Source organism: Coloeus monedula (genome assembly GCF_965178545.1).
Source record: "Coloeus monedula genome assembly, chromosome: 15".
NCBI classification, from domain to species: Eukaryota; Metazoa; Chordata; class Aves; order Passeriformes; family Corvidae; genus Coloeus; species Coloeus monedula.
Window position 1 is genome coordinate 2,794,532 of NC_138795.1, and position 71,228 is coordinate 2,865,759.

General features: G+C 48.3%; 1 protein-coding gene across 1 annotated transcript; it reads left to right on the forward strand.

Annotated features, from left to right (window-relative positions):
• Positions 1-559: 559 nt before the first annotated feature.
• On the forward strand, positions 560-29,749 carry NSG2 (neuronal vesicle trafficking associated 2; the record flags this gene model as incomplete). Its single annotated transcript, XM_082291310.1, has 4 exons — positions 560-688; positions 12,405-12,524; positions 27,886-27,996; positions 29,558-29,749. The coding sequence occupies 4 exons, from the start codon at positions 560-562 to the stop codon at positions 29,747-29,749; spliced, it is 552 nt and encodes a 183-aa protein (XP_082147436.1).
• Between the last annotated feature and the right edge of the window lie 41,479 nt (positions 29,750-71,228).

Sequence of the window (71,228 nt, forward strand, 5' to 3'; positions counted from 1 at the left end):
ACGTCCGTGTGCTCCGGGATGTGCAGGGGAGGGGGTGTGAACCCTCAAGGGGGGGGGGGGTGTGCAAAAGTGAGAGAGGGGTATCAAAACCCCTCCTGGGGTGAGTGGGAGACGCGCCGTGTCCCAGTGTCCCCGTGTCCCAATGCGTGTCCGCGGTGGTGGCGGTGCTGGTGGCACTCCCGGTGCTGCTGGTGACATTCCCGGTGGTGCCGCTGTCTCTCCCGGTGGTACTGGTGACATTCCCCGTGTTGCTGGTGGCATTCCCAGGCGTATCGGTGGCATTCCCACCAGTGTTGGTGGCTCTCCCGGCACTTTGGGATCCGTCGTGTTAGGGCTGACAGCGAGGGGTTTAAAGGCTGTTTGTGGGGTTTGAAGGCTGTTTGTGGGGTGTCTGCATGAGGCAAATGCTTTGGTGGAGCCAAGTGACATTCCCTAAAATCTAGGGGACCGACACCTGGACCCAAACCGAGCATGGCAAGGTAGGAATCGTTCCTTTCCCACTGCCCCCGTGACATTGCTCATCTCCCCCGGTTTTAGGTGTGGAAAGCCGGGTGCAAGGATGGTGAAGCTGGGGAGTAATTTGAACGACAAGAACAACAAACAACCATCCAATGAAGATGGTTTTCAGACAGTTCCTTTGATCACACCTTTGGAAGTAAATCACCTGCAGTTCCCGGCTCCGGAAAAGGTAAAACAAAATCAGAATGTGCTCCTGCATGGTTGCGCACACGTACGTGCCCCTTGGTTGTCACTGGGCTCTGGTGATGGGAATTGTGGCACATTTATTCAATAAATAAAAAGGGGTTATCTTTCAAAGCGCGTTTACCTGTTTTAACATGGCAAATAAGCCCGCAGCAGTCCCCCAGTGCCTTCCCTCCTCAAAAAAAGAGCTCCAAATATTCACAAATACAACTGGAAAAAAAGCTTGGTGTGTTTCTCTTGCAAGCGCCGGGGAAACCAAGGAGCAGTGTGCAATGTGTTATTATCAGTAAGATTAATGGCCTGCTTTGAGAGGAGGTAATGTGATAACTGCCGAAATAAGCAGCTGTTTTAATTATCTCTGTTAAGCTCCGTTTTCTTCTCCGTGGCTTTGCAAAGCTGATTTGGGCACCGAGGATGCTGATTTCTCTGGGGAGAGTGGCTGAGTTCCTTGGGGGACAGCCCAGGGTCGCGTTTGGCCCCGGGCAGGGGACATTGTTCTCCCCTGCCCTCTCAACTCTCTCACACCTGAATGCAGCACTAAAACGCCCAGGAATGTGCGATTGGCTGCGGGGTGTGTTGGGATTTTTTGGCTGCAGTGTGAACTAGGAAATCTTTTGTCTACATCCCTGTGGGGATGATGCATATCAGTATAACCTGGTGAGGACATGATGAGACTGTAAAAATCCGTATTCCCCAACAGCCCTCACCAAAACAAAGCCTGTCTGCAATGTAGTTCCCAGATACCACAGAGGTGGAGCCAGCCCACCCCAAAGTACAGACAGAATGATTAGATCTCGGAAGATAATGGAATAACAGCAAAAATTAACACTGATGATTATTGAACATATATCCTGCTTTCACCGTGGTACAAAATGAATTTTCCCTAAATACATTAGGAGAACATGGTGATGGATGTGATAAACCTGTCTAGGTAGACAAACTGTGTTTATTTTAGGATAGAGCTGAGTCAACTGCCTTGACATCCTGGGAACCAGAGCTGTGCCAGACAAAGGAGCTGGTTCTGTTTTCCATGTGCCTCATGGCAATCAGGAGCAACTTTGCTGCATTCAGGAGAGTTGAGACTTCTGTGAATTGTTGTGGATCAGAGGCTAAGCCAGCCCTTATCTGTGACTCTGATATAAATAAGATTAAGCAAAATAATTTCGGCAATGCAATATGATTTGTCATAAATGTCTGAAAACCTCGGGAAACTGTAGGTGTGTAAAAGTCGCTCTGATGCAGTACAAGGGGCTCCTTGAGATCACCCAGTGTCACATGACAGTGTGGAATTTAAATGACTTGTGGATCAGGTGAGACATGGATTACCCAACAAAGATCTTTTCAAGCTAATCGAGGGCTAATGAGAGTTCTCAGGACCACCACAGTTCCAACTGCCTGTTGGTGAACAAACACTGGCGTGGATCGGTGTGGTGTGATTCGTTGCTGATTTTTCTGTTTAAACATGCCCACATCAATAATTCACGTGTTGTTAGGTTGCATTACTTTCATTAGCATATATTACTGCCAGTGCATCTCCTGACATCCATATTTTTCTTTGCTGGAAGTGTGGGATGTATCTCCGGGCGTGCTGAGTGTGATTCAGAACTCATTAGTCAGAGCAATTGATTTCTGCAGGCTGTGGTTCATCTCCTCCATGCAGCAGGCCCAGATTTAACGGGCTGGAAATCCCTTCACCAGGAGGAGAGGTTATTTATGATAAAAGCAAAATAATTCATGACCCGTTTCCTTTGCTTTCTGTAGAAGGGGTTCTGTTGGGGTGAGTTCACCCCGGGGTAGAGGGGCTGTTTAAAGAGCTGCTAATAAGGAGCTGAGCCTCGGGTGAAAAGCTTGGGCAGAGGTTAAGTGAGAGGGGCAAATTACAGCTTTGTACTTGAGAAAGCAAAGCCGCTGCTGAATTCAGGCAGGCTGTGCCCCTGAGGACGAGTGGACATGGATTTCAAGTGTTTCAGGGTGTATTCTTGTTTGGACTTGCCTTGCTCTCAGGAGATTTGGTTACGAAAACTCCTAAAACTGACTTTTCCCCCCTGTTTATTCCTAAAACGTGCGAGCAGTTGATTTTTAGCCGGGGAGAATGAGATCACAAGGCGGGGTGCTTCCTGTGCCTGCAGCATGGGATGCTGCAGGAGCGAGCAGAGCCCGGCGAGCCGCGGTGTCGGGTCTGGGGGTCAGCCCCGCGGGGCTCTCCAGCCTCGGGGCTTTCCTGCCCTGCCCCCCGATCCCGCTGCCAGCAGCCACTGGGAGGCAATGCTGCGGGCCAGCTCCTGCATCGCACCCGCGGCACTCCACGGACAGCCGCGCGTTGTCCTGGCAGCCTCCTGTAAGTGAAACCTAAAAAAACCCCAACCCTGCTAAGTATTCCCCTTTCTGGGCTTTTCTTCGCTGTCAGAGAGGATCTGCATTTAGGAAACTGTGAACTTTTGACCTGGATCTAACCTTGGGGTCAAGGCAATCCAGGCTGCATCAAAACCAGGGCAGGTAGGTTTGGGTGCAGCTCAGGGCTCTGTCCTTGCTCTGTCTGGTAAAGAAGGAGTAGTAACAGTTTTGGGTAGTGATCCAAGAGTGTACAAGGTTTGTGTAGGGCAGCCCACCTGCTGCCACTACAATAATGCCGTCACCTGGTGTGTATTTGCAAGTTCTGTTCATTTATAGGGTTTTTTTTTTTCAGTTGAGTCTTAAGATACCTGCATGCAAGTTGAAGAGCATCAAACCTGTTGTTTGTTGGATCCTTAAAAGCAGCCCACAAAGCCTGTGGAATCTACAGACTGAAAATTGTGGTTTAAGGACCTTAAATACCTGGTTTTTTTCTTCATTTTAAGGACATTTCTGTAGCTGAATCACTTGAGAATCATTCAAAGTGAGTCTCAGCATTAACCTATGTAGGTGTTTCACCAGAGCTTCTGTCCTCTCTTCCCAAGTGTTTTCTGTGTCTGGCTCCTCTTTTGGAGAAAGGATACAGAAACAATATAGAAATGAGGCTTTTGCTGATGTGAAGTAATCTCTGAAGTCCAGCTCTTTTCAGATAGTTCCTTGAAGAAATCATATGGGGAATGGGGGGTGAGAAAGGAAAACACTTAAAGATGTGCTCAAATTTACTGTCTGTCCTTTTGGGGGTGCTTTCCTAACAGCCTTGTTTTCCAAAGCACCGAGAGCTTAGCAGCTCCCTCTGACTTCCACCTTGCTGCTGCTGGGAAAATGCAGGCAGGATTTCAGGAGGCTTCCATTTGGCAACTTTCTTTTCTAAAATTGCAGACCACTGGAATGTCTTTTTCCTTCTCCCACCAAAGGAGGATGTCCCCTCCTCATGCTGCTCCTCCTGCAGCATCAGCATTCTTGTCCTTCTGTCAGCACTTGTGTGTCTGCAGGGGGACAAATGTACCCGAGGCAGGAATTGTCCCCCTAAGGTGCTAAGCCTGCTGTGCATTTATATTTATTGACAACCTTCAAGTATTTCCCTTGTCCCCTATTCCCTTGCTGGAGCAGAAGGCAGAGACAGGTGCTCTTAAATCATTTTTACATGGCCTTTTTGGTGAAATCCATCCATGTAACAGCAATAATAGCCCCATCAACAATGACAAGCCCTTGACCTGGCTTTTTATGTGTCTGAATTTCATTTCTTCTGATTCAAAAAGAAAAAAAAACACCCAGCAGAAGTCTTTTATCTTTTAGAACCAAAGGGGGAGAGAGGAGCTCTGTTGCCTTGTTTTCCAAGGCATAGACAAACAGCTTCAGCTGTGATTGTGTCTCTGCAATGATAATGCTGAAAGATGTGCAGCTTTTCATGGACCATTCTGTTCACTGAAATTTTAAATGAGACCAACAACTGGGGACCCCTTGGTCTCTTGGCTCGCTTCAGTATAATCCAGCAGGAAATACCTCTGTTCTGGCAGTAAAATCCTAATTTTACATAACACAAAAGTGCATGAAAGCTCTTGTCAGGCTGAAAAAAACATCCGGCATCTCTTTTGTGGTGAAGGCTGCAGAAGGTTTATCATGTGGTCCATTGTTCTTTATTTTGAATGCATCAGGAGGCTCGAGAATTAATTTCTCTAGTGGCAAATTCCTGCCACCAACCCAGCAAAAAAATTAGATCTAACAGCTCTTTCCAAATGCTTTTCCCACCCTGTGCTCCTGGCCACATCGCTCTCTGAGTGGCTGAGGCCATGCATTTATACAGAGTTCCTGGAAATCAGGGGGGTCCCTGGTGTGCACAGCCTGTCCCTGTTGGTTTAACAGAAAATAACGTTTGGTCCTGGCCAGTTGAGCAGGAATAATTAAGAGTAGCTGGATGAGTGCTCCTGTACCTCGGGGACTGCTTGGAGCTCCGTCCTGGATACCAGTGTCAGCCTGCCCTCTGTACAGCCTGAAGGTACGAGCTGTCAGGGCAGCGTGGAGCTGCTTTTGGGGAGCTGCTGCACGTGCTGGGGCCAGAGGCAGCTTGGCATTCCCAGCCTGGGAAGCTGTGGGAGCTCCAGATGCAGCTGGGGACAGGCAGCTCCTGCTCATCTGCTGGTGAGGCTGGTGGGATGGAGCAAATGGCAAAAGGAGGGACGGGGCAGGGGTAGTGATGAGGCAGGAGGAGGAAGGAGGAGGAAGAGGGAGGAGAAGGATGGAAGGGGAAATAAAAGATGGATAAAATGAAGCTAATAACAAATAAAAAGGAACAGGCAGGCTATCTTGCCTTTCCCCATCCTTCCCTTTCTCCACTTGGGATACTCTCCCTTGTCCCCACCAACACCAGTGTGGGCCTTCTTCTCATCCCCCTCCTACACTGGGCAATGGCTTTGTCCTCTGGATCCGTATTAGACCTGAACACCACCCCTGCTCGTTAGGCTGTAATCAGTCCTTGCAGCACCACACTCGGGCAGAGCAGCCTTTGGGGAAACCTCCTTGATGCTGTTTGCATGTTTTGGACAGCCCTGCTTGTGTCCTTGGCAGTTCCTGCTCCTGTTGGGATGTCACTCTGTGCTGGCCTTCCTCTCGGAACACCAGCCCCTCCACTAGGGCTGTTCCCAGGGTGCCCACAGGGACCTGGAGCAGCTTCCAGCAGCCTCCCATCATCCAGAGAATGTAGTGCTGCTGCAGAGCTTCACTCTCAACATCCCAGGATTTGTGTAGCCTGGGCAGAAATCGCCCTCCTTAACTGCTCTGCCATCAGTGCCTGAATTAGGGGCTTTAAAGCTGCCTGGTTTTGTGAGCTCCATTACCTCTCTTAAGCCCAGTTATGTCTGCACTGCAATTCCTCGGAGCTGCATCCTGCAGAAGCAGCAGGAATGGACACAGGGAAGTGTGTTAGGGTATGGAGGCTTGGCTGAGCCTGTTCTTTTTTCTACAGTGGAAGCCCAGTGCTGAGGGGGGAAGTGATTTCAGCAGGAGGGTCAAGTGAACCCCTCATACCAGTTCCTTACTGGTCTAGAAAGGAGAACCAGGCAGGAATCTTGGCTGAAGGGAAATCAGTGGAGCTCTGCTAATTCACCCTGGCCAATTTGCCCTCCCTACAGCTGAGTGATTGATTTTTTTGTCTGCTTTGCTAAGCCCTCTCCTGGATGAACCTACTGAAATCAGTTTTTCTCACCCCACCTCCTGTGGGTTATGGGCACCTAAGGATTTGTAGGCAGACTTGGCTTAATAAATTCCAGGCTACTTTTGTTCTTGGGGCTGTGCCTTGCCCTTCTCAGCTGCTTTCAGCTCCCAGTGCAGCCTTTGCATTCTGTGCTGCTTTTCACGGGTGATGCCAGGGCTGATTACATTTGCTGTCTTTGTCCTTTTGCGTTGTTCCTTATGCCTGGAATATCTTCCTGGCACTGATTCAGGAGACCACTTTTTCCTACCACCCTCTGTGAAACTCATTTCCAGCACAACACCCGTTAGATGAGCAGATACGGGGTAAAAAAATAGCAGAGTACTGACCCTGGCTTTGTCCAGGGACTATGGATTTGATCCCAGGGCATCTTTTTGTTAAAATTTTCATTTTTTAAATTTTATTTTTGCTGCTTGATATTTCAGGCATTTTATGTATTCAAATAATGACTAGAATGCCCTTACCTACATCACAAATGCCAATTTTAGTACTAACCTTTGGGAAGTCTGCTTGCTGAGATGGGTCCATCCTGTAGATTTGGAAGCACAGCTGCCATGCCTGTAGGGTGGGACATAGCCATAATCATTTGGGGAAGCTTTAAAGACCTAATTCTCTCAAAATCCAGGAATTTGCAGCATGGTCATTGCCAGGTAGTCTGAGATATGTCCACCTTATCCAGTTTCTGGCAGTAGCCAGGGCAGCAATCAGGGGGAGGTACAGGAGATGCTGCATGGAGCTGCTCGTGCCTATCAATGTTTCATCCTAAGCCTGCAAGGCGAGAGACTGTTTTAAGCCCTGAAACATGATTTTCCTATCTCTTCTTATATTCTTTTAGTGCTAAGTATTTTAACTTCAGCTGGTGTTGGCAATGTGCACATCTCATTTGCTCTTTGGAGCTGGCTCTGTGTGAGGATTAGGCTGGAGAATTGTGTATGCAGGCAGGTGGTGGATTCTGGCCATTGTTTGGCTTGGAGCACACGAGAGGAGAACCTGCCCCAGTCTCAGCAGGTTTAGTCCCAGCTTTAGGTGCTGTCACCTGGTCCCTGCTGCACCCTGAGGTCCTGCTCAGCTGCCGATGCTTTGCTGGGTAACAAAGGCAAAGGAAACCATGACACTGGTGCCAGTGAGAAGTTGATATTTTCCCTTCTGTCTCTGCAAGGAATGGAGAAAGATGTGGAAAGGAAGGAAGCTGAGTCTCATTTTCATTTAAAAGTGAGCATGACTAATCCTCCTGGAAACTGGTGGGGGTGTTACAACCATTCTGTGGGACTACAAAGTCCAGCTTTGAACTTGGAAGGAACCTTTCTCCTTGGTAGCAGCAACACATTTTGTTTATCTCTTCTGTCAATCTGACAGCCACTCCGACTGAGAGACTCTTCATTATTAATAATCCCAGGAAGTAGTATTTTAAATTTTTATGGTTTGCGCTTTGCAGCACCTGAACCACAATATATTACATGCACCGTGGCAGTGGAGTGGGAATTACAGCAGGGCTGCATGTCCTTTTCCAAATGAATAATTTAAAGTTTTCACAATGCCAGTTATGTTAAATATTATTACTCATTTCTTCAGGGAAAACCATAGAGCTCGAACGCAAATATAAAGTGGCAATAAATGATGTTACATTTAGCCAGTTGGAGACAAGGCTCAGAATTCATATCAGTTCATTTTCTGAAACACTTACTTCATCCCTTTGCTGGAAAATCCTTTTCAAGGTTCCATGCTTAATGGGATATTTTTCAATTTGTCACATTTCACATCTACTCTGCTCCTTCCTCCTCACAGCAAATGCTTTTAATATAGCCCACTTGGTTAGAAGCATGCTTTCTTTTCCCTTTCAGCAGCCCAAATCCCTGGATTTCCCAGCACTCTCCTACTGTTTACCTTCTCAAGGTTGTCGATGATGGATTTCCTGCTGGTGTAGGCAGACTCTCATCTGTTGTTTCTCACCTCAGCACACCTACAATTTTCCAAAGCATCACTACAGAGAGGGTGCATGGTCCTGCATTCATTAAAGCTGAGGAAAGATTTCTTATTGATCCCAGTCGTGGCACTAGCATTAAGCCTGGAATAATAAGAGCATTTAGGTTTAGGACTCAATAAATGTATTCACAAACAGCATCGTTAGAAACATCTTGTGTGGAGCAGGATGATGGATGTGGCTTGTGGTCCTGTTGTGGTGGGGTTTCACAATTTCCACAGGCCGTTCCCTGCAGCCTTCTCTGAGCTCTTCAGAAGCGTTTGAAGGACTGGAATGAGGAACCAGAAGCTCCAAGGAAGAGAACAGAATGTCAAAACCTTTCCAGACATGAAAAGTTACTACGTCTACTGACCTGGGATGGCTGAGGGGCACAATTCTGCAGATAGCTGACATTTTCCATAGGTTGTCTGACTGCCTTCCCACCCCAGTCATCCTTTGCTAGTCCCTAACCCCAAATACTTTTACGGAGAATCTGCTGGAGCTCCAATTCTCTCTCCGTAATGAAAGTCTGAGAAAACGCCGTGCATTGTAAGAAGGGAGCCAACCGGGATCTGAACTCCTGACTCAGCCACCAAGGGGGACTCAGCACATTACTGAGATTCTTTTTTTGTCTTTTTCCCCTACTCCTCCATGAGTAATATGGGATCCTGGGGTCATGCTGTGTGCAGAGTGCCCTGAACACTTGCTGGAGAATTCCCCAGGATCCCCAAGCACCGGAGGTGGAGCTGGCTGTGGGAAGGAGCCTGAAGCCAGCTCCGATGGGCCAAAGCACTTAAATGCACACTTAACTTGAAATATCCGGCTCATCCTGCTGATGTTAATAGGACTACTTGCATGTTTAAGTGCTTTGCTGAATTGGTGGTTAATTGGCTCAAATTCTAAACAAACCTGGTTAAGGAGGAAGCGGCAAGGACTGCGGTGTGGGTTCCCATAGTTAGATGTGTCTTTTTGCTGGTCCACAGAAGCCCTTTTCTCTCCTCTGATATTCTCACAATCACTCTGCAAACCGCATCTCGGAAGCAACTTTCAAAGACCAGCTTTATTTTGGAAGTAAAATGAAGAAAGTCCCAGGTAATTTATTGGTGTTCCCTTTACTGCATATGCAATGAACAGCTCAGTTCCTGCAACTTTAAGGTGTCGTATCTCTGGGAAATGGTGTGAAAACTTTAAGAACGGATCACAGGAGCAAGATAATCTACAGGGAGATTCCCTGAGCTAAATCCATCTGGAAGTTCCCCCTTAGAGCAGCTCTTTTCCAACGTGCCAGCATCCCAGAGGAGGGAACAAGGAGATGGCATTTCCTTCATTTCAGTTTGCTTTGAATTGCAGCTTCCCCAGGACCCCAGTTTTCCCCTCCCTGTCCCTGATTTCATTCAAGAACGACAATTCCCAAGCCAGCACCGCTGCAGAGCAGACAAGGAGAGGGGATGGGGGGATCATTCTGTTGCTGTGGGTTGTAATAAACGGCAGCAGCTGTCCCAGGAAAGCTGTCGTGGTGTGAGATGGATGTTCCTTGTTTGCATGGAAACAGTGGGATCTGTGCTCGGATGGAGCTGCTCGAGGGCAGGCGCTGATAAATGAGCGCTGATCATTGCCCCGACTTCGAAGTCAGGAGGCTTTTATTACTTGACGTTCAACAGCAATTTGGGTAGAATTTCTGGAAGACTTCACTGCCAGGATTTTTTTTTCTCACTGACAAAATGGAAAAAGAAGGTGAAAAAGGAGTGATGGCAGGGAGTGGGGGAAGGCAAATCTTTCCCACCCAACTCAAATCAGAAAGCTGGAAAATGAAAACAGAAAAAGAAAAAAGAAGACAAAAGCTAAAACTGCAGTAAGGTTTCTTTAGAAGATTGATTATTTTCCTAAATTTGCACTTTTAACTCTGCAAGAGTGGGATCCATGCTCAGACTGATTTATTTAGCCTGTGGGGGACTGAGCAAGAGGGAGCTCTGTTCTTCTCAACTACACCCCATGCCCTCAGCAAAATTGCATTTTGATCGTTGCTGCCATGGTGCTCCCCCACCACAGGTTTTCAGTTTTCTGTTTGACCTTTGTCATTTGATTTCTGTGCTCTCCTTTCAAAAGGAGACTTCATTGCCTGCCCTGTCTTTCTTCTGCTGAGTAATTCCACCGGGTGTCTGACAAAGACACTTCTGGAGAGCAGGGTTTTAACTTTTGCCATACTAAAAGGCCTTTAGCAAAGGTACTTCTTCCCTCTTCTACCAAAGCTTTTTGATACCTCTGCAAATTTCTCTGCAAAACACTGCCCAGGGTGACTCTGGCTCTGTGCACACTCACTACACTGCTGGCACAATCAGCAGATTGTGTTTCAAGTGCCTTCTGATCTGACTGGGGCCTGAGCCTGCTTATTTATTCCAAGATGTGATAGAATTGCTACTGGACCTGAACCTGATGCCTGGTGAAGGAAGGGTTCATTTTCAGGCTCACTCTGTATCCCTGTGGGCAGCATGATTCAAACTTTCCTGCTTATTGGTGAAATGTAACAGTTAAAAAATGACCGTAACAAAATTGGTGTTGATGATGAAGAAAATTAAATTATAGCTAGAAACAAGGAAGGGTTTTAATTTGATTTTTTTCTTATATTCTGGCTTCATGGTCTTTCATTAAGACCAAGCGTTGGAGTTTGTGGAAAAGCCCTCATGTAAATTAAAAAAAATTGTCTGCAGCTAAGATGTATATCAAGCAGGAAGCATGAATTTGGGAGAATTGGATATTGTCTGAAAACAGAAAGAGAGCAATTTCTAAACACTGGCTGGCAGGTGCTGCTGGCTGATCCTCTATAATTTACTGTACTGGGTTTACAAAAGGCCAGGGAGAAGACTGAAGGCTGGCCAGCTGCACGAGGCTGGGTGCACTTGCCTCCTTTTGAGGGAGATAATTAGGTTTTTGCTTGTTTGAAACTCACAGCTGACCTGGGCCACTTTGTCTTGGCTGCAGAGGGAGCTTTGCTTTATTTTGCCCACAGTGTGCTGGACGGAGTGGGCAAAATGGGGTTTGGTTCAACAGTGGGTTCAGAGCAGGGTCAGGATTCACCCCAAACCTGCCCAGTCAAGCTTGTCCCCGTGGGTCATTTCCCATCCTCTGTGTTGTGTCATCAGAAATCCTGAGCTCCCAAATGCTCACAGAAATGTACTCGAGTGGCTTTTTGTCCCTTCTTCTCCCCAAGTATTAATATTGCAAATACTCCTGTAATAAACACTATTGAGAGGGATTCACTGAAGGATGTAAATATTCATCAGTATTTAATGATTTGCATTTGAATCCAGAAAATTGGCTTATGACTCCTCACTGCTTTTCTCTCCCTCTGATCATCACATGCATTAAATGCAAGAGGATTAAATACCTGGGGTTCTCTTTGGTCCAAAGCAGACTTTGCTGTCTTCATTTGGAAATAAGTCCGTGATTAGCTGGGAACTCAACCTTGTGCATCACTTAATCTGTTCCAATCCTTCACCACGGTTTTGTTTCTAACTAAGAGCTTTAGGATCACTCTTGTCACTCTCATCTGCAGCAGCCTCCACTCCTGGAGTTTTTCATTTCCACCAGGCTGCAGCTCAGAATGTGGACCCAAAAAGTGGAAGGGTCTTCTGCACTGGTGTAAACCACCTCATTTTATAAGATTAGTAGGATTAGTCAGACACAGATCTTAGAGGGAAAGCCAAGGTGATAATACAAGATAAATATTGATAATTTGGAGCCTGAATGAATGAGACACCAAATGGCCTCAATTTAAATTGGCTTCAGCAGAACTTGTTTGGACAGAGCTTTTAATTAGTGACATTCTTCTTTAGGATGGGCTGTTCTTCTGCCTGTTGAGCATGATACAAAAATTAAATGCCTAATCCTAAACAAAAGTGGGTGTCAGACACTTTGCTGTCAGCTGTTCTAAGGCTCGCTGTCCTAGTTCTGTGTATCTGCCTATTTATCTGCCTCTCTTATTCCTGAGGGCATGGGATGATGGCTTTGTGTTCATTTTTATGAACACTTTTATGTTTATGGTGCTTGTGTATGTCCAGGGGATGGTTTATATAAAAAAGCTTTGGTAACAACCCCAAAATTTGTGCTGTGGGCAGAACTCTTAAAAGTGTTGTTATTTTCCAGGTAATTGTGAAAACAAGAACAGAGTATCAGCCTGACCAGAAGAACAAAGGAAAACTCAGAGTGCCCAAAATTGCTGAATTCACAGTCAGTTTCACTGATGGGGTAACAGAAAGACTAAAGGTAAGAAATGGTTATTTTGCTGCCTTCTGATGCAAATACCATTCATTTTAAAATAACTGAATCAAAGTGACAGGAAAGACATAACAAATTTACCACTCCACTCCTCACCAGGGTCAAAGAGAGGTTTATCTGCATGAGTGTAAAGATTTTTTTTAGGACAGGCATGAAAATACCTTCTTTGGCTTACATCTAAAGTAGGAAATGCTTTTCTTTCCCAGGAAAATGATGAAAATATGTTCCAACCCAAATCGAAAATAAACAAAGTTTGAATCCTTTTTCTTCTCAAACATTGGTGTTTAAAAAGAATTTAAAAAATCCCAAGGAAGATGGATCGGAACATTTTGTTTAGCCATTTAAAACTCCTTTTGTCTCATAGCTAGACAACCCTTTTAATATTAAAAATACATTATTCTATTACTACAGAATAAAATCCACTTCAAAATGCATAGAAAAAGAGGTTTTAGAGAAGTATCCAAGCATATCCTGTCCTGTAAGCAGTTTTGCTTCACAGGAATTGGAATTTTGTGATGGAAAATGTTTTCTTGGGAAATTTTCAACAGGCTCTACTCAAACATGGAAAGAAACTCATGATTTATTGAGTGCCCTCGGTTCCTGTTGACTGCAGCACATTAGAATGGCTCAGTTCCTCCTAAAATTAGATTCCCAAGTGTGTAGCTGCCAGTTTGCCCTCCCTTTTCACTGGGAAGACCTGGTGCTTTTTCTACACCACAGAGCATGGCAGTGACAGAAATGTGAGATCTGACTGCTCATTTTCAAAGTCAGAGGAAATACCAATGATTTGAGTAGAAAACAGAAAAAGTGGGCAGTGCTTGGTTACAGTCCTGCTCCTTCCAAAGCATACTTTATTCTTAAAGAGTTGTATAAATAAATGTGTATGGTTCTTGGGGTTTTTTTTTCAGTGGACATCAGTTTGATCTAAAATTACTTGCCTGCCATTGATGTTTACTGAATTTTTCACTGAGCTTATTGTGTGTAGTATCTATTTACCACCAGTGGTAACTCTCCATTGTCCCACTACTAAAGGGAACAGTGAATTAACCACAGTTAAATCCCAGTCTTGGAAGCCACAGCAGACATGTTCCAGTGAGAGCAACACACAAATCAGAACCAGACATGATGTGCCTGAGAACCAGCAATAAATTCAGTCTCCTGGACTCATGTGTTGGCTTTAACCCGCAGGAAATGGCCTTGCTGATGCTGTAAATGGTGGTGCCTCCCTGGGTATTTAACACTGGATCCTGCAGCCCCAAAGGATGTGAAAGGCAGTGTAAAACCACTGAAAGATCTGGCTTTGTTATTTTAAAAAAGCAGTCAAGAACATCTCATCTTTACACACTGAGTTAATGTATAGCTCATGGATAAATCCTATTTCATTTACTCCTTCTACAGAGTATCTTGTTTTTCCCATTTTTCAAGCACCCAAGTTGCTGTTGCATTCAAACCTTTCCTTTCATGCATTTTTTCCTCTCCCAGTCCTGTTTTTGGTGCAGTTTTCCCATCGCTCTCACCAGCTCCAGCTGGGAGCCCTGGCAGAGGTGGGAGCTGGGCCTCTTCCTATAGAGCCTGGCAACATCACAGTTTCATTTTTGAGCTATTTCCTTTCCCTGCATTCCAGATGATTTTCATTCTCTGCACTTCAATGTCAACTTATTCATCAGGCAGCCTCTGGTCAAATACTGGATAGGACTCTAAGCCTCTCCCTGCTTGCTTTTCATAAGGCTTCCATGTATCCCATTAATTTTGTAGTATTATTTCCTGACAAAAATGAGCTAATAGGTAATATTTATTACCTTTTGTACTTTTTTATTGCACCACATTTTTGTCCCAGTGCATATTTTTAGTGAAGTTATTAAAAACCCTGCCCTCTGGTTATATGCTGGCCTATTATCTGGTACTGATGAAATCATTTTACATTTGTTTTTTGTAAGAGCAAATCACAGTAAATACATAACTTTCATGATCTCAGCTTGGCTACATTTTTAAAAGCTTTAAAAATGTGATAAAATTGTGTTCATCATGTTTTCTTTTGCACTTTTGAGGGTGGAAAAGTCCTCCCAGCCCATCGAGTCCAACCTGTGCCCCATCCCCACCTTGTCCCCAGCCCAGAGCACTGAGTGCCACCTCCAGCCCTTCCTTGGGCACCTCCAGGGATGGGCACTCCAAACCTCCCTGGGCAGCCCCTGCCAAGGCCTGAGCACCCTTTCCATGGGGAAATTCCTGCTGCTGTCCACCCTGAGCCTCCCCTGGCCCAGCCTGAGGCCATTTCCTTCCATCCTGTCCCTCTTCCCTGGGAGAAGAGGCTGAGCCCCCCTGGCTGCCCCCTCCTGTTGGGTACAAAGTAGATAGTAGGGAAAGGTTGGATATCAGGAAAGGTTCTTCCCCCAGAGGGTGCTGGGCACTGCCCAGGCTCCCCAGGGAATGGGCACGGCCCCGAGGCTGCCAGAGCTCCAGGAGCGTTTGGACAGCGCTGCCAGGGATGCCCAGGTTGGGGTTGTTGGGGGGTCTGGGCAGGGACAGGAGCTGGACTTGGATCATCCCTTCAACTCAGGAGATTCTGTGATCCTGTGATGCAGAAGAGCAGGATGTCTGGAGAAAATTTTGAGACCATGTGAACCTGCAGCCAAGTCCACAGATGCCCTTTTCCCTGCCTTTTGGGTATCTTTTATTGAAGAAACTAATGAATTATTAGACAACTTTCTCACATGAACAAGCCCAAGCCAGAATTTAAGCTTATGCTTGCATATTTTTCATCCATCCAGAATAGCCCAGATCTGAGCTCTTTAATTATCATAAAGAAGAGACTGTCCCTAGGCAACGGTTCTTCTTTCACACCAGCTCTTCCAGGAATCTGAGATAGCTCCTGCAACTTGTCACATCCCCTAATAGATGAGATTATGATTCTCTCCAGCTCAGCACACGGTGTCCTGGAAGTTTGACCAATTAGGCTGATTCTTCAGCTGGATGAGTCAGCCCATACATCCTTTATAACAACTGTTTAAATTGTTCTGTGTCGATGGCTTACAAGAAAATGATGGTCAAATAGCCTTATGGTTGAGCCATCCATACAGAAAAGAAATTTCTCTTCTCGTTTTACTCCTCCACAGAGAAGCAAAGAGAAATTTTTCTAAGCTGACAGGCGATGGTTTATAGACCTTGCCTTCTCCAGACTGCTTATACCTTTGGAGTGTGTTCCTCTAGGAAGTTTTTGATCTGCAGAGATCTTGTTTTGCAGTAACTCTGTGAGCTGAGGTTTCCCAGGCTGGAGGGGAGGGGTGGCTGCTGTTTGCCTTTCATTTGCAGTGCTTTGAAGGGAGCTCCTGTTCCTGGCCTTTGCCATCCTGTGACTACACTGAGGTGCATTAGAGAGGGTCTGTAAATGTGTCTCTGATTCCTCTGTGGGGTGACAGCTCTCACCCTTTGCATCTGGGGCTTCCTGCTCCTTCTCACCAGTGATACCCCATCTTCCAGCTTTTAAAAACAATCTCTCATGTGAGTAATCATCCTGCCCTTATTTCTATCAGTACTGAAAAGAGGTTGAGTCCTTTTTGCTTTTTAAGCAGATTCCCCATCAAATGAAGTCTTGTTACTTCCAGAGACAGGGTTTCCAGTGACTCCTTTTCTCTTCCAACCGGTCCAGATAGCACAGAAATCATCCAGAAGCATTAATTTATTAAATAGCATCAGAAGAGGTGCTGGGGTGACCTTTCTGTGTAGGTTTACAGAGCATTGGGTGAACACCTGTAACTGCTGGTCCCTTACTGGTTTTACACAAACTGGTCTCTTTGTTACACCAGTCTGAGCCCTTTCTCCCCACTGCCACAGAACTGTTCATTATTTTCAGGGAGACAATGATTTATTGACTATTAGCTGGGTGATAGTTATCTCCCATAGTTATCTGACTTTTCTTTTAAAAAGCTGGTGTTTTCAGCGTTGGAATAATTAAACTCTGTACTTGTCTTTAACAGAACAAGTTGGGAGTGGGTGTATGGGGGAGAAGTCGAGATATTTAAGATGTTTTTTGCAAGCAATTTATCTACCTGGAGAAATCATCTGCAAGTATTGATCGCTGCTTCACTGAAGAAGACTGGGAACTTCATTCTTCTGCTACAGTTTGGCAAGAGGCATTTTCAGAGTCACAGGCTGTGTCATCTCTCCCTGTTGAGTGTGCAATGACAATTATTTCTTATCATTAGATCACCCCTCTCCTCCCTCCGCCCTGAAACTGCCCTGAAACACAGATCCAGGGACCAGTGGATGTAATTACTGCCCACACTTTCCATTGGGTCCTCAAAATGTAGTGGAACCCATTCAAATGCTTCTGTTGTTGAAATGCTCATACTGGAAAAATTATTTTCCTCTGACCTAATGTGAAAGATTTAGAACAAAGTTGCTTTGTGTCCAGCCACACCCTGCAAAACAGAGCTTGATGCAAGAATTGTTCATGATCAAACCCAAGCCAATATCTGAAACGCTTGGCTCATAATTAAGAAAGATTTTGCTGGGCCAGGGCCAGGGATTCATTTCCTGTTGGTGGCAGCTTTGCTAAATGGAAGATGCTCCCCTGCTTCCCCCACTGGAAGGTGAGCCATCAAATCCCCAGGGAATTCACACTTTGCTGCACACACAGAGCCCCAAATGTGCCATTCCTGCTTCTGCTTCCCAAACTCCCTGCCCATGCCATGGATCCTGCAAACTTCCCCCGTGGGATGTTCTGCTTTCACTTGTAGGCTCTTGCTTTATGCTGACAGTTCTTCCTCTAACCTGCAAAGAAACCCCAGAAAAGCGGCTGGGGCTTTTCAATGTGCCCATTCGCAGGTAAATAAATTCAAAGTCTCCTTTAATTGTTCAGTTCCCGTGGGGCAGGAGTAACTCTTGGAGAAAGGACTTCTCTGAGTGTGAGCAGGACCGGTTTCCTTACTGTTTTTAATCCTGACAGTCCCAGCGTTACCATGGCAACTGCTCCATCCCATCGGTTACCGGGAGCTGCGGGGTGGCTGCTGAAGGATCCCATTACCCTGACTAATGGGAGTGGTGCTCAGGGCAGGAACACGGGCTGTACACAGGGATTTCTCTCACTGTTGGGAATTGCTGCTGGGGCTGAGACGTTGTTTTCGGGATCCAGGAGAGCAAGGGACAAAGCAGAGGAAAAGCAGAAGTGTGGCAGGCACAGGGGAGCAGGCACTGGCACCAGCATTGGGGCTGGTACCGTGGTTTTCTTTTGAACCTTGCACTCAGAGAGGGGATTGGAGAGGTGTCAGCATGAAGGGGTTGATTTCAGTCCCCAGGGAGTGATTTGGGGGAATATTCCCTCCCTTAGGGAGTTCTCAGCTGTCACCAAGCAATCTCCTTTCCCTGTGGGTGCAGTGGGCAAGTTCCTGCAGGGGTGTCAGGCAGCTCTCAGTGCACCTAAGTGTTCTCCAGGCTGTGGTGGACTGATTGAGTCTGGAGCCAAAGCCTTCTCTTTGGAGGCTGAATATTTTCCAATGCAATGCAGAAAGTCACCGGTTCTCTTTTCCCAAAAACCACTGCCCAGCCCTGCCTGGCCTTGCTGCAAACTCACACCTCTGTGGCTTCAGGCTCTCACTCGTGGTGTGTATGCAAGCAAGTGAGAAATGTTGCTCCTCATCTTTCTGCCTGAGCTCAGAAATCCTTCTCCTGCTCTGGCTGTAACGGGAAGAGAAGAGGACAGGTCACATCTGTCCCAGTGGCTCTCCCAGGCTGCACGAGGCTGATTGATGGAGCCGTTTGTGATCATCAGTGACAATCAGGAGCTGTGAGGATGAACTGAGTGGGGATTTGTTGCTCAGCTGCCAGGGAACAGATCTGTCTGATCACATCCCCAGGTATGGAGCTATAAACCCTGCAAGGTTTCCCCTTCCCTACCCTTCCCCAAGGCTGGGTAGGAGTCTGAGGGTTTTGTAAGAACTCCCAGCCAATTCCTTAATTTTTTTTGTACAGGCATTGGGACTAAGAATGCCATGTCCATGTCTAAAACACACAAGAAAAATCTATTTTGATTTAACTGAGTGCTCTATACAACTGGCTTAGGGATCACCTAATAAAGCAAGGAAAAAAAACCCAAATATGTTTTTTTAATAGGAAATGGACCATTCCTTACAGTGCATTCTTGTTTTATGTTAGTTTTACACACACACACACACACACACACACACTCTCACTCTTTTGCAAAGTCAGGAAAAGCCTCTCGAGTCTATTTTATTTTTGCCATCTGTGAGCACTAACAGAGTAATCAGCTGAAGAGATTTGTTTGGTTTTGGTTTGGTTTTTTTTCATTTCATTGATTTTTGGAGAGAATAAAAAAGTGAATTGTTATGCAGAAAATCTCCAAAAGTGGAAGTCACAGAGAATATTCACATGTCTAAGTATTTGTGGGGTACACCTGCTGAAACTTTATTCTCCAAACCAGGGTATATTGAAGGAAGAAAGGATTTACAGAGCAGAAACCTCAACTGACCCTTGGCTTTGGAGCAAAATGCTTGAAAATATTTCCATGAGTGACCACATGGCGATGCCCCTGGTGCTAATTGTGCTAATTGCAGGATGTAATTGTAGTTCCCATTGGGTCTGGAGGATTTCTTACACTGCACCTCTGTCTCCAACACCACTGTGCACTTACCTGTGCCACCCCACAGGAAATCTGTGTGTTGGGCAATTTTCCTGTCAGCATTTGAGGTGAAATGAAAGATTTAATGCTGGTGTGGCCACTGTAGCAAAAGAGACCAAGCAGGATGGAGGAGCAGGAAAGAATTTTCAGCTGAATGAAACCAAAGCAAAGTTTATTGCCTGTCGTGAAGTGCATTTGGAGTCTTGTAGCCAGACCACTGAATGCTAAAGAAAAATAATAATCAAGGAAACACAATGCTTCACTCACACATATTTTTCCATGCAATGTTTCACTCTCTCTTTCTAAAGCAGCACAGGCTGTGATTGAATGTTAAACAGAGCTGAGCTGCCTCTTGTTGGTACTTGCAGATGCATTAAAGCCTGTTGGGTCAGATCCACAGCTAATGGAACTGGCCTCATGCCTTTGAAGGCAGCATAATCACCTCAATTATTCATTTCTGTTGTTTGCTGTTAAAAGAGTAGCTCTTGTAAGTCATTTGCAGCAATAAAGCTTCATCTTTCTAATTCAAAATGGAAAGGCTTTTAATTCTTAAGTTACCCAGGGGACACTCTGCTCACCAAGTCCTCACTTTGTTCTCCTATGAAGCACCCACATAATAAGTTTTTAAGGAGAAGTGGGTGTACTGGACCATGAATGCAGAAATATTATTTCCTACTCTTGATGTGAGACATAAATGCTGAAATACAGGTGAATTTGTTGGCATTCTTGGAGGAACAAACTTCCAAGTGACTTTTTTTCAGGCACAAGGGTGCACTGAACAGAGGTGTTTTGATTCACGCAAGCCTGACCTTTGGAAGAAGGTAATTTCACATAGGAAATGCACCTCAGCTTTTCCCTAGAGCCAGCCTGATCCTTGGCTGTGGGATGGTGGTGGCCTTTGGGTGTTTTTTTCCCAGGAAAAGCCAAGATTTGGGGAATTCACATGCTTGCAGCTTTGGGTGGCTCTCGCTGGGGTGTCTATGAGTGGGGAGTGAGCTCTGGAGCTGGGCTTGGGGGGATGTCAGGTGTCAGGAAAAGGCACTAGCAGAGCAGGGAACAATACCTGCAATTCCCAGGTGTGTTGCCATGAGCTAATTCCTGAGTCCCTTCTTGGTCAGGGCTCCCAAAGCCTTCCCTGCACCAAATCCAACATCGGGGAAGAGTGAGAGGGGAAGATTTTTGCATTCATGAGACTGCAACGGTTGAGTCTTTGCAGGCAAAGGGCAGGCAAGGAGACAGTTTATTGATGGCTTGATTTATCTTGTATCCCTGTTAATGCATTTAAAAAGGGCCTGTGATGAGCTGAGGCATCCAGTGCCATGTCCCACATGGAGTGACCAGAGGAAATGTCACAGCCAAGGCTCTGCCAGGGCAGTGGGGAATGGCTGCACGTCAGGAAGGCTTGGAGAGGATGTTTCTGTCTGCTGCAGTCCCACTAATTGAAAAAACACCTCAAATTAGGCATCTGCAAGGAAGCCTCTTCCAGCACTGCTCAGCTCCTGAAATGGGCTGTCAGGTGTTCTCAGGGTGTGGGGTTGGGAAGGAAAGCTCCTTTCTGAGTCGTTCTTGAGTCACTCCACTTGTTTAATTTGGGGGCTTTGCTTCTTTTCTTTTGGAGGTAACAGACACAGAGCCACTGAATGGCCTGGGCTGGGAGGGACCTGAAAGATCTCCTAGTCCCAGTGGGAAGGCTTCTGACAGTTGGAAGAGAAAGAAAATATTCTTGTAGGAGTGGGGGAACACACCTTAAAACACCTGCCTGGTGTGCCAGAATGGCCGTGTATTTCTGTGGTGGTGCTAGAAACAACATCACCCCATCTCACTACACCAGCCTGCTTGATGAAGGAATTTTTTTATGGCATTAAATGGCAGAAAAGAGAAAGCAAATCCAGCAGAGCTTTTTATTTACCTAAATGGAAATTCACTGATGCTCATTGGTGAAGCAGCCTTATTTAAAATGGCATTTAGAACTTCCATAAGGAACGGGGGCTTGGAAACGGAGCCATGAATTTTCCATCCAAGGGGTTTGACTTGGCACAGGGAGATGTCACGCAGCCTGCAGCTGGCACCAGACACTGTTAAAAAGATCTGAGGCTATTAGGGCCTAAACAGCCACTAGAAATTATATTACATGATGGAGACTGGCTAATATAATTGAGCCAGCTAGTTATTGTGTGCATAATTTAATTATTTGACAAATTGCTTAGAAACACGGTGTGCTCCTTCCACACTCGTGCTGCTCTCACAGCTTTAGGAGGCGCAGAGCAGAGGAATTGCTGGTGGCTATCCTGGAAAAGAGATGATTCTTTTTAAGATTTGCAAACTTGGAAAGGTTCTCTGGTGTTGTCACAGTGGGCTGGGGTGTGCAGAGATGGGTAGAGCCCATGGGGACATGGCTGGGAGGGGAAATTGACTCAGAGACAGCCACTGCTGTTTCAAGTGGTTTCCTCTGAGGCTTTGGGGTACTTGGATAAATGAGCCTCTCTGGACTCTGTGAGTGTTTTGGACTTTGATTGCTGGGCTGCATGGGCTGAAAGGAACCCCTGCAATAGTGGAGCAGAGAATCCTAGAATGGTTTGGGCTGGAAGGGATCTTAAAGATCATTCAATTCCTCCTCCTCACATGGGCAGGGACACCTTCCACTAGCCCAGGTTGCTCCAAGCCCCATCCAACCTGCCCTTGGACACTTCTTTGGGTACCCTGTGCCAGGGCCTGCCCACCCTCACAGGGAAGAATTCCTTCAGTTTGAATCCATTCCCCCTTGTCCTGTTGCTCCAGGCCCTTGCCCAAAGTCTCTCTCCATCTTTTAGCTCATTTAGGCACTGGAAGGCCACACTGAGGTCACCCCAAAGCTTCTCCTCTCCAGGCTGAACAATCCCAGCTCTCGCAGCCTTTCCTCCCAGCAGAGCTGCTCCATCCCTCGGATCATCCTGGAGCCTCCTCTGGCCTCTCTCAGCAGCTCCAGGCCCTTCCTGTGCAGGGCCCCAGGGCTGGGGCAGCTCTGCAGGTGGGCTCTCACCTGAGAGGGGCAGAGGGGCACAATCCCCCCCTGCCCTGCTGCCCACACCAGGGATCAGCCCAGCAGCAGATGTGAGAAGTTTCTGGACCCCAGGATGGTCCCATCTGCATGGATGGTGTTCACTGTTTTTCTGAGAATTGGGGCCAAGTTGGTTATGCATTATGGTTCTGCATTCTAAGATAAAGGACCGAAAAATGCCACCCACCCTAAAACTTCATTAAGAAACCTCGCAGCACTAATATTTTCCCATAGCCCTGAAAATGTAGATACATGACTGAGGACATTTCCCTCTTACAAAGCATCTCCTAAACAATGCTTCTTTAGAATCTGGACACCATCTGGAACAAAGCTGTGCTGTAATAATGAAGAACAAATCCTACATCTTCTTGAGCAGTACTAAGCAAATCTGAAGACCCAATTGTGTCACTTTTTTTTGCAGTTAGCCTTTCAAAATTTCGGAGGCGAAGCTGTTGAGAGAAGATCAGCAAAATCAGCAACTTATTACAAAACTATTTTTAACGGTGGGGAGTGAAATGTCATTTTTGAAGAAGTGCAGTCAGATCATTTTCACTGTCAGGGTAGATCAGGGTGTCTGGGTGCTGGGCAAGGCACCACAACAGTTCTTTGACAGAGTTTGAACAGTGGGGCAGCTCCTCCTGGTGTGTATTTGGGGGGTACCTCATCCCCTGCTTCATCCATCTGAGTGTCCTGTCAGCCTGTGGCTCCCTCACTGCCAACACAGCTGAGTTTTCTTGCAATAACAACCTGGATTTGGGTGGTTTGCACTTGGATTCCATCCTGGAATACAGGGAGGCAGCCAGGATATCTGGATCCAGGAGCTGCAAAGTGCTCCTGAGTCTTTCACTTTAATTGTACTGTTCATGTGGAGATCTGATGGTGTCAATCTTCCATCTCGTTATCAGCTGGAAGAAGTTATGGGATGAAGGGGAAAAAAATTGCCCTCCTGAATTTTTCATTGTCAAGCAGAAATCTTTATAATGGATTCATGAGTGCATGGATGTATTTGGATGCCCTTAGATGATTTTGTGATTTTTTTTCTGCAAGTTAACTGGGTTGTCAGGGGATTGGTTGGTTTCCAGGTGTAATGGAATTGCCATAAACTATAGGAAAAGCTTTGCTGCCTGTCCAAGCACAGCTCTTAAGCTCTTCTCTGAAATAACCTTGACAGAATTTCTGCCAATTTTGTTCATAACAAATTTTGCCTTGTTCTTTGCCTTTCTTCTTCTACAAAGAGAAGATTAAAACCAAGAGAACAACTTTAGCTGAATTGCCTGTTAAAGGTCACAAAATTTCCCAGTGCCCAGCAACACTGAAGGTATCTTGTAGAACCAGACATGGGAGCAGCAGTGGGAACTTTTCCTGCTAAACTGGGATTTTGTGAAGAGGCTTGGACTGCAGTGCAGGAACAGACAGAGGCTTCTGAGGCCCCTAATTCACATTACAGCTGCAGAGAGTAAGAAAATGGCGCCGAATTTTGCAGGGATTTTTCCATGGTAAATGATCTTTATCTCTTCTCTGAGCCTGGATGCTTTTCCTGTAGGCAGCAAGGCTTTTCCTTTTCCTGCTTGGCATCTTCTTGGCTCTGCTCCAGTTTTAAGTGTATATAAGCAGGGAGAAAAGTGTCCAGAGTCAAACACTGATTTACCAGGTCTAGAAATAAACTCATGCCTGATATCAAAGAAGTGCCACCCACGCTGAAAGAAGGGAAATTGCAGTTGGATGTTGGTAAGAAATTCTTCCCTGTGAGGGTGGGCAGGCCCTGGCACAGGGTGCCCAGAGAAGCTGTGGCTGCCCCATCCCTGGAAGTGTCCAAGGCCAGGTTGGACACTTGGGGCAGTCTGGGCTAGTGGAGGGTGTCCCTGTCCATGGAATGAGATGATCTTTGAGGTCCCTTCCAACCCAAACCATTCTATGGTTATATATTATATAAATAAAGACTAAAACTGTAAAAACCTTGCAATGGAAAAAGCTGCAAAGTAAATGCCCTGCTGTTTGGATGTGCCATTGTTCTCTGGTTGCCTTTTAAATAGGGCTTTATACTGGAGCGAGAGAGGGAAAAAGAGAATTTTTGATGAAAAAGGAAATCCTGGGCAGCTGATGAAATCAGAGAGAGCAGGGAGGATGCTTCTGTGGGCTTCATGAAAGCCAGGTTAGCTGGAACACCACTGCAATTAGACATCCTCTCCCTGGCACAAAACCTGCTGGCACCTGATGTCCCGTTGCCTGATGAGGATGGATCCTTTTATTCATCTGTGCTGTGTGAAAATGCAAAAAGTGCTCTTCATCTGTGGGCAAAGGGAGGAGCCACCCCAAGTGTGCTGCTGTTGATGGGAGCTTGACATCATCCTTCACGGATGTTAAGGGCCTCTTCCCACATTTTTTGGAGGATGGGGAGTGTTTTGGTGTGGTAATGATGTTCTCTCTTCTCTGTTTCTTCTTAAGGGAGCCTTTGGGAATCATGTGAGATTTTGAGGAGAGGGCAGGCAAACCCCCCCCCTTCTTTCACCCACTCGAGCAGTCACATGTGACAGATTCATGCCTGCAGCACTTCTCGGTTTTATCTGCTCACTAAATTTTATTTCCCCTCTGTGAGTGTTTATATTGCTTAGAGACTGCCAAGGTTCGTGTTAATCATAAAAAAAAAAAGTGGAGGTTTATTAGGTATTGCAGCTCTGTGATTCTTTGGTGTTTGAATGTTAATGAAGTTTTGTATGCTCTGGAATAGTTGGAGAGGTGGATCTTAGCTCTGGCATGACAGAATACCTGGGGGTGGATTTTTCTTCCCTTTCCTCTGGGTTTTAACATCTTACATGACATTTTATCCAGAGCAATTTTACACCATTTATCAGCAGGTGTAATGTTGTCACGCCGTAATTCTGCGAGTGCAGGAGAGGCAGGAGGGTGAAAATGGGCTCAGTTACACCCTGGAGGGAGGGGAGAGCTCAGCACAGGGACCTGCTCCTGGGCCATAATGAATTGGATGTCAGCACTTTGCCCGAGCAGAGTGACAGAGCAGAGGGGAATTTATTCTTTTTAGGGACTCAGTGGGCAGACAAGAGGAAAGGAACCCCTCAAATTGCAGTTCTAATGGTCATTTCCATAGGCTGTGCATGCACTTGGGATTTAGCAGAATAGCCGTGAAGAGCTATTCATTCTCACTCCACAGCTCAGTTCTTTCTTCTTCTGAAGGCTGAGTCTCTTTTTTCATTGTACATTTAATTTGGGGCAGAGTTGCCAGACTGGAGAGCTGAACATTTCTTATTTCTGACTTTCTAGCCAGGGCTGCCCCTCAGCATTGGCTTTGGTAGAACAAGATGTACATTTTGCTCTAGTGCCTTCAAATTAACCTCAAAGGACACTTTTGTCATTGTCATCGTGGTTTTAGTACCTACACTGGAATTACAGAAAGTACCAGGCTTAGCAGGCTCCCCTTTTAAATGAGGAAGAGTTGATGGACATGTGTTCTACAGGGGAAAATGCTCCTCCACACTGACCTGTCACCAAGATTGTGATGGCTCTTTATGGGGAGGGATTTGGTTTTCCCAGGTCTCCTGTTGGAAAAAGTAGAGCATATTTAATCCAGGAAGTCTCTCCTTTTTACTATTTCAAAGTGACTTAAAAAAATTTTTTTTCATGTGAAATACAACTCCTTTTGGTGACAGAAATCGTGTCAAATTCCATTTGCGTCTCCCTTGAATCCAGCTGAGCCTTCTTCCTCTTTATCACCATGCAAAGGGACACACTTCCCCAAGTTGGGAACCCAAGGGCTGCCATAAAGCTGCTCTGAAATATTTCTGTTCACCCCTGTGGGCACTGAGAGGACGTGGATCCCGAATTTTCTTGGTCCGACTGGTGCGATTCGTACAACTGCACTCCTTTTGTGCCAGATTCCTCTCCAGCACTCCAGGAATCCCTTACAGTTTTCTCTCAGATCCAGCAGTAAATGCTGCTCCCTCTGCTGCTGCCTTTGCCTTAATTGACCCATTTTGCAGCAGATTAGGGCCCAAGGAGAGGTTAATTCAAGCAGGAATGTTAAAAGGCAGGTCAGGGCTTCAGTGAACTCTCTGTCCTTGGCAAAGCCTCTTAGCCCCAGTCAAACCTTTTTACATTTTATTCTAAAATACTCGAATTTAACAATTAATTAGGACTCTCTCCTGCTAGAGTATCCACAGCCCTGTCTTCCCTGAGTTTTGGATGTGATGGGTAAGATTTGACACCAAGGATACAGATTTGCCTTCACTCCTTTGTCTTAACCTCCAGAATTGTAGCTCTGAGTCTTCCAGGAATAATCCCAACGTGCTGTGTAGGAACACCCTCACCAAGCACTTCATCTTCCTGTGGGATTGCTGGGAAGGCTTTTCCTGCCCTGCCAGCAATTCCAGTGGCCCCTGGAGTCTGTGCAGGATTGCAAATCCCACTCCTCCCAGAACTGCAGCTGCTGGAATGATTGAAGGGGAGAATGAGAGCAGATTTCCATGTGAACCAATATTAAGCAATTAGTATACATTTCCTGATAAAATATTACAAATATTACATAATATTACTGTTGTAAAAATAAGACTATATTGATTAATTCTGAGCTATAACCAGCTTGCTGTTCATGAACTGCTGTTCCTGACAAGCCTGTCTCCTCTGCTGTAGGAATTACCAGTGTTTTCCCACTTTCTGCCATCACCTCTCCTGCAAGTTACATCTTCTGTAGACAGGATGCATAGATCCTGCAAAATCCTGGTGCAGCCCACTCTCATTTAGGCAGTTGGAATCCAGAGCCATTTATGCTGCATTTGTGGAATTATGGGACCAAGAAAGCTTTGGGAAAGGGGAGGGTGGGAGTGTTTTACAGATCCTTGCTCAGAAATACACAGCTCAGCAAAAATCAATGGTCAGAGCCTCAGTCCAGACATGGAGTAGGGACAGAAAACTTGCTGTTGGATGAACTATTTAGGAGGGACCTGGAAAAGCTGGAGAGAAGGGAGCTACAGCAAAGAAACAGAAATGTGCAGCAAGGTGACCTGCTGGGGAATGAGGAGAGGGGGAATATTTGAGCCCCAAAGAGGGAATTGTGTCTGGTACCTCCAACAGCAGCATCTGCTCTTGGATGTGCTTTGGGGTTTTGTCAGTAGTCAGGATATTGTCCTTTTACAGCTTGGAGAAATAGAGAAGGGTTCCCTTTCTCTGGCAAGACCCAGTTTATCCTGGTGGAATTGCTCAGGAGGCACAAAGGGGTGCTACAAAGGTGCTGCAAAGGCCTCACTCCCCCCCCCTGCTCACCTGCCTCTGCTCCCAGAAAAGTGGGATCTGCCGTGCTCACAGATCCACACACAGCAGACCCCAGATGTGCGTTCTGGCTGCTGCTGGGTCCTGCTGGGCCAGAGCTGAGAGCATGGGAACACAAATGCTCCGAGGACACCAAATCCGACAGCAAAATCCATACATTTGCAAGGGGTTAAACAGAGGAATGTGCCCTGCTGAAAGTCCTGGGGGGGATGGGAATGATGTGGGAATGCAGGGTATTGGATCCAGCATTCAGTCAATTACCATGCTTAGTTAAGTACTGCACGGTGGAGTGAAGGCTGCAGTCTGTTAGAATGTCTGTTCCTATAAGTCATTTAATTATGAGGTTGCTCATAATGCCATTTTAACATATGTACAGTAACATTATCCCTCTTTCCTAGGTCACTATCCTCATAAGCCTGGCTCTTGCATTCCTTGCCTGCATAGTGTTCCTTGTGGTGTACAAAGCCTTCACTTACGACCACAGTTGCCCAGATGGATTTGTTTATAAGGTAAGGAACTTGAGAAGGATGAATTGCCTGAGCTAATGACAGGCTCTAATTGCCTGCATGGTTACAGCCCAGGCTGCTTTTTTTTTTTTTTTTTTGACCAGGCCAAACAGAACATTTGGCAGGAATGTGTTGAAATGGAAAAAGTGTTATGGGAAATGTGGACGTGCATCTGCTTCCATCAGCTACTGTTACAGTGTAATTGTTGGGATTAGCATTTGGTGAACACTACAGACAGATGTTCAGCAACAATCCCTCATATTTGTGAATGGATTTATTGCAGCTGGGATCCCGCATTTGCTTCCCACACTCCCAAGTAACTGAGGTTTACTGGCATACATTGTAATTGTAATGCAAAGCAAACTGCTGCAGTGCTGGCACTCGTGTCCTTTGTGAAAGAAATCCAAATTTGCCCAAGTAGTTCACTTGAGCCTCTGTCAAGAACAAAACCGTGTAACAATTGCTAAAACCCCACTGCCCAGTGATTTTATATTGAATATTCACTGAGCTGTTTGCCTGGTCTGCTGAGATTAAAAAAAAAAAATTTTGCAAAATAATTCACTGACTTCTGACTGTGCATAAAGTCATAAGCTCACAGGAGTCTTGTCCTCACTGGGGATAATCTGTGAGTTGGAAAATAGAGTAAGAGATGTTGGTGTATTAATCATTGTGAATTATTCTCTTAGGTTATATAAAGAGGGAGAATTGGGATTGCTCAGGCTGGAAAACAAAAGGCTTTGGGATGACTTAAATGTGGCCTTCCAGTGCCTGAAGGAGCTACAAGAAAGATGCAGAGAGACTTTACAAGGGCCTGGAGTGACAGGACAAGGGGAAATGGCTTCAAAGTGATAGAGAACAGGTTTAGATGGGATATTGGGAAGAAATTCTTCCCTGTGAGGGGAGTGAAGCCCTGGCACAGGTTTCCTGGAGAAGTTGTGGCTACCCCATGCCTGGAATTGTCCAACACCAGGTTGGACGGGGCTTGGAGCAGCCTGGGCTAGTGGAAGGTGTTCCTGCCCACGGCAGGGGCTTGGAATGAGGTGGGCTTTGAGGTCCCTTCATAGAATCATGGATTTCAGAATCAAATCCAGACATGATCTTGTGAAAAGAGCTGACCCATTGGGCCGTGCCTCCTGCCATCCCCAGCCGGGTGCTCATCCCACAGGTCAGGGTAACACTCTGAACAGAGCAGCACAAAGCAGCTTTTTCTGCCTCTGCCTGTCTGGGGATTAATTCTGGCCTCGGCCCATGAGCAGAGCTGCTCAGCCAGCCCTGCCCCTGGCCCCAGCCCTGCCCCTGGCCCCAGCCCTGCCCCTGGCCCCAGCCCTGCCCCGTTCCCGGCGTGTGTCGGTGCCGCAGTGAGCCAGTCCCACGCTCCCTCCTCAGCCCTGCTCCCATCCCGCCTGAGACCCTGGGTCTGCCACCGGGGTTGCCAATAGCAACAGGTTTGGAAGGCCAAGCCCAGCTCGGTGCATTCCCAGGGCACCGAGGGGCGATCTGAGTGCGAGCAGGAGCCTGTGAAACCCGGTGGCATCACTCTGCTTCTCTTGCTTTCCCCTCCCAGCACAAGCGCTGCATCCCCGCCTCGCTGGACGCCTACTACTCGGCACAGGATTCCAACTCCCGGGGCAGGTTCTACACCGTCATCAGCCACTACAGCATGGCCAAGCAGACCAGCTCCCGGGCCGTGTCCCCCTGGCTGCCCTCGGGCTCGGCCAGCCACGACAACAAGGCTGCCAAGACAGAAGGTCATTAAAGGGAATGGGCGGAGCGGGAGGGCGGGGGGACAACACCGCGTTGCTGAGCGTGCCCTGCTCCCAGCGGGGCAGGAGGAAATCCATCCCGAGTGCAGGATCAGCTTCATGGATATTTCTTTTCGTGCGTTGTTCTCGTTGATTTGTAACCGAGTCGAGCTCTTGTACAAAGGCATGTTTGATGTTGACTGTACCTTAACGATGTAAAAATATTTTTAAATCATTGCTTAACTATTTGTTAGAAAAATAAATTAAAAAACAAAAAAAGCAAATTAGGTAAACAGCCAGAGAGGATATAAGCAGCAAGGAGAATCTCACCAAGTTTTGTCAGTGCTGGAAAGCTGTGTCAGAGGCTCCACGTGCAGTGAAGGAAGAGCTGGAATCCTTTCAAAAGGGGGTAGAGAGAACCCAGTACAAAGACATTGTGATGTTGTTTGGTTTGCCAAAGGGGGAATATTTTGCTGTCAGATTGAATCCAGTGTCAGTGTTCATTCACTGACAGAGAAATACAAGCATCCCCTCCTGCCCCAAACATGCTCACAGGCAAATGCAAACCCTGCACAGTGCCCCAGGGAAATCCAGAAAGTTCCTGGCATTCCTAAGGAGCCACCAGAGTGTTGCTGATCCTGGTCAGGCTCTGAGGCTGAAATCCAGGCTCCTGTTTGGAGATGGAGCAGGATGGGAGCAGACAGAGGTTGCTGTAGTGAAATCTTGAATAAACTTTTGAGCACAGGACTCAGAGTCAGGAGTTCAGGGCTCTACTTCTGCTTCTGGCAGACTCCCTGCATGAGCTTTGGCAATTTCCATGAGTCTTCATCCTTTAAAACTCTCTCCTGAGGGTCACCAAAACACAAATTCCATTATGATCTGAGGAGCCTCTCAAAAGTGCTGACAGTATTGAGCCTCTAACTTTTCAGCCCCTAATTTTCCCATGAAATGGGATGCTGCTGCTTCCCTCCTTCAGCTTCAGCTCCTTCAGCATTTCCAGTCATTCCAGGTCTCTAGAGAGACGTACAAATCAAATCTCTGCTTGCAAACCCAGAGCAGACCCCAAGCTTAATCCAGTCCTGCCCACTGTAACACATCCTTCTCCCCACAAATGGCACCTGAGATTAGTGCAGGCTGGTGGGATTTAGAAAAACCCCAAGGATTCTCTTTTTTCAGAGCTGCAAGAGCAGGGAGAGGCGAGCAGCAGGAGCAGAGTGTGCACGCAGGGCAAGGTTCACCTTGGACTGAGCTGCTTTCTCAGATTTTTGGCTAGACTGGAATGGAAATTAGGAACTGGCCCCTTCTTCCCTCGCATTGGGCAGTTTTGTCCTCCATGTCAGAGACAGTGGGCAGTGTGTGAGGGCAGAACTCCTCAGTCCTGCAGGCATCATGAGAAATAACTGTATAGTGTAGCTAAAACTGTAGTGCCAAATGCCATCGTCTGACTCCCTGTCCTCCCTTCCCTCTCCACCTGTAAATTCATTTCTCACTCAAAATGTACAAACCACCCCCTCCACCAACCCGAACTCCAGCAAAACCACTGAACAGTTTATAATTTTGTGGTGTATTTTTTGTCAGTAGGTAGCAGAGACTGAAGTATTTTTTGGTGTAATTCTTGAACTTTTCTGACGGGATTAAAATAAAGTTCGATGTGACTGAGCGTCTCCATGGCTCCTGTGGATTTTCTTGTGCCTCGTGCCCTGGGCTGGGAGGTGGAGGGATGTGTGTGGTGCTGCACCCCTGCACCAGCCCCAAGGTGACTCTGGATTTCAAGAGGCACTTTCAGAGCTGCTTTTTTTCCCCTTGTAATGCCCAGCTTTTATTCCCAATGTCCTCACCCATTTCCAGTAGGAAAATAGTAATTAAACCCAAGCTCATTTTTTACTGGTTTTACAATGGACCTCACTTTCTTCCCACTTTAAAACCAATGGATTTCAGGAACTTTTCCTGGCAGCAATGTCTCCCTTTCCTGGTGCAAGGATTCCTTGAAATGGGGGGTTAAACAAAGGAGCTCTGCAGGGAAATCCAGCTGACAAACCAAGGGCCGCAGATGAACTTTGGGAAAGTTGAGCTCTGTACCCAAACTCTGCCCCTTGGTTTGTAACAAACCCACAGCTGTATGCATCTCACATGCTTCAGAAAGCAGATTGTGTTGCCTCAAATCCTTCGGCTCTTTGAAATGGAATGATAGCCTGGCATTAAATTGACTCATTCCCAAAGGCTAAAGAACATTTTATAGAACCTTTGGATAGCATTCCTTCTGAAAAAAAAAAAACCTAAAAAGTGTATTCAGAGTTGTGAAATTGAGCTACCACAGGAGAGAAACCACTCTGGTGTCGGAGGTCAGCACTGAGTACTTGTGAAATGTATTAAAAAGGATCCGGTGCTGTGCAGGATTGAGTCACGGGATAATTTAACCGTGGAATTCTATTGCCAGTTCCCCAGTAATACTCTGCCTGCATGTTTATTTGAATCAGAAAAACCCAGGAATCAAATCACTTGAATTAAAAGGGTTCTAGCTATTACTAGATAAGTGAGCCAGTGGGGATAACCATTCCTATTTAATAAGGAAAAGATCAAAATCTGTATAGAGCAGAATGAAAAACAACCCCAAGAAAGACTCAGGGGGAAAGCAAAAGAAACCAAACAACTCAACTCTTGCTGTAAGTTCCATGTGAATATTGTTATTAAAGCTTCTGCAGTTGAGCTTCCAAGATTCAGCCATGTATTTTAATCACAGGAACAGGGAGAAAATTGGAATTGTAGTGCATCATCTTATTATTTCAGTCTTTAGAAGCCTCCTTCAAGGTTGATCATGAGTTTTCAGCTCTGATTAAGGAGCGTGGTGGTGATAGCCCAGGCTCATCAGGGCTGTCGGCTCTCTGCAGCCTGAAGCTCTCGAGGGGCTCTGGAGAGCAGTGTTTTCATGAGCTGTGTCTGGGTGAGGGTGAGGGCTCAGCCCTGGGTGGTCTGAGGAACAAGAGCCTTCCCTGTGCCACTCCAGCATTTCTGTGGTGGCCAAGTCCATCAGCTCCAACCTCCTCTGTGCCTGACCCTGCTGCAGCAGGAATCTCTTTGGGCGATCTTCTCCCTTATAGCAGAGTTTGAACTCCCCACCAAAATTCCCTTGTGGTCCCCTGGGCCTGGCAGAGTTGTCAGTCCTGCAGGGATGGGTGCCTGGGCTGTTTGTCTGCCCTGCTGGGGTGGTGGGAAGGGTGGAAGGAGAAGTGCCAGCACAGGAACGAGCTCAGCTGGCAGGGACCAGGGCATCCTGAGCAGGCAGCAACCCTGGGCAGAACAGGTGGGGGGAAAAAACCTTCACCAAAGGTGTGGTGATGCCATGGTGGGAACTCAGCTGTGCTCAGCCCCGGGAAGAGAAGGAAGAAACTCTGGCTGCTAGAGCTTGAGAAAGACAGAGAGCGAGAGAAAAGGAGATTGGCACCAGCCAAGGCATGGAACCAGAGTTGCTTTTCTGCTGTAACCCAATGACCCTGAAGCACTGCATCCTCCTTGCCTGATCCAGACTGTCTTGTTTTGGAAAAACCTCTCCCAGCATCTGCAGTGCCCTGAGGATACTCGCTCCAGCACTGACTCCAATCCTCTTGGACTGCCTGCAAAACCAGGGCAAGGAAAAGAGGTGCCCACAGGGCTGGCAGGGCACAGTGGCAAAAACAGCTGTGTCTGTCCGGGGTCTGGGAGGTGACTTTGTGCTTTGGATTCCAAAGACACCTCAAGGCGCTGCTCTGAGATCAGAGAAGGAGCAGTCCCTGTCCCTTTGCATGTGATTTTTTATTCCCTTCATCCTCCCCCGTGCTTACCAGCTGTTTCTGGTTTGTAATAATACCTCCAGTGATAAGTGTAAGGGTCGTGCACTGAGCTGTCCACAATCGCATTTTATACGATTAGTCAGGGGTTTTTAAAGCACCCTAATTATTACAGTCAAACCGGATTAAGCCATTCCTCTAATAGATTTTCAGTTCCTGTAAAATAGGCCAGGGAAAATGACTTACGGGAGGAGATGGGGGAAGGAAAGGCTCTTTCCTTCCATCCCTTTTGGCCTTTGTTTTTTTTAAATGCCAGCAGTGGCAGGGGCACTGCAGGGATCCCACTGCAGGACTGCCCAGCAGCGTTGGGGTCTCTGGCACTCAGTTCCCCTTCTCACCTGCACTGGTGCCCTTTGAGGGGCAAAAGAGGTTAAAATCCTTTTGGTTTAAAACATTCCTTCACTGGGGAGGGTGGGTGACAAGCCATTTGAGAGGTTGTGGGTTGCTTCCTCATGGAAAATAATCCACGGGAAGCACAGGAAGGTGGGAAGTGCAGCTGAGCCGCTGTCGCTGGGGGAGGCTGGGCAGGATTAGTGCAGGATTTGTGCTGCAGCGGGCAGATGGTGATGGGGAGAAGCAGAGCGAGAGGACATGGAAAAGCCTCTTAGCAGCAGGTTCCACAGTTCATCCTGGCACGGCCAGTGCCCTGCCCTGCCCCGATGGGATCGCCTGGTCCTGATCCCACTGCCAGGCAGGATCCACGTGCTGGATCTGCCTCCACCCGGGGCTCTGCACAGGTCAGAACCAGCAGCCCTGGGGCTTCCCCTGCTCTGACACGGAGCGTGGGCCCCCCTGGGGGCAGCAGGAGTGGGAACCTGCAAACAGCAGCCCCTAAGGAAATACTGAGCCCACACGAGCAGTTTTGGACAAACCGCCCGTGTGGGCTGCCGTGCACTCAGCGAGAGATGGTGACATTATCCCTCACTGCCCCGTCCCCCATCCTCACAGGCTGTGGAAGGACAGCATCCTCCAGCACAAGTGGCCAGAATCAGCCCCTCACACTGCCAGGGGCTACCAAGAGCCACCCTGCTGGGGCTGTGAGGTCACAGCGAGCCCTGGAGCCCACAGCCCCATGGCAGAGGGCTGCTCCAGGGGCTGCACAGCGCAGAGGGAGGATTTGCTGAGGCAAACGGGACGATGCCAGCAGCAATTCCAGCAGATCCCAGTCCCTGCTGGGGCTGGAGCTGGGGCTCCACCAGTGCCGTGTCCCTGCTGGGTCACTGTGTGCCTCCCCATGGCCTTGGAGCCCCAAAATCCAAGCTCCCAAGCCTTGCAGTCACCAGATTCCTTCTCCACCCTCTGCTCTGCAGGGCTGGGGGTGCCTCCAGCTCACCTGGAGCAGAGCCAGCCCAGGCCAGGAGCTGTCCCTGTCACTTGGGGGGCAGCAGCAGCTCAGGGCTCTGCTGACACCTCCCTGCCAGCCCCTCCAGCCATGGCCACATTTCAGTGCTGGGTAAATTGATTTCTGTGTATATTTTGTATGCCAGGTTATTACAATTACTCTTCAGGATCCTTTGGGATGAAAGGCTATTATAGAGATGAAAGCTCATTAACAATAAATATAAAGGGTCAAAACTCCCCATAAAAATGTATTAGAAACAGATTTTAGTTTGGAAATGTAAATATAGCATTTGGCAGCAGTCCGGAGTGGCTGGGCTGGTGTGCAAGACAGCTCAATCCACTGGGAAGATGGGGCTACTTTTACAGCAGCCAGCAGAATTACTGGGTGAATTATGGAGTTTTGGCTCACTGGAAAAACAACTTCTGCCTACCATCAATAAAAAAAAAAAAAAAAAAAAAAGGAATTGTTGCAGGGGGGAGGAATAAGATTTCTCCAGCTAAAAAAGCTAAAAATAGGATTTTTGTGGTAGAGCTGAAGAATCTTTGGGAATTTACAAGAATAAATGCTGAGGGAAGAAAGAGAATAAAGGTGAAGGGAATTTTGAAATGATGGCAGTAGGAATGAAAGTACCTAAACAGTGAGAAAAAACCCCACCATCTCTTTCAGATACGTTTTCATAAATTCATATATGAAGCCGAAACTGAACTTGTATTTTCCCAGGAACATCTGAAGCATTTCCAACACTTTTCCCTTTGACCTTGAGCAAATTCCAGCTGCCTCACCCACACAGGGGTGTAAATGAGCCACGTCCTGATGATGGTGACCTGGCCCTGGGGGTGCCAGGGCTGTTCCTTATCCCTGCCATGGGAGTGGATCCGTAGCGAACCCGTGAGCAGTGATTTGGGGACAAGGATTCAAACACAGCCTCGGCTGTCTGGTGCCAAAGGCTCTGAGCTGGCTTCAGGTGGCACAAACTCATTTGAGCAGATTTTTAGGTGCCTTGAGTAATTCCAGAGGACCCATTTTCCCCCATCTCATCCTCGGGCTGAAGGTCTGGCGGAGCCCAGCAGAGGGAGAGAAGTGGGTTTAGGATTTCTGCAGAGGAAAAGGCTCTGGCAGCAGCAGAGGGGTCCCGCGGGGCTCCAGCTCAGCCGAGCTGACTCAGGCTCAGTTCACCGAGGGGCTGCAGTCACTTCATGTTTAAAGATGCAGCATTCCCTCCTTGCTCCGTGTCATCCCTTGAGAAGGCATTTTTCTGGTGGATTTGATCAATTGGCATAATCACTGAGACCTTCAGATGAGTAATTAAGATGTTAAAGTCTCTGGCTCACACAAATTGCATTAATCTGTGCACGCTGTCACCCTTCCCTGCAGCCCACCCCACGATCTGCTCCCTTCTGTGCCTTGGCCATGCTTAAAAAAATACCAATGAAGCTTTTCCTTAAAATAAAACCCAACTAAGGCATGCCACTGTAACCTCCTCAACCTAAATAAACAAAGAAGGGGAGAAAAATCGACTCCATGCCTTAGCTCCAGGTTTATTGCTTTTCCCTGCTGCATCCAATCTGCACAGCACAGCCATGACTGCCTGTGGAAAAGGGATGCCTGGCTCTTCAGCCCTTTTATTTCCAGTGATATTTTGGCAGGTACACGGTGGAGAAGCTGTTGATTTCTGTGTGGGCACATATTAATAACAGAATCCCAGAATCCCAGCATGGTTTGGGTTGGGAGGGACCCCAAAGATCATCTCATTCCACCCCCCTGCCATGGGCAGGGACACCTTCCACTAGCCCAGGGTGCTCCAAGCCCCTGACCTTGGACACTTCCAGGGATGGGGCAGGGGATTGAGAAAGGAAAATTCCTATATTTTGTATAAATATATTCATATATCTCTATCTATCCCATTATTATCACTTCAAGGGACAAACAGCCCAAATCCACCTGCCAGAAAATCCAGGACTATTTCCCTTGGTCATCACCCTGCCAGCACAGCCAATACTGCACCTGATTAAAATGCACAGAACACAATTATTTGAGGGGAATGGCAGCTTTTTCACCTCCCAACTCAGCACATCCTCTGCATTTCCAGTCCCTGTTCCCTTCCCAGTTGTTCCCTGGGTTATTTCATCCTTTCTGTCCAAGGCAAGTGAATGAGCCATGGGTTGCTACCAACGCAGAGCATTGGGAAATCCTCATTGCCGGTCTCTGCAGTACAGAAAGGGTCTGGAATTGCTGAAATTCCATCCTGGGACTTGTGTGGAAACCTGTGGGGCTGGACAGTCCCTCCTGCATCACCAACCAGGGCTGAGCTGCAGCACTGTGTTTAACAGCCTGATTTAATAATTTCCCCTCCTTCCCTTTCTCCCTCCCTTTGAAGTGTGCACATCTTTGAGAAAAGGCTCTGTAATGCTCAGACTCGTGGATTTCCTAACTCCATCTCCAACCCCACCACAACCAGCCCCTCAGGGAGATCCATGAACAAACCCCACAGCTCCATGGGGGAGGAAAGGCTGTCCTGGGAATCTGTGGTTAAATCTGCCTCAGTTCTGCCACAGGTAATGAAATTGTACCTGGGGGAACCCTTCAAAATTGATATGAGACAGAAAAATGCAGGAGAGTGGAGGTAGGGGGGAGGTTTATTTGGATGGAAGAAGAAGGAATGGGACTGGAGAACAACCAGGGTGGTGTTCACAGCTTCACATCTCAGAGCCATGGTCAGCACAGCCTGAGCAGGGATTACAGAGCAGGGCAGCCCTGCCTGGATGTGGAATCTGGGAGCAGCCACTGTGTCCAGAGCTCCCCATGGAGGAGAAGGATCAGGAAATCCCGAGACAGGAAGAAATCTAACGATTATTAAAGACATAATTCAAGAAATTCTGGCCCACCCAACCCCTTCCCTTTATTTGGGAGCTGTCTGGGCTCTGCTTTCTGTGCCCTTGAGGCTGAGAAGTTAAACTGGGCAACCTGGATGGGTGGGGGGAATTCCAGGTGAGATGTGTGAGGCTCCCCATGTGTGAGGTACAGCCCATGGAATGAATACCTCTGGAATTCCACCCAGCAGCGAGGCTGGCACAGCCCGGAGTCAGCACAGGGATCGGGGCACGGACCCAGTCACACATTTGGGTCTCCTGTGTGGGCATTTAACCCCAGCTTTGGATTCAGCCCCATCTCTGCTGTGATTCTGCCTTTAGGAAGAGGTTCTCCCTGTCCTTAACCCGGCACGAGTTCACAAATCGTGAAACGGGGACCCAAAGGTGTCGATCTGTGAGCGAGGCACCAGGAACGCTGGTGACCCCACAGCCTTTGCTTTGAGTCAGATTTGCTGGCTCCGCTGGGATTACAGACATTTAAATGAGGATGTGCTCATTTTTGGTGGTTTTTTCCCCTTTTTCTTCTTTTTTTTTTTTTTTTTTTCTCCCCCTCAGTGGCACTTTCCCTCTGCTGCTCCGAGCAGGGCCGGGAGGGTCCCGCCGTGGGGACAGTGAGTGCATCGAGTGCCACGGGCTTGAGCTTTGGTGCCCATTTAAAACCGGACGGTGCCAATCAACCCTCAAAGCGCGCAGGGGGTGCTTTCACCTGCATCTGCCGAGGGTCACTCCACCGCTCACAGGAGGGAGGATCTCGCTGTAATCACTTGAGCAGGGACTACAAGAGACAACCTAATTACTGTCAGGGAGAGCGTTTCACAGCCTGTAATTGGGCGCAGGGATGGGAGGGAGGGATGTGGCGTGGGAAGGCTGCTGGTCTGGCATCCCTGAGTACCTGGGATGCAGATTTCGCTGGGGAATTGCCTGCTGAGAGAAATAAACCCGGTTTTAGGAAAGCAGCCTGATGCCACCGTCGTTCCTGATGAAGAAACACACCTCGAGGTTAAAGGGAAAGGTCGAGGCTCGTGATGCCAGAGGGATTGTAGCTCCCAGGGGCTGAAAGAGCCTTTGGAAGGGCTGGTGGGAGCAGGAGCAGGAGAGGGTGGCTGGCACAACCCCTCCAGCCACAGCAGTCGCCTCCACAGGGTGCCAGCAGGGGATAGAAAATTTCATTTTGAATTCTATTTCTTTGGGCTGTTTGAAGACCACTTAATTCAGCTTCTGCTGGAAAGAAGAACGCTGGAATTGAGAATAAATGTTCCGTCTGTTTTGGTTTATTTTCTTCCTGTTTTTTTCCTTTCCAGTTTATTTTCCTCCCCTGCTGCTGCACGGTTCCATTTGCTCCGACAGAAATCACTTCTGCCTTCCCCTTGTTTTATGTCTGTTCCTTCTCCTCTCCCTGGACCAGGAGTTTAAAACAGCCCAAGGAACAGAAGGCAACGGGGCCCTTTCAGTCCCAGTCCCTTCTGGCCACTTCAGACATGTGGGAATGAGAAAACACAAACTCAGCGTCCGTGCCTAATCCAAACCCTCCTGCCCCCAGGGTTAACTGCCCTGGAGGGAGGTTGGGTGTCCCACCAGGGGTTTTCCTAAAACCAGGCCCAGCCTTGCTGTCCTTTCCCTGGAGAAGACCAGGGGTATCCTGCTGAATGCTCTCACCTGAGGCTGGATTTTCTTAGTTTTCACTTATTTTTTTAATACTTGTGAGACATGAAATAACCATTTCCATCCCCATTTAACCCAGGCTACCACGTGCATCCCTTTAGTTCTGAGGGCTGCTCACAGCAAGAAGCTGAAGGAGAGGGATTCCTCACTTATCTTTCATCCCAGGATCTCACCCACTTGGACTGGGAATGCCAGCACCAACCACAAGAACAAGGCTTGGCTCCAGAATTGAAAAAAAAAAATCCCATTTAACCCCCATAATTTCACACTGCCTGTGAAGTCTGGCTGGCAGGAGGTGAGGGAACCTCACCTCAAAGGGGAGCTTTTGTTGCTGCCCTAAGACAGAGAGGTGTTAATGGCTCCCTGCTCGGCCTGTGTGCTCCTCGCAGATAAGAGCAGACACGGAGGCACTGTCGAATTAATTACCAATGTAATGAGCCTGTCCTATAAACAGGAGCAGCTCCTCCACAGCCTGGCCTGGCTGGGGGCACCTGAGGAGGAAAAGGAGGATGTTCCTGTCTGATCCCCCTGCATGCAGAGGGTGCCAAACGCATCCCAAATTAATCCCAGCTCATCCCAAACTAATCCCAGCTCCAAACCCCTCTGCAGCCCAAGGGTGGTGGTGGATGAGGCACAGGGAGGGCAGGGCAGTGCTGCTGCCCAGGGGTTTTTGGGGACGGTCCTTGCACGCTCCAGCAGTGCTCAGTGCTGTTTTCTGATCTGAGCCCAACCTGGCAGCTCCTGGGGACTTCCCTGTGTTTGGAGGTGAAGCCCATCAAGAGTTTTATGGGAAACAGGGACCAGTCCCTCCCCTTTGGGTGCCTGTGGGGCAGGAGTGCCCCGTTCTGCAAATGCCATCATTTCAGAGACTCCCGGGATGGTTTGGGTTGGAAGGGACCTTAAAGCCCATCCAGTGCCACCCTCCAGGGACACCTCCCACTGTCCCAGGGTGCTCCAAACCCCATCCAACCTGGCCTTGGACACTTCCAGGGATCCAGGGGCAGCCACAGCTTCTCTGGGCACCCTGTGCCAGGGCCTCATCTCCCTCACACCAAAAAACTTCTTCCTAATATCCAATCTAATCCTACCCTCTGCCAGTTTGAAGCCATTCCCCCTTCTCCTGGAGCTCCAGGCCCTTGTAAAGTCTCTCTCCATCTTTCCTGTGGGCTCCCTTCAGGTCCTGGAAGGCCACAGTTTTCAGGTCCTGAGCAGCCACAATCAGCCCTGATGCCAAGGGGGAGCTGAACTCTTTGCACAGAGCATCCCAGTGTCTCCACACCAGTGGGAAGGGAACAGTCTCAGCTTCCTGAGGAGCTCCCCATCCCCTGCCACCCTGCCAGGTCCCCACCCGGGGACGTCCCCTGAGGGCACCCCTTGGATGTGTTGAGAAAATCCTCCATTGATTGAAACCCCCCAGATTTCTTCCTGGCTGATTTTCAGCTATAGAACAACAGTTTTTAAGTAATTTCAGGTGTTTCGAGTGCTTTTCTTTGATTCCTGCCTGATGCTGAGACACCTTGCTGCAGGGTTTAGTGGCAAATCGTACAAAGGATTTATTTTTAGTTTCCTGAAACATTTTTCAAATTGTTTTTGGAGCCACATACAAAGTATGTGATGAAGCAGAGTGGCTGAAGGAAATTTTCAGCTTGTTGTAAGAGTAAGGATGATTTACTCCCAGCTAACAAATTCCGTGCTCATCCCAAATTACAATGAGATTTTTTTTTGCTCTCATTCTTGTCTCTCCCTTCAGAACTGTCTTGCTAAAGCCCCTTGTAGCTCTCTGTGTATCCCAGCAATGCTGAGAACCAAGTGAATGCATATTAATGGAGGAACTGGCCCTCTGGTTTTTAATAATTCACACCATTGATTTTTTCCCCTGTCTGCTTTCCTGCAGTCACCTGCAGCTTTTGCAAATCATAATGTAAACCCAAACCAGGCTGCACTCAGATCTGTTTTCCTAACACAGCCCCATCATTTCTGCCCTCCAAGGTCCCTTTGTGCCAGCTATAACTCTCTTTAATAGTTTTGTCCATTTTCAGCAATTTTCCTTCTCGGGAGCTAAGAAAACTGAAAGGAAATGATTTAACTTAGAGAGGTTTAGAATAAAGAGCAATCATTCCTCCCGTTCGTTAAAGTCTTTTATTCTCTGTTCTCAGCACCTGCATTTTGTGAAAACACCGACACAAGGTAGCAGAGCAAACGCTTGGATCCCATATTAATTGCATTACTGTTCAAGGTTAAGCCTCTGGCACTCCAGAGGGAAAATGCACTTAAAGGCTCGTTGATGAGGCCTGAAATGACACAATTCCTCTGACCTTGCTCTGTTTGCTGCAGCCACGGGACTCTCAAGCTGAGTTGTGACAATTCCCAGTTTATGGAGCCTCCTCTTCCTCCTCTTTACCAAGGCAAACCAGGATGTGCAGCCCCGGCATTTGTGGGAAATTCTGCAGGAAAACCTCCTACTACCTTTTTTTTTTTTTTTCCTTTTCTTTTTCGAAGAAAAGCTCTTTTTTTTTTTTTTTTTTTTTTTTAAGTCTGAAAGTTCTCAGCGATTCCACTGCGGGAAGGAGGCGGTGGAAGGGGGTACAAAGTCGGGGGAGGAGCTGGGGATGGAGGATGTTTCTTTGACACTCTCCTTTTCACATCACCGTTCTCCCTTTTTTCCAAGTGCCGGAAAGTTTCGCGCTTCCACCCACTCCCAGCGGGGCGGGGGGGGGGAGTGGGTTAGGAAAAAGAGAGAGGCTTTTTTAATGTGGTTGCCTTTTGTTCCAGCCTGTTCTGCCTTGCAGAGTTTGGGTGAGCCCTGATAAATACCAGGATGAGAACCAGGATATTTAAAAGGATTTGTGCTTCTCTTAACTGGGAGACGTCCCAAACATCCTCTGTCTATCCCAGTTAACCCCACTGATGGAGAGGGATGGGCAGGACACAGCCTGGGCTTGGGCTGGGGTGAGAGAGTGCCACCTCCAGCCCTTCCTGGGGCACCTCCAGGGATGGGCACTCCAAACCTCCCTGGGCAGCCCCTGCCAAGGCCTGAGCACCCTTTCCATGGGGAAATTCCTGCTGCTGCCCACCCTGAGCCTGCCCTGGCCCAGCCTGAGGCCGTTCCCTCTCCTCCTGTCCCTGTTCCCTGCGAGCAGAGCCCGACCCCCCCGGCTGCCCCCTCCTGTCAGGGACTTGTGCAGAGCCACAAGGTCCCCCCTGAGCCTCCTTTGCTCCAGGCTGAGCCCCTTTCCCATCTCCCTCAGCTGTTCTTGGGGGTCCAGCCCCTTCCCAGCTCCGTTCCCTGCCCTGGACAGGCTCCAGCCCCTCACATTTTCACTGACTGCCTCTGTCCATTATGGAAAAACCCCTCATCCCAAACCTCCCTTTGCTCCAGACAGTCCCTCTGGGCCAGGCAGGAACAGTCTGAGATGTTTTCCTGCCTCAGCTCAGCTGTTCCAGGCTGCTCGGCCCTGCAGAGCCCAGCACCAGAACTGCCCTCACAAAGAGAGGGAATGTCAAAAACGGGATGCAAAGTGGGAACCATCCTCCTGCACCTCTCAGGGTGGTTAAGGATGGGAGCCTGGAGTTCCCGTTTGATCATTTCCTTCACCCAGTGCCCCACCCTGCAAAGGGCTGAGTGAATCCTGGCAGGGGCGGAGGATTTTGCACTCCCTGCGTGGAGCTGAGGACTCTTCAAACCACACAGAGAAGGGGACACCAGATCCAATCTGATCCTGACAAAGAATTCTTGTAGGGAAGCAGCCCCAGAGAGCTGTGCATGCCATGAGGTAATTAACAGATCACAGGACCACTCGGGGCATTAAAGACTCAGCAAACCAAAAGGGCTCTAAATTCTGCCAGGGCTAATTCAGCTCTGATGCATTAAAAAAAGAAGGGAGAGAACAGAAATAAATGGGCCCAAAGTCTCTCACACAGCAGCTCTGAGCTATTGCTTTTTTCTACCATCTGAAATCTTATTAACCTGCAAGTTGTTGGGGGTTTTTTAAATTATTTTTTCACTGCACTGTTTTTTCTTGGTTTCTTGGTTTGTACTACAGCCAAACGACTCTGGGGTGAATGAATTCCGAGAGAGCTTTTGAAGCAGTTTGTAAATGCAGTAGAAAATACTTGTAAACTTAATTGAAAAAGGCAAGAAGAAAGCACTGTCTGCCTTTTTAAAAAGCATTGTTCCCTGGCAAGATCAAATGCACATTCAGCTCATTTTGCATAAAATAATTAAAAAGAGGAGAACAGAAACCCTCTTGGTCTTGGTTCTGCTGGCCCAGGTGAGGTGCAGGCTCTGCTTCTTGGGACAGGCACAGAGAGGTTCTTCTCTCCTGTCCCCTCTTCTGTCATCACCTCCCCCTCCCCTCTTCCCACCAGCTGGGTTTTAGGAGGTGCAAAATAATCCAGAGCATTTGCTCTTTGCAGATCTGTTGCACAAAAGAAGCCTTTAGATCACCAAGACCCCTTGAGCTGCCAGCAGCTGTTTAGAAGATATTCTGCAGCGATGCTATCACAGAAATGTCAGGTACCAGAAGCTTTAAAATGAATGTTTTAAATGGGTTAAAGGTCATTTTCAAAGACCTCCAGCAGCTACAGAGCCAAACCATGGATCTAGACCCTGTTCTAGACCCAGATTTCAATTTCCCTCAGTTCTTATTTAACCTTTTTTTAAGGACTAATGGCTCTATTTTCCAGCTGAAGTGCTTCCAGGAAAACCAGAGTCACAGAAAAGGAGGAGATACACGGAGCAGTTTTCTTGTTATGTCAGAGCAGCACTGAAAAGAGCCAAATTTTTTGTTGCTGAGGACTTCTTAGATTTGAAACAGGATAAAACAGAGCAGGGACAGGGAGGAGTTGTTTGGGCTCTTCCCCATCACAAAGGCTGGGACCTTGTGTCTAGAGAGGCTTCAAAATTCAGGGCAGGAAAGCGAGAACTTGTGAAGAGAGGAGGAAGCACTGAAGCCATTCCTGCTCAGGGATTTCAGTCTGGCACCCTGAACACACACTGGAGAAATTCCTGTCTCGTGGGATTCCCCTGGGTGTTTCCAAGGAAATGGAGGGGAAATGCTCTCAGACTGGTAACTTTCTGTGGCTGAAGAGAGAAATAATCTTTAAGGTCCCTTCCAACCCCAGCTATTCCCTGCTTCTCTGATTAACCCAGGAGTGCCCTGCCAGCCCTCTGCGAGCCAAATTTGGCCAATTTTCCCTGGACTGCTGCCACTGGTATTTCCACTGGAGCCAGAAAAAGGAGTCCTTCTCTCCCATCACTCGCCCCAGCTGATGGATTACTCTTATTGCCACAAAAACCCTTCCTCCAACGCTTCTTCCTCCCGCCCCTGGAGCTGCCTGATGCCCACCAGAGGTTCCCCAGAGTCTGGGGGCGTGAGGAACAGCTCTGAGGGCACACGGATCATGGGGAACATGCTTTTCCTTCCCTGACATCTCTGTTTTCCCATAAGAGGCTCAGACAGCTCAGTGCCTTGGCTGGGGACAGGTGTTGGTGTGAAAGACCAGAGCGGAGGTGCCACGTGGCCTTAGATTTGCTCAGCCACCAGAGCTGCACTTTGTCACCCCCCTGGGGACAAGCCAGGACTTACCTCGTGTTTAAACATCCTAGAGAGTTGGGGCCATAGTTTTAAATTTTATTTTTCTTTCTGATGCTGATCAAATCAATTTTTCCCCTTGTCAGTGGAGGGGTTGCCTTTGGCAGCGTCAGCATTTGGTGCCACGTAACTTCCAAAAAATGGTTCGTGGAAGAAGGGCCAGTTGGCAGCTGTGTGATCTTAAACTAAAAGCTAAAGTGAAAGTTTTGGCTCTTTCCTCATCCCTGGCTTTCCAGGGATGCCATTCTGCACAGGACCTGTGTGCTACGAGATGGAACAGGCAGAGCATTTTTAATCTGATAAAGAATCTGATGTCCCAGATTCCTCCTGCAGAATGGAAATGAGTAAGACTTTTAGGATCCTTTCTAAATCAACATCCTCAGCTTTTCTAAACCTCCCATTGCTGAACTGTCTGGATGCCAAAATAAATAATAATCCTTTCTCCAGAACGTCTTCATAAGATTTCAAACATTTACAGAAATAAAGAAAATAAGCCTGGTTATTGTCTGAGTAATCACTTGTTTATTGATGGAGACAAGTCTGCTCATTTTTCTTGCTCTCTGGTGATTAGATTATGATAAAATGTGACATTTAGTGATAAATTTGACATGGTTGGTTACATACAGTTTAAAAAAGGGGCTATCCAATTATTCTTCCCTGTGCTGGTGGAATGCTTTGGCCACGTGTGCAGGAGATTGCCACTGTTACGAAGCAAACAGCAGCCTCTTCTCCAAGCAGCTGTGACAAATGCAGGGGTCACATATGTTCCCTGGCCCATGGATATCAGTTTTGTTGTCTCCCTTCTCATATTCCAGCAAAACCTGGAGCCCAAGCCAGAACTGTAATGAAAACTCTGCACTGAGTGAGCAGAGGATGAATGTAAGGACAGCCAGGACCAAGCTGGGAGGGCCAGAGAAAGACAATTTCACACTAATTAGGACATTAGCTGGGAACTAATCCACCCAAAACATCACTTGGAAAGAGCTCACTGATGGGTCCCAAAGAAAAATTCGCCAGGTGGTTCCTTTCTTTGGGCAGAGCTGAAGCTTCTGCTTTTTAACCCAAAGCCAGGACAAATCTGCAGTCGTGCAGAGTTTGCAGTGGGGACTGCTGGCCATGAACTGCTCAATGACTGGAGCCAAGCAATGTCCCTGTGAGGACTGAGGGCCTCTGAGCCACACGGGATCACCTGAATTCCAACAGGCAGCAGCAAAGGAGCTGGAATTCCACGTCCTTCCTTTGGGCACAGCCCCAGATTCTGCACCACCAAATATCTCCCGGATCTGCTCTCCCAGCAAAGATTATCTGTGCCCCTTTACCCACGTCCCTGGCATTCCAGAGCCACGCCTCGTGCTGCCAGGGGCAGGTTGTCACTGCTGGCAGTGCTCAACTGTGCAAGGATGAGCACAAATCCTCAGGAATGGAAGGGAAACAGCCCTGGACATGACTTTCTGTTTTACAGCAGGAGAGACATCCATGGACAGGCCGCCCTCCAGCTCTGCAATCCATCCAGCACTGCTCTTTTCTGTTGCTGGGTCCTCTTTATTTCCCAGCTTCTCTGGTTCTTTGAGTCAAATCATCTGTATCACCAGGAATCTTCTGTCATGAACATGAATTTTAGGATGCAGCAGCCTCCTGGCAGAAACAATGAGGCATCTGGGCCAGCCAAGGAGTTAAATCATCCAAACAAAGTGATTGGGATCTGTTTCAATAAGGAAAGAAATCAGCAAGCCCCTGAGGGTGCAGTGCATGGGACAGGCTCAAAAGATGGCAAGTAATTAAATTCTTGGCTGTGTGCAAGGCTGAGAGGAACATTTTCCTTCGTCCTTCTCTGTTCCTTCCCCGGGGCAAAGAGCCCTGTGCGAGTTTGTGTGCCCTGACTGGTGTTCTGAGATGGGAGAGCTGCTTCAGACTTTTGGATCAGCTCCTTATACTTTGGATTTGCTGCTTTCCCAGGTGGGTTTTGATGTTCAGGAGGTCCAGGCTGATGCTGGAATGCAGGTCCCTGGCCCTGCACTGCCCCGTGTCCCTGTGCCCTTCCCTGCCTTTGCCCATGGCTCTGCAGCCTGGGAGCTGCAGGAGTCCTGGAGGAGGGGCTGGATGGGCTGGAATCCCTCACTGTTCCACCACCTGGATCCCCCAGCTTCCAGCCTGGGAATGGGAGGATCACAAAACCCCTCCTTCGGCAGGGCACTGCCCCCACTCACCCCCCTGTGCCGCTGCCCCGGGCCCTGCTCCGCTTCTCAGCTCCCAAAATGAGCTCTGCTCTCCCATCTGGAGCTTGCACATCCCCTCTGCTCCTCAGCAGCTCCCACAGCCCCTTGTCCTTGCTCTGGGAGCAGGGACCTGCTGTCCCCAGCACAGGAAGGAGCTGGAGCTGCTGAGAGAGTCCAGAGGAGGCTCCAGGATGATCCGAGGGATGGAGCAGCTCTGCTGGGAGGAAAGGCTGCGAGAGCTGGGATTGTTCAGCCTGGAGAGGAGAAGCTTTGGGGTGACCTCAGTGTGGCCTTGCAGGGACTGAGGGAGCTACAGGAAACATGGAGAGAGACTTTACAAGGGCCTGGAGCAACAGGACAAGGGGGAATGGCTTCCCAGTGCCAGAGGGCAGGGATAGATGGGATTTTGGGAAGAAATTCTTCCCTGTGAGGGTGGGCAGGCCCTGGCACAGGGTGCCCAGAGAAGCTGTGGCTGCCCCTGGATCCCTGGAAGTGTCCAAGGCCAGGCTGGATGGAGCTCTGAGCCACCTGGGCTGGTGGAAGGTGTCCCTGCCCATGGCAGGGGGTGGAATGAGAAGATCTTTAAGGCCCCTACAGCCCAAACCACTCTGCACTCGTATAATGATTCCCTCACCAGGTGTTTTCTCTCCTCCTCCCTTGCTACAGCCCTGGACACCCCATCTGTGCCACTTCCACCACCCCACAGCATGTGCTGCCCTGGGAATGTGTGGGAACAGAAGGCACCAGAGCTCCGCTCCTGCATTTGCTGCTCCTGCTCGTGGGGCTTGCACAGGTGACGTTCGCTGCTGCTGCTGCTGCCCTGCAGAACAGAGCAGCAAACTGCAGCACATCCTGCTCTCAGACAGGGCTGTGACATCCACCTCGGGTCAGGTGACAACAGTGGCACTGGCAGGAGCAGCATCGGAAAGGCACCAGAGCCCTGGCACCTCTCGTACCACACCTGGGGGACTCCACACCTCCCAGGGCTGGGGTGAGAGCCCTGGGGCTGAAATGAGAGCCCTGGGGCTGGGGTGAGAGCCCTGGGGCTGAAATGAGAGCCCTGGGGCTGGGGTGAGAGCCCTGGGGCTGAAATGAGAGCACTGGGGCTGGGGTGAGAGCCCTGGGGCTGAAGTGAGAGCCCTGGGGCTGAAATGAGAGCCCTGGAGCTGAAATGAGAGCCCTGGGGCTGGGGTGAGAGCCCTGGGGCTGAAATCCAGGCTCTGGTTTCTTTCCCGTTCATCCTGCAGAGGCACAGCACGGAGGAGAAAGGGACAGGACAGCTCTGCTGTGTCAGTCCTCCCCCAGAAAGCAGCGACTCCTCAGAACTAAAGCAATAATAACAATAACAATCAGAAGCATTCCGGGTGCATATCAGGAAAACATGAAATGGGCTGTGGAGTACAAATAACTTCTCCTCACCCACCAGAATATTAATTCATGTTTAAGACAGGGATATATTGTCTTTGATTCCTAGTGGGTTTTGGCCTGTGCTGCTCTTATTTTCCTTCAACTACATCTGAATTCTCCCTTTCCCCCTCCCAATTTAATACCTAATGTTTTATTTCTCCTTGCAGCCCAGTATTTCTTCTGTGTGTCATCCTTTTTTTGGTTGTTTTGGGTTTTTTTTCCTTTTTTTTTTATTATCTTGGACTCCTCGGCACTGTTTTCTTTCCTCCCACCTGTTTCTCCCCCTCAGTCAGAAAATCAAGGAAACCATTTAAGCTTGTGATGAAGTGTTTCCCTCAAGAGCAGCAGAATCAAATCCTCATTTCCTGAAGGACACTCGCAGTGTAAAGGAACCTCCTCAGCCCTTCCCTTGGGAATCCTGCTTTCCCCCCCTCACTTTCTCAACTGCTGTAATTTAAGGCAGCTGGGATATAAATAATTAATATTTCCAGAGGTAAGGGTGAGTAGTGGAGCCTCAACAGCCTAGCAAGGCACAGCAGGGCTGATTCAGAGTTTAAAATACCCCCAAAAATGGGCAACAATTTACTGAACTCCACCAGCAACCCTTTCCTGGAATCTTTCTTTGTCTGCCAGAGAATGGGAAATAGCAGATAAACAGCATTGTACCGAGTTTCCAGGCCATTGTCCCAAGAACTGTACACCAGGCTGCTGGAAACAATGGCTTATTCCACCCAGTTTGCTCATTAGAAGATAAACAGGCAATGAGAAACGTGTCAGCAAGAAAAAAAAGACACCAGTGTGCAGTGACACGTTCCTGAATTTATCCTAAATATTCTTAAGCTTTTCAGACCAGCACATCTCTGACTTTTCAATGTCTACAGCTGGTTTTTTTCCAGCTGTAAGGCCCAGGCTGCCCTCAAAGCCACCTGGGGCTGCACAGGTGTAGGACCTAGAGACCTGCAATTCCACGGGCTGCTGCCCTCTTTCCATCAAGGCTTTTCCATTCAGAACATCCCAATGAAACGGAATGGAATCTTCCTTTTGCTGCTGGCCCACAGCAAGGCCCCTGGCAGTACAGGGAAGCTGAGTGGAAGAGCAAGAGGCTGTTTTTGGGGATGGATTTCTGTGAGAGGTTTAGGGAGGAGTGAAGGTGGGAAAACACCAATAACTCCATGGGTTGGCTACTCCAGGTAATGCTCTGTGGAACTGAGAACTCCAAACCCAGCATACCTGGAGGATGAGGAAAACATCCTCATGGCAGCAATCCCTGGGAACACACAGAGGCTCAGTGACAGGGACAGGAGTGTTTTCTGTCTGCTCTCACGCAGACACTATTTATGGTCCCATTTCCAATCCTTCCCATGGCTGAAGCAGCGGGATGGAAGTGCAGGGATTCACAGGAAAGGAGCAGGGTGGAAGTGCAGGGATTCACAGGGAAGGAGCAGGATGGAAGTGCAGGGATTCACAGGGAAGCAGTGGGATGGAAGTGCAGGGATTCACAGGGAAGCAGCAGGGTGGAAGTGCAGGGATTCACAGGGAAGCAGTGGGATGGAAGTGCAGGGATTCACAGGGAAGGAACAGGGTGGAAGTGCAGGGATTCACAGGGAAGCAGTGGGATGGAAGTGCAGGGATTCACAGGGAAGCAGCAGGGTGGAAGTGCAGGGATTCACAGGGAAGCAGTGGGATGGAAGTGCAGGGATTCACAGGGAAACAGCGGGATGGAAGTGCAGGGATTCACAGGGAAGCAGTGGGATGGAAGTGCAGGGATTCACAGGGAAGGAACAGGGTGGAAGTGCAGGGATTCACAGGGAAGCAGTGGGATGGAAGTGCAGGGATTCACAGGGAAGCAGCAGGGTGGAAGTGCAGGGATTCACAGGGAAGCAGTGGGATGGAAGTGCAGGGATTCACAGGGAAGCAGTGGGATGGAAGTGCAGGGATTCACAGGGAAGGAGCAGGATGGAAGTGCAGGGATTCACAGGGAAACAGCGGGATGGAAGTGCAGGGATTCACAGGGAAGCAGCAGGGTGGAAGTGCAGGGATTCACAGGGAAGCAGTGGGATGGAAGTGCAGGGATTCACAGGGAAGGAGCAGGATGGAAGTGCAGGGATTCACAGGGAAGCAGCAGGGTGGAAGTGCAGGGATTCACAGGGAAGGAGCAGGATGGAAGTGCAGGGATTCACAGGGAAGCAGTGGGATGGAAGTGCAGGGATTCACAGGGAAGCAGATTCCCAGTGAACTGTCGCTTCCCAGTCAGACACACCCGTGTAAGGACGGGTGTGACTTCACACATCCGCTGACGTTTTCACTTTTGACACCTCGGCAAAGTGAGTGAAAAAACAGGAAGAGACAGCAAAGCAAAGCTGAAAGTCAAGTTTCAGCTCAGCATTGCTCCCAGGTTCCTGATTTATTTGGTACTGGTTACGTCCCACAGCATTGCTGTGAAATTTGAAACAGAAAATTTGAAAAAAATTAAAATTTAGAATAAAAATACACCACTTCTAAGAGGGCAGGATGATGTCTGCAGCAGCTGTGCTCATGCACGGTGAGCTCCCAGCCCTGCAGCCAGGCTGGGGCCTTTCCTGAATTGTTGATTCTTCTTCAGGAAGAATTTTTTCATGGAAAGGTTTGGAAGGGGCTGCCCAGGGAGGTTTGGAATGCCCATCCCTGGAGGTGCCCAAGGAAGGGCTGGAGGTGGCACTCAGAGCTCCGGGCTGGGGACAAGGTGGGGATCAGTCACAGATTGGACTTGCTGACCTCGGAGCTCTTTTCCAACCTCACCAATCCTGGGATTCTGTGCTTTGAGCAGCGGGATGTGGGATTGATTATCAGTGGAAGAGGTCAGCAGGCTGCTGGGCTGGAGCTCCTCTTTGTAAGGTGTCAATAAAACACCTGACAAAACTGTCGGGGAGCTGTGTTCTGCTGAGCTTTGGTGGCTCTCTGGGGAATAAAACCTCTCCTGATGTTTGCATTTGATCCCATCGTGTGTTTATCCTGGAATTACAGAGGCAGCAACACCCAGCATTTGATGCCTTGTAGTCACAAGTGCAAACAGAAGAAGAGAGACTTCTGCAAAGACCTCAGAGGGAAAAAGAAGAAAAAAAAGAGAAAAAGCACCTGTGAGTCCTTGAGGAAATGGAACATAAAATACCAGGTGAGAGCTCTTGCCACATCACAAAACTCAGGATTAAACTGCAATTCCAGCTCTGTTTGCTGCAGGCTCACAGCCCCGCTCTGACACAGCCAGGGCAGCGTCCCTGGCCCAGGGAATCCCAGGGGAGGGATTCCTGCTCGGGTTCCAGAGGCACTCAGGAAAGATTCTCCCACTCAGAGAGGAGAGGGAGCCTGACAGGAGCTCTCCTGCCACTGGGAAGGGAGACAGAGACCCCTTAAACCAGCTCTAAAGAGGGAAAAGCCATTACAATGTGTGAAAGTGCTAACAGAGAACCAGTTAGTGTTTAATGGCTCTTCCCAGAGATCTTGGAGGATATTTCCTATCCACAATTCCCAGAATTTATTCCATTTCTTTCATTACTCTGATTCATTCTGAATTCAGTGCCAACCTTGGCACCATGGGAGACTTCCAATGTTTTGACTCCTCAGATCATCAACCTGCCTTGGAAATGAGACAGATTCCTTGCCATGTGTTTTGGTTTTATTTAGTAGAGGCCAGAGATAAAAAAGAAGAGGGAGGAATTGGGACACTTCCCTTGCTCCTGTGGCTTTAAGGTTCTTTGGCAAATCAGTAATCAAGAGGTGGCCTTTTTTTGGGAGATTCAACTGATATTACAATGTTCAATTAAGCTCACTGAAAGAAGACTAAGAGACAATTTAATCACAGTTTGTGAGTACCTACACAGGGAGAACATTTGATACAAGAGGATCCTTTAACAGACAAAGGTATTGAGTTACCTGTTGAATTTAGCAAGGATTAAATTAGAAATAAAATTATTAATTTTTTTTTAACCAGGGCACTTTACCATTGTGACAAGTGATCAAGATAGTCAGGAAATCCTGGCTTTATATCAGGATGAGGTGAACTGATGTGCTGTATGCCCAGAGCTGCTCAGGTTTAGGGTCAGGAAATGATGACCTGGGTGCTGACTGTAGGTCATGGAATCATGGAATGGTTTGGGTTTGGAGGGACCCCAAAAATCATCCTGTTCCACCCCCTGCCATGGGCAGAGGCACCTTTCACTATCCCAGGCTGTCTCTTGGAAAGGTGGGACCTGAATCCAGGCTCAGACCACTCTGAGGTACCTGGGGGCACTGCCAGGGAGGTTTGATGAGTATCACGCAGAAATTGAACCATTCTGTCAGAAAGATGACACTTTCCAACCCTGTAAATTCAAGGATTATCCTGACCAGAAACATTGACTGCAAGGAAATTAAAGAGAAAGTGCAAGGCTCTTTCAGCCAAGGTCTGAAATCCTGACCAGATTCGCATCCTGAGCTGTAAAAAGAGGAGATTCCTTTTCCAAGCAGTACAAACCACTGGAGCCATAAATCTCCCAGAAGGGAACTTATTTTTCCCCTAATTTACATGTTATCTGCAGTCCACTGTCTTCCCATTCCCAGTTTTGGCAGCGAGGTGTAGCAGTGATGTAAACATCAATATTTTAATGTCAAAGGAGAATACAAAACGAAATTGAATTCCAGTAAGTACAAAGGAAACCCAGCAATGGCCCTCCTATTGATTCCTCTGCAGATTCCAGATAATGGATTATTCAGAGACCTCCAGCTCATGAAAAGGTGCCCTTTATTCCTGGAATTTGATGCAGTTCTCCCTTAAACTGTGATTATTTTCTGATTTCGTTACCAAGTGGATTTTGACACAGTGGTACAATTTCCTTATCTCTCTCTTAAAAGTCGCTGCACTGGGCTGTGTAAATGAAAACAGCAGCATTTTCCATGTGGATCTTTTCCCATCTGTGTGATGTTTATTAAAAAGAATAAATCTGAGGGATCCTTCCCAGCACAGCAGAATGGGAAATGCAGCTGCTCCCTGCAGGTGCTTCCAGCTGATAAATAAACCCCACTGCCTGGCCACACACAGCAAGAGATTTTAACATGCAGGAAAATCATCTGGAACTCCAACCACTGAGCTGGAAACATGGCAGGGATGAGGAATATCTGTAATAGGTGCAAACTGATCCCAGTTCAGACAGAAACCATCACTTGACTGGTCCAGCACCTCCCTGACCACTCATTCTCCCAAGATCCAGTGTGCACACAAACTTCCTCGTGACTGGGGTTGTTGTGTTCAACACAAGGATCTCTCTCAGTTTGGCTCTTCCTTGGGGATCTCATGGAAATGTGGTGCAATTCAGAAATGCAATCCAGGAATCCCCTGCTGGCTGCTGAAATCTCTGCTGCTGGGTAGAAGGGAGAATTTGTCTCTCACAGATCTAGAACTTTCCAACAGTTCCCCACATTTATGAAGAGGTTTTGTTTCTATGGCATTTTTCTAGATATAAAACAAGGGTCCAGGCTGATTTCCCACTTGGCAGCACAGAAAAATCACCCAAAGGCTTTTAATTAAATTTTTTGTTTAATGAGTTTTAAAAACCCCAGCTGCCTACAGTCCAGCCCGTTATTCTAGGAGGATAATCCTACTTTAAAAGGGGAGTGACTTGCTGTTCTCACGGGCTTTTCCCCTCCCTTGGCTTTTATGATCCTTGGCCAAGGATGTGCAGAGTGGCTTTGGACAAACTGGACTTTGAGGGCTCCATTTTCATTTGGGAAATGCTCACTAATTTGACAGGGTATTAGATGGCTTAATTAATATTGCAGACCTTTGATAGGCTCAGCTGTGAGACCCTGCAGAAAAACTGGCTGTAAAGCAGATAAAACCATCAACTAATCCTTTCTGGTGAATTCCCAACCCTGATCAATGGGGTTGGGCAGCCTTGTTGCCTCCAAGGCTGCAATCCTCTGGGATCCTGATGACCTGTCAGTGTTACTTTGAGGAAAAAAGCACAATTAGGGCAACTTCAGCATGGAATAAGCTCCTGTTTAATAACAGAGTTTACCAGAAGCTGCTCACTTTGCAGAACTGCAGCACGAGATAATTGACCTTAACACAGTTCTGTGCCTTTGCCTTTGATTTGGGCCACGAAACTGAATTTGTGGGCAATTACAGAGGGAGCATGAAGACATAATTAAAGGTTAGGATGAGGTGGACACGAAAGGAATGGTTCTGGAATTAAAGTGCACTAACTCACTCTGGCTGTGGTAACACAAACAAGCTCTCAGCTCTGCAGGGTTCAAAGGAAAACTCTGGGGTTACCTGAGCAGGTAACCCCAGCTCTCAGAGATCCCAGGGCAGCAGAGACACAACATTCACATCTCACTAAATTGATGAAAGAAACGTTTTTGGTGTTCTTTACATTAGAAATTACACTTTCAAATAGAGGAAACTGATTTTTGTGCTTTGAACCATCAAGTAGCCAAGGCACAGGACTCCAGCCAGGCTCGACATGGCTCCCAGACTTTCTGATCCTCAGGAAAAAGCCCCCAGTGGTGGCACATCCATGGACAGCCGTCTGGATAAGGAGGATTCATCATTCAGGGTTAAAATTAATGAACTGAGGGTTAGGAGGTCAGAGCTATATTTGATTTCATGTTATCAAGTCCTCTTCAAGGTAGTTCCAGCACGACCTCAGATAGGTCACTTCTCCCACTCATTATTTCAATTCCCTACCAATAAAGTGGTAATAATTATATTTATACACCTCCAAGGAGTGCCACAAACCTCGTTTAGTAATGTTCATTTGGAGATCTTCATATGGAACTTAGTATTTAGAAAGTGTCGTAAGAAATCTTTCCCAAAAGAAGTTGGTTTTCTGGGCTTTGTGATCCAGCATAACCTAAAAAACACCCAGCCCTGAAAGAACCCAGTGTGCACCACTGAAATGGTTGAATTCCCTAAGGATAAATTGAGAACTCCTGAGCCTACAGCTGCCTGGAATGTGCAGAAGTTCTGCATTCAGGATGGATGTGTACCTGCTCTGGGGTGATTGCTCTGGGATGATGAGAATGCAGAGAAAGCAGTACAGCACCCAAATGATGAAAAGCAAGGAGGAAAAGCCCACTGCAAAAGCAGCAGCCCAGCAAAAGCGTGTCAAAAGTGAATTATGGAAAGAGCCCTGAACAGCCACGGCAGCGGCACAGAAACGTTCGGGTGACAACGAACACGGCAGAGTGCAGCAGCAATAACCATGCCCAGAACCATTTCCACCAACAAATATTTTCAAAAGAGAGCCATTTTAGTTCTCTCTTTGCATCTGTAAATGGGAGTTGATTTGATGATAAATACAACCAGAGCAACGAAAAGATTTTGCCTTACATTCTATTATCTGGCCTCTCCTCCTGCCTGGAAGCGGCGTGGGGATATTCCTTACGACTGAACTGCAGATGATCCTGTGCCCAGTGATCCGTGGTTTGTACAGAGAAACCAGGAGGCTGGGGAGGAACAAAAAGCCTCTCAGGTCACTGGGCGATTCCCAGCCAGGTTGTAGCGATCTGTGTAGTTCCATATTTCACTGGAATGCAATTTCCCTGCTGGGATCCCCGAGCACTTCGCAAACATTAAGGCTGAGAGGCACACATGGTTACGGGGAAATTGCCAGGGATGAGTCCTGCTGCTGTTCCAAAGGCAGAGAGGGGCTGAGGGGCCTTTGTGAGAAGGCAGCACTTGGGATCAGAGAGGGTAAACATGAGACAAGAGAGAGTAGGCATGATATCAGAGAGAGTGGAATGATATCAGTGAGGGTGGATGTGATATCAGAGAGAGTGGAATGATATCAGTGAGGGTGGATGTGATATCAGAGAGGGGAGACCTGATCAGGTCTCGGTGAGAGGTCTGTGTGCAGCTGGACAAAAGGAGAGGCTGACTCATGGCCAGGAGCAGCCACTGTTGTGCAGGAGCTGGGTCACCTCCGTCAGAGGGACTGTGGAAGTGGAAGAGCAGCAGTGACACAGGGTATTTTAGGCATGGGGGGGGGTTATTATTTTCTGGACACAGGTGGGAGGTAGGTGAAGGGCAGCAGGGACTGCCCAGGCTCCCCTAACCCTTCTCTGGGAGGTGTGAGTAGTGGAGCAACCATTCCATCACCTCATCCACCCACTGAAGTGTAGGAACACACTGCTCTGTGTATGGGCCACTCAGTGCCTCTGGCTCTTCTCAGGAAATCCCATATTCCTCCTTCCCCTGCCAGCTCCATCACAGAAATCCCTGCAAGTCAAGTGACCTCACCCTGGGCTTTCCCACTGGCATTTAGAACCTGAGACTCCCAAAACGTCCCTGCTCATTTTTCTCCCTCTCCTGAGGTTCTCATAAGCCCATGAGTGTGTTTTAAAGCCCAGATCCTAAGCAGGCAGCAAAACAAGCTAAGATTCAGCTCATGTTTAGGCAGGCAGCCTCTCTATCAGCATCCTGCCAAATGCCAACTGTTATTTGCCTCCTCCAAAGGCTCTGCTCCTCTACGGCACGTTTCGATTGGATTAGGATCCCTCACTCCAGAGCGGAGCCATTTGCTGCTATTCCTTCAGCAATTCAATTTTGCCCGATGTTCTGGGGAACAGCCTGCCTAGAGAAGTGAGTCAGGGCATTATTTTACTTTTACCAGTCTGCTTTAAACAAATATTAGAGAGCAGTGCTCCCCTGAGTACCGTTACAGCAAACAGCAATTTTCAAGCAAGCTCCAGAGTAGATTGCTCCTGAGATGCTCCTGCACTTGTAGGATGTCTATTATGCACTTATGGCACTTGTGAGAGGGGTGATGGTGGGGGAGATTTCACTGGCCCTGCACAGGAATAGCAGTGTACCAAGCTAATAAACTCTGCACTTCCTCAGAGTGTGCAGGGGCTGTTCCACACACCCTTACTTTACATTTCCTTTTGGAGTGCTCACGATACAGCCCCCTGTGCACAAGGGAGTGGGCACAGTGGCAGGACACAGGATGTTTGCTGTCCCTTCCTGTGACAAACCTGGCCCCCGAGCCCTCTGTCCCTCCTGGGGACAGCCTGAGGAGCAGCAGCATCCCCAGCTCCAAGCAGCATTCCTCAGCCTTTCTGCCCCTAGATTTCCTTATCTCCCTTTCACTCCCCACTTGCCTTCTCAGCTTTGCTGCCCTGCTTGGCTCTTGCTGTGGAAATTGTGATGATTTCCATCCAAATCACACCCTTCCACACCCCTTTCTCTCCTCACATCCCCAGAATATTTTCCTCCACTGGGTCCTGCTGGGGTAGCAGGGTCTCTCTGCCCCATCCAGTGGGGTCCTGCTGGGAAAGACACCCTGGAGCAGCTCCAAGAGAGGCAATTCTCCCTCAAAACTCCAAGCAGGCAAGGAAATACTGTGATTGCACATCTGTTCCATCACTGAGAGAAGAGTAGGTGTTTATTAGACTTCTGAACCTGTAGCTGAGCTCTCCTACATCAAGGGTCTCCCCAGCGGAGCTCAAAGGAAAAAGGGTTAAAAAATGACTCTATAAAGAGACCCTCACATGAGTTAAATGTGCTCGTTCCTAATCAGCTACTAAGCTGGATGAAAAACTGAGTTGGGAGAGAATTCCAAGCGTTTCTGATGTGTCTTTGCAGAGTGAGAGCCCACAGAGTGGCCAACTATGAGCTAAGGGGGTTTGGCAATGCTGGGCTGGAGCTCGGAGCTGGGTGCTCTGCGTGCAGAACCATCCGCACATTCCAAGGTCCAGCTCTCCCCCCATGCTTGGAAGCTTGGTCTGTGGGGCACTGGATTTCCAGGAGGGATGAGAGCATTCATGAGTGTGTGGGGAGGGGAACAAGTGTTTGGAAGAGTCTCCAAACCAGGATCAGGGCAGCCAGCAAAAACAGAGCTGCTGCCTCAGATGTGCTTCATTGGTATTCTGGAGGCAGCTGGGCTAGAGACTGCACAAAATTATTTTCAAACAGGAATTACAATTGGAAAGGCAAAATGAGAGAGATGGAGAGAATTTTGGGGGCATTTGTCAGCTGAGAGCCTCAAGGTTGTATTCAAGCTGATGACAGAGTAAACACAAGAAAAGCTGAAACAAATGGTGCCCAGTGGATCAAAGCAACGAGATCCTGCCACAGATACCTAGCACTAAAAGGCTTTTCGTTGTGGGAAAAGGGAGGGATTCCAACGTGAATCCTCGATGAATGGAAAAACAAAACTCTCCTGCCAAGCACAGGCTGGCAAGGGAGTGCTGGTTGGGATAAACCCTGCCTGTCCCTCTGCAGCCAGATTTCCACAGCAAAGCTGCAGTGCCTTCCTGCAGCCCCATTCCCTCCATGCCTGCTGTTGGCCTGACAGACACGAGGCTTCATTCTGCCAAATTTGTCAGCCTTGACCTGCGAGTCTGATCTCGGGGAAATTCTATTCATTGCAGAATAAATAATGCATGGGCAGCCATGCATTTTTCATGCTAAGACTTTTAAAGGCCACTGTAGTGGTGCATGTAAACTCAATTCCCCCCCACCACCACCCCCAGCTCCTTTCTCTGCACACTCAAGTGCTAAATAATTATTAACATCTGACTCAGGCTCGCTGAGGGCTGCACCAGCCACAGAATCCACTACTGCTCTGACACTGCTGCCTTCTCTCCACCCTCCAGAAAGTCGAGGAGAGAGAATTCCAGGCAACAGCAGAGCAATATGGCTCTTTTCCTCCCCCTCCCCTGCTGGTTTGTTTGGTTTTTGATTTTAATTCTCTCTTTTTTTTTTTTTTTTAATAAAGCCCTACAAAAGCACATGTACGTGAAGTGGAGCAGAACAAAGGGAGCGGCTCGTGGATTTGGCATTCTTCTGGAAGCACATTAATCCCTTCCAGAGGAGCAAAGCTGGTGCCTTTATTTGTAGCCGGTGGCCAGTGTGTGTCAGGGACCTGAGCCGGCCGTGGGGCTCTGAGTGACCGAAGGGCTGAGGCAGGAGGAGGGGGAAGCAACACTGCTCAAAAGGGCTTAGGAAACACAGCCAGAAAGCAGATCTGGCGTGGTGGAGGCTGCAGTGGGAATGTGGAACCCCTCCAGGTGCAATGCCTTTGTGCTGGGGGTGAGATGAGGACAGAAGCTCTGTGGGGCTCTGTTGAAACCCAGCACAGCTCTGCAGAGCCCTCACAGGGAAGGGGCTGGGATGAAGGAACCACTGGGGTTTCTCTCAGCTCCCTGTGATGCTGGTGAGGTAGAAAGAGTCAGGAAAATCTCCCCTGGGCCACCCAGGCAGCTCTGGTCTCTTTTTTGGGAGGGGCTGAGGCAGAGAGCTTTGAAATCTTCACTGACTGAACCAAACTACCAGGCCAGCCTTGCAGGGACTCTCCAGATTGCTGGAGCAATAAATATGGAAAAGGCAAAACGCTGAAATGCATCTCAGTCTCCACCCCCTGGGAATCAAGGTGCAAATTTACTCAGGGATCTGCTGCAGCGAAATCGAACAGCCAGCAGGTCCAGGGGGATGTAGAGGGGACAACACTGGGTGTCGATGTTGGCACAAAGAGTAAAAGATGAAACACCTGGATTTTGGGCACTTTCAGACCTATTGGCAGGAGCAAAGTGCTAATACAGTCGCTGCAGTTGTGTCTGTACTTGAATAATTTCCCCTATAAAGGTTTGAAGCTGATTTAACCTGAATTATCCTGGTTAGTTTACACAGTAACGTTTTGGGCTACCGACTCCCCAGCCTGGCAAGAACAATGTAGTTTTTCCTCACCAAAACCCTTATTTCTGCACACAGCCAGAGAGATTCCTCAGATGCTTAAATGAAAGCTCATGCTTAAATGCTCTGCTGCCTTGGGACCTGGTTTTACCATTATATGCTTAACTTGATGACATTTCAGACCTAAAATCTGATGTGAAGTCAGGGTGAAACAGACTGAAGGGTTGTTTGCTTCAGTGCTTTTTTGGGGTCTTCCTGTGAAATACGTGAGGCTGTTCTACGGGTCAGAAGAGGTGAGTTTGCTTGTTCAGAGCGTTGCTCACAAGAGGAGGGCACAGGGCTGGATATTTCTGTGGAGAACTGCAGTGTTTTTATTCACCAGCGGCAGAGAGAAGGACATGAGGAGGAAGGAGAGAAAGGAAGATGAGTGCTGAGTCTCTGTGTCACGCACTTGTCCCAGGGGATGCCACCTGTCCACAAGGATCTGCTTGGCTGTAGTAACAATAATGTGGAGAAAAGAACTTCATCCCAGTGCAATTTCTAGTTATCTCTGAACCAGCAGCCTGCACTGAGAGATTTGGGCTGAAGCCACTCACAAAACACATGCACACACAAATATAAACCCACTTCAAATTCTCCTCTCTGGGCTGAAAAGCGTTCTGGAATACGGATGAGAGCTGCCTGCAAACACATCCAGAGAACTTGGAGGGAAACCTGAGACAAATTATGGAAATGAAATGCCCATCTTTGCGGATCAATGCCAGGGAGTCCCTGGTGGGGAGTGTACGGATCATTTAAAAGACTTCTCATCCTGTTCACTGGGATTCAGCTCCGAAGTGCCCTGGCTGACAGGGAGGGTTATTAATAGCACTGGAATTAGGGAATCGGCTGCCTGTACCTTGTCCATGGACTCCTCTTGGCCTTTTTATTTTAGACTCATTCACAGGTAATGGATTTGCATTTAAATGAGAGTAAAACTGGTAAGGCCAGGGAGGGAAGAAAGCTCCTTATTGATCTGGGTAGTGAAGCCTCCCCCTCAGCCAGGCTGTTTTAACAGACAGAAAACATGATAAATGGCCCAGTCTGCCTAGAAAAGGGATCAAACTCCTTGTTTTGGAATCCTGGGCCAGGTCATGGTTTGTGCTGCTTTGTCCACATCCCTCCCTCCCTCCTGGAGCAGATCTGGGCTGTGGTTTGTGCAGTGCAAGGGAAGGGCTCTGTCAACACCAGCTCTGCTCTCCTGGGTGCAGATCCACACCCTGGGACAAAGGTGCCTCCTTTGAACCGGGCCATCCCTTTGCTAACGTGCCAAAATTCCTCCCCTGGGGCCGGGCTTTGCTCTCCCTTCGAGGGGGAGCTCGGGCTCATTTCAGGAATTGCATCCAGCACAGTTGCCAGTCTTGGTAATGAAGAGGCTGAGGACTGGGGTGGAGAAGCTGTTAAATAAATCACAGCCATGATTTGCATTTTGAGAGGTGTTCCTCATGTCTGGCTCACAGAATGTCTCATGAACTGAGGGAGATCTCGTTGTTCCTGCTCAAAAAATGGCACAAGAGAGAGACCTGGGGAGATCAAGGAGCTGCCTCCAGGTGAGGGTCAGAGGAAAGGCTCCAGCCTTCCTCCCATGCCCAGGCTGAGGGGCAGGGCAGCTTGGAAGAGCAGAGCATTTGGAAGAAGGGCCAGGAGTGGTTTGAGAGGCAGGCAGGGGCTGAAAGGGCGGCCCCATCAGGGAGCCACTCCAGGATGAAGCACCACTGAAGCTTCCAGCAAAAGCCCCATGGATTTTTTTCCATCCTGCAAGGACCATAAATTGCGGAATGTTGCCTCTGGTCATCACGGAATCTTTGCTCTGTGTGTGTGAGGGATGGGATTAGAGAGCGTCCTGGTGACACAGAGCACACAGGGACCGTGACAAGATGCTGTGACAACACAGGCACTTTTCTGCAGGTGTAACCCTCTCCTGCCCAGTCCTGACACCTTTCAGGTCTTGCTTCCCACCCCTTGAGTGCCTGTGGTACATCAGCACCCAACACTCATGAGAACAAGCTGAAAATCCCTCTGTTCCACAGAAAACTGGCAGCAGGATGGAGCCAGAAATGCAGCAGCAACCCTGGGTTAATCCTGATTTTTGGGCATGGATGGAGAGCTCTTCCCATCCTGCTCCTACTGCTCCCACCCCCAGGAAAATCAATCCTCCTCTCCTTTTTGTCTGGACCAGCCTCAAATAGCTGCACCCTGTTGCTAGGCTACCTGGCTGCCTTCCACACATCCCAGAGCTGCTGGAAACCTCACAGCAAATTGCAGCTCACATGGTGGGTTATTTTTATCTTTTTGGGAAGAGGGGGGACGAATGGACAGTGGAAGGGAGGAGGGAAGGAAGATATTCCAGTTCTTGGATGCTCTGGTCGTTGGGTTATGACCAGAAAAGCCTGGAAAAGCTTGGGAATATGAACGTGTGTGTTTCTGCTTCTTTAAATAGGCAGAAGATATGTGGGATCATAATGGAATATCTGGCTGGCTAATGAATATCAAGTGTCACCTTTTGTGCTATTTTGGATCCTTGATAATTTGTCTTGTGTTCTGCCACAGCCAGAAAAGAGCTGGGAGCAGCTCTGGTGCACCAGCTACCCTGTGAAGGGCTGGCAAGTGTGGGATGAGAAGCTCCTGGCATTTGCACAGCCACGAGATCCTTACGTGGGGCTTGGGTTTGGATGATCTCACCAGGGAGAAGGCAAGAAAATGGGGTGGAAAAGTGAAAACTGGTTGCAGAGGAATGATTCCCATCCCCCCTGGGAACACAAGATTTTAGTCCCTTTTGCTGAGCCACCCGTGTCACCCAGCCCTGGGGGTTCCTGGGCTGCTGCACATGGAGAACCCAGCAGGTGCAAAAGGAAATCCATGAGCAGCACTTTTCCTGTTCCAAGCGCCTCATCCATGCCTCTGCTAACTCACAAGATCGTGTTTTCCCCCCTGCTTTCATCCACAGGTGGTGGAACTGAGGCAGGAAGAGCCTGGCTGAGGAAAACCATGGCTGGATCCCACCATGGGCCATGTCCCCTTGAATTAAAAATACCTATTGAACAAATCACCTCATTTCTTCAGTGTTGCTGCCAGGACTGAGGGTTTCTGTACAGAACAACAACAAACTGCAAGAAAATGGAGCTGATTTATGGTTTTCCCTGTCCCTTTTCTTCCCATGAAACGTGCTGCTGTTGTATGAGGTGAGAAACCCACTGCAGCTCCAGTCACCCTCACTGCTCTATGCTGGGTTGCAAGAAAGCCTTTTTGACCCTGTTTTCAGAAAGAAAAAGGCTTAAAAAGGGGTGTTTTAAATCCCCACTCTTCTGCTTTGCATTAAAGGTGGATGCAGAGACCTCTCCCTGGTTATCAAGAGATCAAGAGGGACTGGGAAGGAGCCACTGGGAAAGGGCCATTCCCAGGTACCAAAATGCCACTCACAGTTCCTGAGATGCTGTTCAAAGGGGGGGGAAAAAAAGGAAGGGAACCCCCCCCATTGCTTAGGATCCATTTAAACCTCCCCCTCCAAAAATCTTTCCCAGCGCTGTCGGCAGAGCCCGTTCCTCGCTCTCAGCCAGGGATGGATTCTCCCTGAAATCACCAATTAGAAATGAAATAAATCCCAGCCACAAAACTGAGCCCAAACCAGGTTTCCTGCCCTCGTTCCCTCTGTTCTCCTGAACATCAAACAGCCCCCCAGGGCTGGGCCCTGGCATTCCCCACAGGAGAGGTTTTGCTGGCAGCCGCTATCGGGGGCTCCATCAGCGACACGGAGATTATTTCTATTTTCTCAGCAGCTGTTTGAAGGGAAATAATCCTGGAAGAGCCTAATGAATTAGCGTTCCGAGAGTTATCTGAACTAATGAGAAGGAGTGGAAATAGGCTGAGGAAAAGGAGTTGCTTTTGAAAGCAATGCAGTGCCTTTATTGGCTCTCTTCTGCTTTGGATGTTCAAAGCCTCTTTTTCTTCTTTTTTTTCCCCTACAGCAATTTATTTCCTGAGTGACTGAAGAACAAAAACAATTACAAACTGTACCATTTTCTTTTTTTCCCCTCTGAGCTTTCTCCTTTTCACTTAGTGAGATGCTCAAACTTCCTTCCCACCTTTCCTTCCCCTTCTCCCTTCTGCAAGACCAGAATAATTAGGGACTAGGCACAAAACCTAACCAGAGTAGCAGAAGTCTTCTGGGCTATGCTGGGTTAGGTACTGAGCCACAGCATGCTAGTGAAATTTAAATAAAAATGGGAAAGGAAGGGAAAAAAAAAAAAAAGAAAAACATCTTTCTGGTGCTTCTGAGATCAAAGGAGCAACCCTTGAAATTTGATGGTCGGCAACTTCGGAGAAAGGAGGTTGTTAAACCACTCCTGACTTCTGTAGCTGTTTTATCAGCAGGGAGACGGTGACATTGTTTGAACTAGATACTGACTTTTTCCCCACAGAGGTTGTGTGATGATTTCTGAGCGTGTTCCCCGAGGCTCAGGGTTTGCTGGGAGAGATCAGGAGCAGGGGAGATGCTTCCACTTCAAACAGATTCCACAGAGGCAGCCCAGGAATGGGAGCTCCCTGCACTGCCCATGGGCACAGGCCTTTGCACAGCTGTGGACCTCATGCAATTCTCACTCCTTTTTCTCTCTCTCTGCCTCCTCACCTTCTCCAGGGCTCACAACACAGCCTTTGCTTGCCTGGAAAATGCAGCCCTCCCCCCTTCTCGAGTTTTTTTCCTCCTCAACACCAAAATTATTCCATAGGAAGGTGTTCAGCATTTGTTTCTCTGTACATTAACACTGAGAAAGCAGGAAAGGGTTGATGCAGATATTGGGGAAGGATTTGAGTAAAAGCAGCCCTGGATCTGAAGCACCTCCCTGAGCAGCTGGGACTGACTCTGTTGGACACAGGTCTTCTTCTGGCACTGACTGTGAAGGCTGGAAAGTGTCCCCACCATCTGCCACCCGGTCCCCACTGCCCTTTGGCTGTAGCTGAGCTGCTGGTGTGGTCACTGCTTGATGACCTTCAATTAAAACACATTCATTTAGCTGGGATCTGCTATTTAAACGAGCTCATCTTCTCTGGAATAGCCCAAAGAGCTGCCAGAGGAGCCCAGGCAGGCAGAGGTGGGAGGCTGGCTGTGACCTGCTGGTGGGACAGGATTTGTGATAGAGCTGTCACTCACACATCCCCCTCCCAGGATATCCCATTATTTACACTAAATACATTTAATTGTTCTTTTTAGACAGTCTAAACACAACTTCTGCCCCACTCTAGCTCACTCACAGAATCCCAGGATGGGTCAGGTTGGAGGGGACCACAGTGGGTCACTGGTGCCACCTCCCTGCTCCAGCAGGGCCATCCCAGAGCACAGGGCACAGGATGTGTGCAGTTGGCTCCGGAATATCCCCAGGGAGGAGACTTCACAGCCTCTCTGGGCTCTGTTCCAGGGCTCAGTCACTGCACAGTGGAGTTTTTCCTCACGAACTCTGCATGTTCAGGCTGAATTTTCCCAGTCTCACTGCTCTGATCCACGTCCCTGCTCCAGCCCAGGAGCTGCACACGTGGCACCACCAAGGAACACCCTGAGACCAGCCTTGGTTTAGCTCCGCACACAGAAAGGAGCAGAGGAACCATGTGACAGGGCAGCATCCCTGTGGATTTGGGCAGGGAATTTCCGAGGAAACGGGGTCAGTGGAACAGCACAAGAGCTCTCCCATGCCTGGAGGGCAGCAGGGCCTGGTTTGGCTGTGCCTGTGTCCTGGGGTGCCCCAGTCCCCCTGCTGTCCTGCCCTTTTGCCCACCAGTCCTGGAAGGCATCCAGAGCAGGCTCAGGGAGGGTTTTTCTGGCATGGCACAGACTGGCAGGTGGTGCAGAACTAATCTGTTCACCAGCATCCACCTAACTCCAGCCCTGGAGGTGTGCTGGGATGGGGACAGGCAGCACCTGGAGCTGCGGGATGAGCTCAGGGGGATGGTGGCCAAACAGTGGGAAATGGAGCATCCCCAGGCAGCTGCTGGGTGTGGAAGAGCTTTGTGAAGTCCAGCTCTTCTCCAGGGCACAAAAAATCCCTAAATTGCACGCCATCTACCTCTTTCAGCTGACCTAATGGTTAATAAAGTCTTTATCTTTTATCTGGGTAAATTCTAGCAAGGAAAAAAATCTCAGCAAGCATCCATATGGAAAAGGATTTGGCAAGGCCTCCTTTAAATCCTTGTTCTCTGCTTCTGCTTTACTTCACTGAGGAAAGAAAGTCTCATATGCAAAATAAAATGCAGAAATAATACATGAATAGCAGAAAGTAGCTTAAATAGTTAGAATTAGGAGTGAGGCTGCTTGATGAAGTTCATCAGCCAAAATGTAAAGAAAAACGTGTAAAGAAAACGCAGAGCAAAAGAAAGGGAGAAAAGTTGAAATGTAAATTCAAAGTTTAAAATTCTCCCCTCATTTACAAATGGGGAATTGTAATGGTGGGGGGATTTGTTTAGCAGTGGATTAATGTTATGTTCTCTGCCTCACTAAAATTACAGTTTTGAAATTACATGAAATATTCATGGAGGATGGGGAGGGGACTCACATCACCTTGGCTTTGCTACTCAAATGAAACAAACTGAAGTGAGGAGGACAGCGAGTGACTGAAGAGCTTTTTCTCATTTCAGGAGAGTACGAGAAAAGAAAATTTTCCTTTCCTGTATTCAACGATTAAAATGATAATGGCTACACAAGAACCTAGACAGAGAAATTTCCAACCCCTCTAAAATTCTCTGCAGCTTGCAATTACACACAGGCAAATTTATCACGGGTGCCAGATGGCACAGCGAGCATATTGGCAGGGATTTTTGAAAGAAAGGAGGAAAAATAGCTGGCCTGTTCTGTGCCTAGCTTGCCTTCCCTTCTCCCTCCCACCCCCAATAACCTGTTCCTATTTTCTCTCTCGATGTAAATTTCCCTTCCTCTGTGTAAATCAGTAATTTGGGGAAAGAAACAATCGCATTATTTGGGGTTAAGCCTTCATCTGAGATACCCACAGGTTCCCTGCGTTGTAAATGGGTGAAATCACAGCATTCAAAGGCTTCTCTTGCAAGCAGCCCTGTTGTTTTCACTGGGGTGAGGGTGAGAACAGACCCTTGCACTGCAGTCAGTGAGGTGGGCACGCAGGTTCTGGTGTCAAAAGCTGAAAGCAGAGAAGATATTGCTTTGTGGTGACATTTGCAACAGATGATGTCGATTGCAGAGCCCCTCAAATGCCTAATCCAGGTTTTTGCAAGGGTTAGGATCCTATTTGTAAGTGCCCAGCCACCAGCTGCTTCTCTTGTGTCACTCGTGGTCAGGTTTTCAAACCATCCCCATCCCCTCCAGGAGCACTGTGACAAGCAATCTGCTCCCTGTCTCCAAGGAGGCAACATTCCTTTGAGATTCTGGCCCAGATGGGTGATGTCAATCAACTTTGGAAGAGCTGGTGATGTCCAGCCAGCAGCGAGTTGTGCATCTCAGAACGCCGAACGAAGCCGTGGCTCCAGGAGGGAGCTGGGCTGCCGTGACTGAGGTGAGGAATCCACGCCAGATCTCACTGTGCCTCACAGAATCACAGAATCAGCTCTTTCTATTGACAGAAACTTCCATTCTCCAAGGTAATTTGAATTACTGCTTTTTGTTTCTTCGAGAGTCAATTGCCTGCTTGCAGCTGGAGACACAGAGCCTGGTCTGTCTGTTTACCTGGGGCTCTATGCTGCCATCCACCTGCTTTATGCCACTCCACTATTCCCATCCCATCACTTGGGAGTTGCTTTCAGAGCTGTGTGTCAGGTGCAGCATTTCCATGTCTTTCTTTCCTTTTTCTGAGCAGTGTTGACAATTCTCACTCTCAGGATATTACGGGTTAAAAGGTTTTGTCTTCCTCTGTGCTTAAATGAACATCTAGAGGTGGAAAGAAGGCAGGAAGGGAATGATGCAGTTATCTCAGCTGGCTTTAATCTCAACCCTTGCACACAGCATCGTTCAAAGGAAGAGCATTGCATCACTTCAGATTTTTGATTCCTGAGTGGGTGGGCGGCTGTGGATTTATCAGGAGTAAGAAGGAGACTGTGCAGGCAAGGAAAGGCTGCTGCTGGTGTTCAGAGATGCCCACGAGAGCCCTTGATCCTCAGCAAGCCCCGGGCTGTGTGTCCACCTTCCCTTTTGGCCACGTCTCGTGGGTGTGGGGCACTCAGGGGTTCCCTTCACTCCTGACTCCTGCACTCCCCCAGTTTTCACCCCTCACAGGAGGGCTTCCTCCAGCCACAGCAAATGGAAGCTGAATTCACAGATCTGACTGTTCAAGGTGGAGACTGGACACAGACCTGACGCAGGCCCTGATGGGGGGAGCAAGGCTGCTGCTCTGCAGGGGTGTGTAAAGCCAGATGAAGAGCAATTGCTCAGAAAATTAAATGCCTGTTTTGCTCTCTCTTGCTCATCTTTTGCTCCTCAACCTGTCAGCTCTAACCCCCCCTCGTCAGCACCCTGCACAGCGTGTGGGGCCCGGGGAGCCCTGGGGATGTACAATGTGCTGTGCCACAAAAACAGGGCCAGGTGACAACAGATGGGGCTGCTTGGAGACTGCAAATTTCCCTGCCTTGCCTTCTTTCACTTCAGTTTGAATCAAAGCATTGCTGAGCAGTGGGGAGGCCCTGCTCTCCTCCCTGCCTTGCAGCTTGTTGATATTTCTTAGTGCAGCACTGGGTTGGTTGACTCCTGCCACTGTCAGTGCCTCGAGTTTCCACGTGTGTGGGAGACCCTTGGAGAAAAGGAGAGCCAGCGAGGGGAAAAAATAATAATGCCACAAATAATTGTCTTGGCATTCTGGAGAAGAGAGGCAGAGGTTTGTGCCTGGAAAACAGCTTGTCATTTGTCTTTAGTGCAGGATGATTGCAAACAGATTTCCTGCAGACCCGGGCCACATACTGCACTCATTAAAAATCGTGTTCTTGTTGCTTGTTGCGTTCCTCCCCCCGGCTGCCACGCTTTGTCCCCTCCTGGGAGCTTTGGCCGTGGCATCCCTGAGCTCCCAGGGTGTTACTGGCGGTGATGCCTCATGCCAGGCTCAGGCAGAACCCGAGGGAAGCTGCCAGGCTGCTGTGCACTGTCGGGAGGGGCTGAGGATGATAAGGGATGACAAAGGCTTCCAGCTCCTGTAGGGATGCAGATGGGGCTGGAGACTCCTCCCTGTCCTGTTGCCTTCTCTGTTCAAACGGCCCTGATAAATTTGTCCCCGGTATTAAAGGTTGTGAGATCTTTTAGGCTGTAAGAGTTGTGTGCTTCTGATCCTGCATCCTTGATTTTGGTCCTAAAGAAACACTGACCTTGTTCACTCTGGGGCAGCAGGGCTGAACTGCACCCGCCTGACAGCGGAATGGCAGCCCCAGCCTGGGGGGGATGAGTTAGAGCTGAAGGCAGCGCTGAGAAGTCCCAAAAGAGGGGCTACAGCCCCCCCTACCATCCAGCTCCATCTGTGCCTGTCTCAGAACACGAACAGATGCACAAACAAAGCTGTAAATGAAACCACAGCGTCCCAGACAAGGCTTTAACACTCCCCTTCCACTCTCCCTCGCAGAGGAGAGCGTTCCCTCCAGGGCTGGGTGCTCTCCCACATCCGGCCTTGTCCTTCCACCCTGCTGTGTTCCCGCTGTCCTACAGCTGGGTCAGTGTCCCAGGAGAGCAAAAGTACCTGCCCAGGCTCCCTCCTCTTGGGGACAGTGACATTTCAGTGCTGCACATGGCAGGTTAGGATGGGACTGAGGGTTATGGGGTGCAGAGGAGGGAGCTGCAGCCCTGGCTGGAGCAATGCTGGATCCAGGATCTCTGGCACGACAGGGAACCCAAAGTGACCGTGCTCCTGATGCCACTGCCACAGCTCCTGCCCTCCATGAGACTGGGTGAATCTCAGACAGGGCATGGTTGCTTCCTGAAGCAAAATTTCTGTTGAAGTCTCAATAAATCTTTTCACTCTGAAGCCTGTGTCGAAATTTCAATAAATCCCTTCACTCTGAAGCCAAGGACACCAGCAGAAATTGATACCCACTTCTGAAGTACCTGGGAAAGGCCTGATTGCTGAAAACACATCCTCTGGAGGAAACTTCTGAAAGTTGGGCTCTGCCAAGCCACCCTCGGTAATGTAAGGGCCTCCAAATCACCATTCCCTGCTGAAAATTGTCCTCTCAGGGCAGCCCAGGGCATTTTAATGGCAGAAAACCAACTGAAACAGCAGCTCCACAGCCCATGTTCTGAACTGCAACACCAGCAGTGTCACTTCAGAGAGGGAATGTCTGAGGAAAGGGTTAATTCTGTTTTCATGCACTTTAAAAATAATTATTTGTTGTCACCGTCAAGAGTGACTGATAATAATAATTACATCTCAAGAGCACTGCTCACTTGCTTCCCATCAGAGGGGCTGAGTGCAAATCAGCCAGCCCAGGTTCGTTTGAGAGCGCTCATAATTACATTCCTGCCATCACATTCCTTCTTTTCGTACAGAAAAGGGGGAAAATGCCTCCTGAAGTATCAGAGGGAGCTTTGCCCAATAATAGAAGCTTGTTCTTGAGTGATGTTTGGAACCCAGCGGAGGGGGGAGAATGAAGCAAACAACGGCAGGATTTATCCTGCAGCATTCATGCACTGGGATTTCTCCCTTTAATTTTTTTCCTAGTTGCTTTATAATGTTTTAAAGAGAGCCATAAAATGGTGCTTAGTTTAACACTGTGCAGAGCTCAGCTAAATCTTTTCCCTGATCATGTCACCTTTTCATTCAATGGCTACAGAGTCTTTGAGACACAAAGAGTTTTCTTCACCATTATGCCTCACATAGAATGTGGAGATTGCTCTTAAGTGAGTCTCAAATATAACGATAATTACAAATATGGTAATAATTACAAGTATAATAATAATTACAAAT